The 71,812-nt window shown below is 46.3% G+C and overlaps 1 protein-coding gene across 9 annotated transcripts; it reads left to right on the top strand.

Annotated features, from left to right (window-relative positions):
• Window positions 1–19,207: 19,207 nt before the first annotated feature.
• ZNF384 (zinc finger protein 384) lies at window positions 19,208–52,678 on the top strand. 9 transcript variants are annotated; one of them, XM_034787362.1, is made up of 11 exons: window positions 19,286–19,383; window positions 19,772–19,827; window positions 20,748–20,937; window positions 23,787–23,857; window positions 24,003–24,243; window positions 24,643–24,961; window positions 47,790–48,014; window positions 48,739–48,921; window positions 49,699–49,777; window positions 50,673–50,831; window positions 51,019–52,678. In XM_034787362.1, the coding sequence occupies exons 4-11, from the start codon at window positions 23,792–23,794 to the stop codon at window positions 51,289–51,291; spliced, it is 1,545 nt and encodes a 514-aa protein (XP_034643253.1). In that variant the 5' UTR covers window positions 19,286–19,383; window positions 19,772–19,827; window positions 20,748–20,937; window positions 23,787–23,791; the 3' UTR covers window positions 51,292–52,678. The 9 variants fall into 9 exon arrangements, with proteins under 9 accessions (XP_034643271.1, XP_034643237.1, XP_034643253.1 ...); XM_034787380.1 differs by lacking the exons at window positions 19,286–19,383; window positions 19,772–19,827 and adding an exon at window positions 19,208–19,279; XM_034787352.1 differs by lacking the exon at window positions 19,286–19,383 and having other exon boundaries at window positions 19,439–19,827.
• Window positions 52,679–71,812: the final 19,134 nt, after the last annotated feature.

A 71,812-nucleotide genomic window follows, 5' to 3' on the forward strand; every position in this document is an offset into this window, starting at 1 on the left:
ACGAAATTAGTTCGAATTTATAGAAGCCGGTTTTATAGAAATCGGTTGTATACAGCCGATTGTGTGTGTCCCCACATAAAATGCTCTAAGTGCTCTAGTCGGCGGACCGCGTCCACAGTACCGAGGCTAGCGTCGACTTCCGGAGCATTGCACTATGGGTAGCTATCCCACAGTTCCCGCAGTCTCCGCCGCCCATTGGAATTCTGGGTTGAGATCCCAATGCCCCGATGATGCAAAACAGTGTCGCGGGAGGTTCTGGGTACATGTTGTCAGGCCCCTCCCCCTCCGTCACAGCAACGGCAGACAATAGATTCGCGCCTTTTTACCTGGATTACCTGTGCAGACAACATACCACGGCAAGCATGGAGCCCGCTCAGCTCACCGTCACCATATGTCATCTGGGTGCCTGCAAACGTGGGACTGCATTGCTACACAGCAGCAGCAGCTAACTGCCTTCTGGCAGTAGACGGTGCAGTAGACTGGTAGCCTTCATCGGCAATCTGGGTGCTGGCAGCCGTAGGGCTGCATTGCACCAGCCCCTTGCCTTTTGGCAGTAGATGGTGTATTACGACTGGTAACCGTCCTATTACAAGTTGGATCATCGCACATTAGCAGAATCTTCCCTGAGCAGCAGATCGTGCAATAGGCCTGAAGGCCATCGTAGTACACTAACTGCCAAGCGCCCAGTATTTGCTGCCAAGCACCCAGAAGATGCCGAGGGCTATCAGTCATGCTGCACCGTCGTCTTAAGATGTAAAAAATAGATTTGTTCTGTATTCATTTGCTTCTCCCTCCCTCCGTCAAATCAACGGCCTGCTAAACCCAGGGTTTTCAGTTTAATCTTTGGGGGGACCATTCTGTGTGACAGTTGTTTGTGGTTCTCTCTGATGCACAGCCACCTTTTTTGATTTTAATTCCCTGTATCTGTACGCCATGTCGTCACTCGGCCCGCCCTCCCTCCTTCCCCTGGTCCGTCAGATACTAGTTTCGCGCCTTTTTTCAGACCAGGCGCCATAGCTAGCACTGGGATCATGGAGCCCGCTCAGATCACCGCGGCAATTATGAGCACTATGAACACCACGCGCATTGTCCTGGAGTATATGCAGAGCCAGGACATGCCAAGGCGAAACCCAGACCAGCTGAGGAGGCGATTGCAGCGCGGCGAAGAGAGTGATGAGGAAATTGACATGGACATAGACCTCTCACAAGGCACAGGCCCCAGCAATGTGGAAATCATGGTGTCACTGAGGCAGGTTCATGGCGTGGAACGCCAATTCTGGGCCCGGGATACAAGCACAGACTGGTGGGACCACATCGTGCTGCAGGTGTGGGATGATTCCAAGTGGCTGCGAAACTTTCGCATGCGTAAGGGCACTTTCATGGAACTTTGTGACTTGCTTTCCCCTGCCCTGAAACGCCAGAATACCAGGATGAGAGCAGCCCTCACAGTTGAGAAGCGAGTGGCGATAGCCCTGTGGAAGCTTGCAACGCCAGACAGCTACTGGTCAGTCGGGAATCAATTTGGAGTGGGCAAATCTACGGCGGGGGCTGCTGTGATCCAAGTTGCCAGGGCAATGAAAGACCTGGTGATATCAAGGGTAGTGACTCTGGGCAACGTGCAGGCAATAGTGGATGGTTTTGCTGAAATGGGATTCCCAAACTGTGGGGGGGCCATAGACGGAACCCATATCCCTATCTTGGCACCAGAGCACCAAGCCACCGAGTACATAAACCGCAAGGGGTACTTTTCAATGCTGCTGCAAGCCCTGGTGGATCACAAGGGACGTTTCACCAACATCAACGTGGGATGGCCGGGAAAGGTACATGATGCTCGCGTCTTCAGGCACTCTGGTCTGTTTCGAAAGCTGGAGGAAGGGACTTTCTTCCCGGACCAGAAAGTAACCGTTGGGGATGTTGAAATGCCTATCGTGATCCTTGGGGACCCAGCCTACCCCTTAATGCCATGGCTCATGAAGCCGTACACAGGCAGCCTGGACAGTAGTCAGGACCTGTTCAACTATAGGCTGAGCAAGTGCCAAATGGTGGTGGAATGTGCATTTGGACGTTTAAAAGCGCGCTGGCGCAGCTTACTGACTCGCTCAGACCTCAGCGAAAAGAATATCCCCATTGTTATTGCTGCTTGCTGTGCGCTCCACAATATCTGTGAGAGTAAGGGGGAGACATTTATGGCGGGGTGGGAGCTTGAGGCAACTCGCCTGGCTGCTGATTACGTGCAGCCAGACACCAGGGCGGTTAGAGGAGCACAGCAGGGCGCGGTGCGCATCAGAGAAGCTTTGAAAACGAGTTTTGTGACTGGCCAGGCTATTGTGTGAAACTTCTGTTTGTTTCTCCTTGATGAACCCTCCAACCCCCCCCGACCCAGTTCACTCTACTTCCCTGTAAACCAACCACCGCACCCTCCCCTCCCCACTTCGAGCACCGCTTGCAGAGGCAATAAAGTCATTGTTTTTTCACATTCATGCATTCTTTATTAATTCCTCACACAAGTAGGGGGATAATTGCCAAGGTAGCCTTGGATGGTTGGGGGAGGAGGGATGGAAAAGGACACACTGCATTTTAAAACTTTAACTCTTATTGAAGGCCAGCCTTCTGATGCTTGGGCGATCATCTGGGGTGGAGTGACTGGGTGGCCGGAGGCCCCCCCACCGTGTTCTTGGGTGTCTGGGTGAGGAGGCTATGGAACTTGGGGAGGAGGGCTGTTGGTTAAACGGGCTGTAGCGGCGGTCTCTGCTCCTGCTGCCTTTCCTGCAGCTCAACCATACGCTGGAGCATATCAGTTTGATGCTCCAGCAGACGGAGCATTGACTCTTGCCGTCTGTCTGCAAGCTGACGCCCACCACTTGCTCTTTTCATCCCACCATTTAGCCCACCACCTCTCCTCTCGTTCATATTGTGCTTTTCTCATGTCTGACATTGACTGCCTCCACGCATTCTGCTGTGCTCTATCAGTGTGGGAGGACATCTGGAGCTCCGTGAACATATCGTCCTGCGTCCTCCGTTTTCTCTTTCTAGCTAGCCTCTGCGAAGGAGAAACATTTGCAGCTGGTGGAGGAGAAGGGAGAGGTGGTTAAAAAAGACACATTTTAGAGAACAATGGGTACACTCTTTCGTTACAAGGTCGTATTTTTCCTCTGCCTGCTGGTTTGGTATGAGAGATCACTCACGCAGTGCCAGGCAACATATTTTCGGCTTGCAGGCAGCCATGGTAAGCCACAGTCTTTTGGCTTTTTTAACCTTCTTAACATGCAGGAAAGGTTTCAAACAGCAGCGCATTTCCCATATCAAGGATGAATTGGGTTGGCCATTTAAAATGGGTTTTCAATGTAAAAGGAGGGGCTGCGGTTTCCGGGTTAACATGCAGCACAAATCCAAGTAAACCACCCCCCCACACACACACACGATTCTCTGGGATGATCACTTCACCCCTCCCCCCACTGCGTGGTTAACAGCGGGGAACATTTCTGTTCAGAAGAGCAGGAACGGGCACCTCTGAATGTCCCCTTAATAAAATCACCCCATTTCAACCAGGTGACTGTGAATGATATCACTCTCCTGAGGATAACAAAGAGAGATAAGGAATGGATATTGTCTGCATGCCAGCAAACACCGGGACCATACGCTGCCATGCTTTGTTATGCAATGATTCCAGACTACGTGCTACTGGCGTGGTAAAGTGTCCTACCATGGCGGACGGGATAAGGCAGCCCTCCCCAGAAACCTTTTGCAAAGGCTTTGGGAGTACATGAAGGAGAGCTTTCTGGAGATGTCCCTGGAGGATTTCCGCTCCATCCCCATACACGTTAACAGACTTTTCCAGTAGATGTACTGGCCGCGATTGCCAGGGCAAATTAATCATTAATCACGCTTGCTTTTAAACTATGTGTAATATTTACAAAGGTACACTCACCAGAGGTCTCCTGTGTGCCCTGAGGGTCTTGGGTGAGTTCGGGGGTTACTGGTTCCAGGTCCAGGGTGACAAACATATCCTGGCTGTTGGGGAAACCGGTTTCTCCGCTTCCTTGCTGCTGTGAGCTACCTACAGTACCTCCATCCCCATCTTCCTCGTTCCCCGAACCCTCTTCCCTGTGTGTTTCTCCATTGACGGAGTCATAGCACACGGTTGGGGTAGTGGTGGCTGCACCCCCTAGAATGGCATGCAGCTCCACGTAGAAGCGGCAAGTTTGCGGCTCTGCCCCGGACCTTCCATTTGCTTCTCTGGCTTTGTGGTAGGCTTGCCGTAGCTCCTTAACTTTCACGCAGCACAGCTGTGTGTCCCTGTTATGGCCCCGGTCCTTCATGGCCTTGGAGACCTTTTCTAATACTTTGCCATTTCTTTTACTGCTACGGAGTTCAGCTAGCACTGATTCATCTCCCCATATGGCGAGCAGATCCCGTACCTCCCGTTCGGTCCATGCTGGAGCTCTTTTGCGATCCTGGGACTCCATCACGGTTACCTGTGCTGATGAGCTCTGCGTGGTCACCTGTGCTCTCCACGCTGGGCAAACAGGAAATGAAATTCAAACGTTCGCAGGTCTTTTCCTGTCTACCTGGTCAGTGCATCTGAGTTGAGAGTGCTGTCCAGAGCGGTCACAATGAAGCACTGTGGGATAGCTCCCGGAGGCCAATAACTTTGAATTCCGTCCACACTACCCCAATTCCGACCCGCAAAGGCCGATTTTATCGCTAATCCCCTTGTTGAAGGTGGTGTAAAGAAACCGGTTTAAAGGGCCCTTTAAGTCGAAAGAAAGGGCTTTGTTGTGTGGACGTGTCCAGGCTTAATTCGATTTAACGCTGCTAAAGTCGACCTAAACCCGTAGTGTAGACCAGGCCTAAGACAAACAAGTTTGTTTACATTTGCAGGAGGTAATGTTGCCCTCTTCTTATTTACCAGAAAGTGAGAGCAGGCATCTGCTTAACACTTTTGTAGCTGGCATTGCAAGGTATTTATGTGCCAGATATGCTAAACATTCGTATGCCCCTTCATGCTTCCTCCACCATTCAAGAGGACATGCTTCCATGCTGATGACGCTCATTAAAAAAAATGTGTTAATTACATTTGTGACTGAACTCCTCGGGGGAGAATTGTATGTCCCCTGCCCTGTTTTACCCACATTCTGCCATATATGTCATGTTATAGCAGTCTCGGATGATGACCCAGCACGTTATTCATTTTAAGAACACTTTCACTGCAGATTTCACAAAACACAAAGAAGGCACCAATGTGAGATTTCTAAAGATAGCTACAGCAATCAACCCAAGGCTTAAGAATCTGAAGTGCCTTCCACAATCTGAGAGGGACGAGGTGTGGAGCATGCTTTCAGAAGTCTTAAAAGAGCAACACTCTGATGTGGAAACTACAGAACCCGAACCACCAAAAAAGAAAATCAACCTTCTGCTGGTGGCATCTGACTCAGATAATGAAAATGAACATGTGTCGGTTCACAGTGCTTTGGATTGTTATAGAGCAGAACCCGTGAGCAGCATGGACGCATGTCCCCTGGAATGGTGGTTGAAGCATGAAGGGACATATGAATCTTTAGCGCATCTGGCACATAAATATCTTGCAACACTGGCTATGACAGGGCCATGAGAATGCCTGTTCTCACTTTCAGGTGACATTGTAAACAAGAGGCGGGCAGCATTATTTCCTGCAACTGTAAACAAACTTGTATGTCTGAGCGATTGGCTAAACAAGAAGTAGGACTGAGTGGACTTGCAGGATCTAAAATTTTACATTGTATTATTTTTGAAAGCAGTTACAAATGAAGAAATATGTACAAAAATAAGTTCAACTTTCACAATAAAGAGAGTTCACTACAGTACTTGTATTAGATTAATTGAAAAATAGAAATAGTTCTTCTGTTTTTTTACAGTGCAAATACTTGTAATCAAAAATAAATATGAAGTGAGCTCTGTACACTTTGTATTCAGTTTTGTAACTGAAATAAATATATTTGAAAATGTAGAAAACATCCAAAAATATTCAAACAGTATTCGATTATTGTTTAACAGTGCAATTAATCGCGATTACTTTTTTAAATTGTGCGATTACTTTTTAATTGCTTGACAGCCCTAGTTTATAATCATTAAACACCTTTCTTCAGAAGCTAGGCTTCCTGTGTAACAGCATTTCTCAGATATCAGCAAACAGTCATGCAGCCCACTGTCAAAGTGTCTCAGCCACCACTACTGGCTGCAGAAGATAAGAGCCTTCTATTGCTACCAGTCACTCAATTAGTTCAGTGGCAGAGGTCTGTGCAGTTACTAGTTCTCAAAGTTTTGTACTGGTGACCCCTTTCACATAGCAAGCCTCTGAGAGCAATCCCCCTTATAAATTAAAAACACTGTTTTATATATTTAACACCATCATAAATGTAGGTAGGGGTTTGGGGTGGAGGCTGACAGCTTGCAACCCCCCATGTAATAATCTCAGGACCCCCTGACGGGTCCCAACCCCCAGTTTGAGAACCCCTGCTTTAAAGGTTCCAGAGCTGCAGCTGAATCATGTGGGTGTCAATGTTGCCAAAGGATGGCATTTTTTTTGTCAGTTTCCTTTTTTTTGGTTTTGTTTTTTAAACACTAACTGTGTGTCCCTCATTTTCTGGGTGCCCAACTTGAGACACCTGGGGACTGATTTGCAGAAGTGCTGAGAACTCACAGTTGAGTCTGAAGTCAATGGGAAGTGTGCTCTGTACATATAAAATGCTAAGATCTCTAAAAATATCCAGACCAGAGTTAGGCATCTCTGCTTGGGCACTCATAATTAGCATGACCTTGAAAAATGTGGCCTCCATTTTCTATGTGTAAAATGGGGATATTGCCTCCTCACCTCACGGGGTGTTGGGAAGATGAATTCATGAACATTGTGAAGCTCTTGGATATTACACAAATAGCCATAGAAATGCCCATAGGGAAGTCAATAATTCTGTAATCAGTGCAGGTTTAGGAGGGTCTGCAGTAAATTAAGCCTGGGGCCACTTTCAATGAGGAGGATAAAAGAAATATTGAACTGCTGCCTCATTCCCTGAGCCCTTTCCATCCTGTGCACTGACTGAGGCAGGAGTTCTATTGACAAAACAGCATGTGATCAAAGGCTATCCTAATGCATACGCACAAGAGGGGCCAAATTGAAGTTGTACAGGCAGCCTTAATTCTGGCAGTTTCTAACTTTCCAGGGCTTGGCTTTGCAACTTCAATGCTTTTACTGTAGGGTTTTTTGGTATGTATGTATGTAAGAATTATACAGATTGCTTTGGCACAAATGATTCAGTGTATCCAAACTATGCTTTAATTGTGTTTTGCCCATATAACTGCCAAGTTTTGTGCAGCTCCATGTGTGATATTTTATGCAAAATGTTTTATTGAGCTAATTTGTATATTTAAAACTAATTTGCATATAACGGTTTAGTACTCATACATTTTGGTGAAGGAACCCCTGTTTATCTACAGGATAGCAGCTGGGGAAGCTTCCCCCCCCCCCCACTGCCTTGCCAGCCTCTCTCAGCCATGATCTGCGGTGACTTCCTCTAGGAGTAGCAGGGGTAGTTCAGCCTCCATGGTCCATGCAGTTCTTGGCCTCTCCGCTGAGCCTACTAATCAGTGTAAAGCGTAGTAGTGAGGCCATCTGGGCAAGGAAAGGTCATGCTGTTTCACAGAAGATTTTGATATTTTCAAAATATAGTTCTGGGAATTTTTCCAAGCAGCTCGAGCTGAGTCTGTAACATGAGAGCTGGAACTCGGACCCACCAGCTCATCTCATAGAGATGCCACCAAACCTCCACTCGGTGAGAACAACTTAAGACCAATGGAGCTGGGCTGGGTCCAAGTTGGTGATTAAGAGGCAAAAGGCTCTGTAGCTCATTAGCAATGCCTGGAGACATCCAGTCCCCCAATAAGTTTTCATGTTACACTTTCAGGAATAAAGGTTGCTTTCTGGAAAAATACATGTCTTAGTGCTGATCTTTCTGGAGCTGACAAAGGCAGGGTCTGCTCTCTGGAGACAGGCAAAATCTTCCACACACTGTTCTCAGTTTCAATGCCCACTGCCATCCTGGAGGACCCTGTATGCTCTGGCTCATATAAGCCATTCCCAGACCAAATTTACTCATCTAGATGATTTAGCCACAGCTGGAACAAGTGCAGGATTGGCTGAGTATGCCTTGGGGAGGCTAAAAGCCAGATGGAGACATCTGCTCAGAGGCAATGATTTTCAGTGGCCCAGGCTACTGTTGTCTTGGCTGCCAACTGCATTTTACACAGCATTTGGAGAAGCAAAGGTGGAGTAAATAGCGAGAACTGAACCACCCACACCAAACTTCCTGTCTCTATCTTTAGGCAGCTAGAAACATGAGCAGCAGGATTCAAGACCATGAACATTACTTGCAGAGGGTGTGCAGCACACACTGCAATGGTCTGTGCACATCTACTGAGTGTTTATGGTGAGGATATAGGAGAGTAATAATGATGAATTTCCTTCAATGAATTTAAACCTTAATTTTTCTCCAATACTCTAGGGCAAGATCGACAAAGGGACTTAGGTGCCTAACTGCCACTTTAGGGGCCTACGCCCAACATTTTTGGCACCACTGAAATCATCAAAATCTCCACTCAACTGCTGCCTAATCCTAGGCACCAAAACTTCCACTGTTAAAGAGCCTGAAAAATCTGCCAGTGAGCATACACATGGGTGCTGTTGCATACCTAAGCCGCAACAGAATGCTCAACCTTGGCATACACTGGGGAACAACTTCAACAGGAGAGTGAGAGACCCCTGTCCTAGAATACCCTGCAGCCTACTAGCTAGAACATGTTCCTGGCAGGTGAGAAACCCAACTTCAAATTCCTTCTCCACATGAGACAGAGGGGAATTGAACCAGGGTCTCCCACATCCTGGGTCAGTAGGCTAACTGCTGGGCTAATAGTTGTAGCACCACCTCTTCCTTCATTGTCTTTTCCTGAGAAAGGGCTGACCTGGCTTAGACACCTAACTCCAGGAGAGGTTCAGAACTGTGAATCCCAAGCAGACTTAAGGTATATCTACACTTAAAACACCGCAGTCGAGCAGCTGTGTTGTTGTAGTGCTTCAGTGTACACACTACCTATGTCAACAAGAGGGCTTCTCCAAGCAGTGTAGGTAATCCACCTCCCTGCAAAGCGGGAGCTAGGTCAATGGAAGAATTCTGGTCTACGCTTGGGGGTTAGGTCGGCATAGCTACATCTCTGAGGGATGTGGATTTTTCATATCCCTGAGAAACATAGCTATACTGAAGTAAATTCCTAGCGTAGACCAGGCCATAGGCCAAGGGTGGGCAAACTATGGCCCGAGGGCTGGATCCAGACCATTAGGGCTTTGGATTTGGCCCGCAGGATTGCCACCCTTGTGGCGCTGCGGGCCCCACACTGCTGCTGGAAGCGGCCGGCACCACGTCCCTGCGACCCCTAGGGGAGGGAGGAGCAGAGGACTCCGTGCACTGCCCTCACCTCCAGGCACCAACCCACGCAGCTCCCATTGGCCAGGAACGGGGAACCGTGGCCAATGGGAACTTTGGGGAGGTATAGAGTGGAAATGTAAAGATCAGAGATGTTATCTTTCAAAATAAAAATTAATTGTGGCTAGCTGCCATAACAAAACAAACCTAGCATAAAAATGAAAAAAGTGTTCTTTTAACAAAAACCCATGACATCAGGGAAATTGTTCTCTCCCTCAGTATGCCATTGTGGTGGGAGGTCCTGGATCTGGTTGTGAGAGCCTATCACTTTCTATACACTTAAGTCTTCCAACTTTTGGAGGGCATAGTACAGTGCAGGAGGGCAGGAGTGGGATCCTGTTGAGGCAATACATTAGTAGTACATTGGGTGTGGAAAAACCTTTGAAATAGTTGTACCCTATTTGTAATTTCTTCTCATCTTTGTGCATGTCTTCATCATGCTGAATGGCTACAGTCTTATCCATTCCTCTATTTTTCCTCTTCCAGATGACAGGGACTAGTCACATTCCTGAGCCATCTTTTTCTGAAAGCCCAATAGCAAGCAGATCCTCCCTGTTTTTGTGGTATCTGCCCTGCATGGTGGCCAGTCTGACTGTGATGGCACTGGTTGTCTTGCCCGAAGCCTGGACTGCCAATCAGGAAAGGAGTGTTGTGGGATTTACTTCTGCAAGCTGCATGGAAACTTTTTAAAGATAGCATAATAGAGGCTCAACTTAAATGTATATCCCAAATTAAAAAAAAAAAAAAAAAAAAAAAACCATAGTAAGAGAACCAAAAACGAGCCACCATGACTAAACAAAGTAAAAGATGCAGTGAGAGGCAAAAAGGCATCCTTTAAAAAGTGGAAGTTAAATCCTAGTGAGGAAAATAGAAAGGAGAATAAACACTGGCAAATGAAGTGTAAAAATAAAATTAGGAAGGCCAAAAGAGAATTTGAGGAACAGTTAGCCAAAGACTCAAAAAGTAATATCAATTTTTTTTTTTTAAAAGTACATCAGAAGCAGGAAGCCTGCTAAACCACCAGTGGGGCCACTGGACGATCAACGTACTAAAGGAGCACTCAAGGACGATAAGGCCATTGCAGAGAAACTAAATGTATTCTTTTAATCGGTCTTCACGGCTGAGGATATGAGGGAAATTCCCAAACCTGAGCCATTTTTTAGATGACAGATCTGAGGAACTGTCCCAGATTGAGGTATCAGTAGACCTCAATCATATCTCCCCTTAGCCATCTCTTTTCCAAGCTGAAAAGTCCCAGTCTTATTAATCTCTCCTCATACAGAAGCCGTTCCATACCCCTAATCATTTTTGCTGCCCTTTTCTGAACCTTTTCCAATTCCATTATATCTTTTTTGAGATGGGGTGACCACCTCTGCACACAATATTCAAGATGTGGGCATACCATGGATTTATATAGAGGCAACATGATATTTTCTGTCCATTCTGTTCGCTTTTTTGACCGCCGCTGCACATTGAGTGAATGTTTTCAGAGAACTATCCACAATGATTCCAAGATCTTTCTTGTGTGGTAACAGCTAATTTAGAGCCCATCATTTTATATGTATAGTTGTGATTATGCTTATCAACATTAAATTTCATCTGCCATTTTGCTGCCCAGTCACCCAATTTTGCCTGGATCTTAACTATCTTTCGTAATTTTGTATCATCCGAAAATTTTACCACCTCACTGTTTACCCCTTTTTCTAGATCATTTATGAATATGTTGAATAGGACTGGTCCCAGAACAGACCCCTGGGGGACACCACTATTTGTCTCTCTCCATTCTGAAAACAGACCATTTATACCTACCCTTTGTTACCTATCCATGAGAGCACCTTTCCTCTTATCCTGTGACAGCTTACTTTGTGTAAGAGCCTTTGGTGAGGGACCTTGTCAAAGGCTTTCTGAAAATCTAAGTACACTGTATCCACTGGATCCCCTTGGTCCACATGCTTGTTGACCCCCTCAAAGAATTGTAATAGATTGGTGAGGCATGATTTCCCTTTACTAAAACCATGCTGACTCTTCCTCAATAAATTATGTTCATCTATCTGACAATATTATTCTTTATTATAGTTTCAACCAGTTTGCGCGGTACTGAAGTCAGGCTTACAGGCCTGTAATTGCTGGGATCACCTCTGGAGCCCTTTTTAAAAATTGGCATCACATTAGCTATCCTCCAGTCATCTGATACAGAAGCGGATTTAAATGATAGGTTACAGACTACAGTTAGTAATTCTGCAATTTCACATCTGAGTTCCTTCAGAACTTTTGGGTGAATACCATCTGGTATTGGTGACTTATTGCTGTTTAATTTATCAATTTGTTCCAAAAACTCCTCTAATGATACCTCAATCTGGGACAGTTCCTCAGATCTGTCACCTAAAAAGAATGGCTCAGGTTTGGAAATCTCCCTCACATCCTCAGCTGTGAAGACCGATGCAAAGAATGCATTTAGTTTCTCCGCAATGGCCTTATTGTCCTTGAGTGCTCCTTTAGCACCTCAATCGTCCAGTAGCCCCATTGGTTGTTTAGCAGGTTTCCTGCTTCTGATGTACTTTAAAAAAAACCTGTTATTACTTTTTGAGTCTTTGGCATAGCTCGAATTCTTTTTTGGCCTAATTGTATTTTTACACTTCAATTGCCAGCGTTCAGTCTCCTTTCTATTTTCCTCACTAGGATTTAACTTCCACTTTTTAAAGGATGCCTTTTTGCCTCTCACTGCATCTTTTACTTTGTTGTTTAGCCATGGTGGCTCTTTTTTGGTTCTCTTACTATGTGTAACCCTTGTGCCCATCTAAGTTGGCAGCAACAAGGGCCGGGTTCTGTATCTAGGGGTTCCGTTTCAATAACGCAATGCAAAACCGGCTCGAGCCCCCACCCAGTGACCTGGGACAATTACATACCACCCCCTGGGTGCCTCTAAGAGGCAATACTTCCCCTCTCGCAAGCACGGAGTCTGAGTGTAGCAGAAAATGTTTAATAACATGAAGTAAACGACATCAGCATTAAATTGGAAAAACACCACAAACAGGATTCATAACACAAACCATGAGCAAAAGACCCACCCCAGCAAATTGGGCTGTGTCCTTTCCCTTTGGTTCTTGTATCCAGCAACCCAAAAATCACCCAGAGTCCCCAAAGTCCAACACCCCCAAAGTCTCTTGGGTCCAGCAGCCACCCAAAGTCCCAAAAGTCCAACAACCCCCAAAGTCTCTGTCCCTGGTCAGTGCAGCTCCAGAGTAAAAGGGGGGCACGCAGGGTGTTAAGAGGCACCTTACGTGATCCGAGGCCGGCCGTCTCTCTGTGGGGTTCCACTGTAGCCTTCACCATGAACCAGTCCACTTCCTGCCATCCCACGAACTGCTTGGCTCTATGAGCTGCTCCACTCCGCTCACCGACCTATGAGCCGCTCCAGCTGTCGCCGCAAACAGCTCCACTCACTGTTCCTTGGTACGCTCCAACCGTCCCCGCAAGGCTCTGTGCCGCTTGCTGCTCAGCCAGCTGCTTAGCAATATAGCTTCAGGCTCCCCCACTAGTTAACACAACACTCAGCGATCTCAGCTTTTAATAACTTCAGCTCTTTTGTAATTTCAGCTCTTAATGATTTCAGCTCATAGTAGGGGAGCCCCAGTGCTGGTGCACCATTGGCCCAAAGCAAATTCAGCTCAGCAGCCTGTAACTAGACTCCTAGTGGAATCAAAGTTAGCTCTAACATTCTACAGTAGAGAAAGGAGATGGTGCAATTAGTGTTTCAAGCCCTCAAAGGCTACCCATACCATCAGGTATAAATACCTGTCCCCATCTTCTCTCAATCCACTGGCTTTTGTAATCCACGCCCCTTGTCAAGCAAGTGCTACTTAGGTAATGGTGAGTCCTTCTGTCATACAACAGTTCCACTGGCCTTGATTCACAGAATCAGGGTAACAAAACTTTATTCTTCCTGCCCCAATAACAGAGAAACTGGAGATCCCACACCAGCCAAAGTCACCACTTTCAGTTGCTGTTGTTTCATGCCAGGCGAGTGGGTGTGCCTATGCAAACAAGATCAGCCCCTGGAGTTCTTTTCCACACTCACCATAATTCACCACCAGATGTCAGAGTAGAGCTCATCCTGACTCTGCTTACGTATGTTTTTTTTAATTTGGGGTATACATTTAAGTTGAGCCTCTATTATGGCGTCTTTAAAAAGTTTCCATGCAGCTTGCAGAGATTTCACTTGTGTAGTTCCCCTTTCTGAAATTAAATGCTATAGTGTTGGGCCACTGCGGTGTTTTTCCTGCCACATAAGACTGTGGGGTGCATTACACCTGTATGACAGAGAAAAACAACGTGGACCATGACAAACTTCTATCATGTAGAGCAAAACCAAGGAAAAGAGACAGTACAGGCAGGAGTTTCAAGGAGGGTCAACAAAGCCCTGGGGAAAATGGCCAAGAGCTGGCTCAGAAAAAACATGTCATACTCTTGAATAATAAAGAGAAACTTATTCTCATGTTTCTTTTGTTTTGTCTCCTTCTGGGGAGAGGATGAGAGAGAATGAGTCAAACGTGACAGATGTTAATCACGTCCCTTAATGCACTACTGGAAGGTGCTCAGGAGTGACGAGAGTGGTATAAAAACTGGTAAAGAATAAAACAGAATTAGCTATTTTCCTCCCCAATCCCTTAGTCAGTATTTAAGAAAATGAATTTGTCTGGCACAAAGCATTTTCATAGGGCAATCCAGCTGCTCAGCTTGTGACAGCCCTCCCCCTGCAATTGACTTTCATCTCATCCCTTCCTTGGCAGGGGAGTAGAAAGTCCCCAGTCTGGTATAGCAGGGGCTGGGGATGTGTGTCTGGCCTGAAGCATAGTAAGGAGGGTAGGCAGGAGTACCTGGCTCCAGCCCCTCTGCACAAAGATAAGATTTGGGCCCCTAAGATCCTAACTCACTTGCTGGGTCCTGGCACAGAGGGAGAAATGTCACCTTCAGGGTTGAACTGTCAAATATAGAAATAAATTACAGGATTCATGAATATTCATGAGGCAATTCAAACAACCCAAATTAACAAGGACATTAATTACCAAACTGATTAGGCTGTCAATTCCCTTTATTTAGATAAATCAACAATTCCCTGCTCATGATGTATCCTACTGAAGACTGCAGAAGTAATCTCAGCGTATCCCTGTAGGAGGCTCCCTAGGGAGCACAGTGAGATCCCAGTTACCCTGTTTCCCCGAAAATAAGACAGTGTCTTATATTAATTTTTGCTCCCAAAGATGCGCTAGGTCTTATTTTCAGGGGATGTCTTATTTTTCAGAAATGAAAAATGCCTTATTATCGGTGGATGCCTTATTATCGGGGAGGTCTTATTATCGGGGGGATGCCTTATATTACAACGAGAGGCAAAACTGTAAGTAGGCCTTATTTTCGGAGGATGTCTTATTTTCGGGGAAACAGGGTACTTGGGCTGTCAGAGAGCGAGAAAGGGAGTTGCTGTTCAAGTGTCATCTATCCTTTGTACCCATTGGTATTTTTTTTTCCTACATCAAGAGCTCCTTCTCAATGCTGTCCTGAATAAGGTTGCTGAGCATGCAGTCAAGCTGTCTAAGAAAAATGTGCTCATTTCCCTGTCCTCCAGATTCCATGCTAACAGCACAGACAGGAGGGCAGTCAGTTTTGCTACAGATGGCCTGCAAATTTTAGGATCTCTTGTCCACTATTCGCCAGACTCCATTTCTGCTGAGATCCCTGGTTGTCCTCTGTCCCCTATGATTTGGGTTATTGCAGCCCCCTTCCCGGCCCCCACTAAGATTCTCCCTTATGCCTCTCTGGCATCCTCCTCACCTGCCACCTCTGTTGCAGCTCAGGACCCATGTCACAATTTCAGAGTTAACAGTACCTTTGACCTCACTACTGGTCTTTCATGAGGGCACCCACTTAAGGTTTGACACTCCCAGCCACCACACCTCTTGAGAGGAGACTCATGTCTCTCTCTCCAGCAGACCAGTGGGTTTACATTTGCAGTCCCTCTGCACCTCACTGATTTCCCCAGCAAGTCTGACTGGAGTATAGCACCTGTGGTTACCCCTTCTTCAGGGGCCACAACAATGTTTACCAGTTACCAACCAGCCCTCACAAAGGAAGATACATTTATTCTTAAAGGTAAAAGCACTACAGAGAAAACATAATCAATAAAAGTTCCTCTATGCATGCTAAGAGTTTACCAACCAGCAGTCTGATAGGGCTCTAGCAATCCAAAGTTCTTCCAACCCTTCCACAAGGGTTGGAGCCCTTGAAGTCCTGCTTGTTTGCTGAATCAAAAGAAAGCCTTGTATCAGTTCAAGCTCATCTTTTTATACCAGGAGTGGCCAAACTTACTGACCCTCTGAGCTGCATATGACAATCTTCAGAAGTTCAAGAGCTGGGGTGTGCCTGCCAGGGTCTTGGGACTTCAGCCCTGCTGGGCTCAGGGTTTCAGCCCCGCAATGGGCTGGTGGGGTTAGGGGCTTTTGCTGTGCTGGATGTGTGTCTTGGGGCTTCTGTCCAGTGGGGTGGGGGTCTTGGTGCTTCAGGAGGTGCCTGCTTGGGCTCAGGGCTTCAGCCCCACTCCTGCTGAAGCTCCAAACCCTGGCAGGTCACCACACAGCACTGAAGCCCCGAGACTACACCCACCCTGCTGGGCAGAAGCCAAAGGCCATGTGTGAGGGGGACACATGGGTAATGTGCCCTCCCTGGTATTTACCACATTTGCTGGCCCCATTCAGTCACATGGTGCCACCGGGCCCCCTTCCTGCACCACAGCTGCTGGAGCCAGCAAGCGGGGAGCTGCAGCTATGGGTAGAGGCAGCATCAGCTGGGAGAACCATTGCTTTTGCTGCTGCCTCTCCACCTGGAGCTAACAGCTAGGAGCTGCAGGAAGGGGCCTGAACCTTTAAATTGTACCTCCCCCCCACACACACACTTTCAGCAGGCACCAGTCATTTCTAAGCCCCTAGCCACACCACTCTGCCTCAGAGCAGGAGCTCCAAGCTCCCCACACCAGTCTGGTAGGCAGAGAATGTGGTGGGGTTGGCTCCATGAGCTGCTGTTTGGCCACCCATGTTTTACACCAAAAGCCCTTGCTTAATCTGTGGAAAACCCAGCTTGAACCAATAATGCAAACCACTCCATTTTCTCCAGGGTGGTTTACAATACCCCAGGGTAAATGCTCCCACTGTTTTTAGTTTGTGGAGGAACTGGGGTAACCTGCCCCTGTGGAATAGAACACAATCATACAGAGAACTTTCATGAATATAATACAGAGGTTGTGACAGGTTCGGTCACAGAGACCCCTGTGGGACTGTCACCTGATGTGTTGAAATTATCTCTGAGCCAGTTTTCTGTGCCAGCTTGGGACTCCAGAACCCTGCCTTGTTGAGCCAGACACACAGACCCAGGTCTGGTCCACGCTCCCAAAGCTGCAGACTTTAACCAAAACTGCTCTGTAGGTCACCTATCTCCAGCACCCAGTTCCCAATTTGATCCAAACCCCAAATAAATCCGTTTTACTCTGTATAAAGCTTATACAGGATAAACTCATAAACTGTCCCCCCCATAATACTGATAGCTGTGCATATCGCTCTGTTTGCTCCCCCAGATATTAATCACTTACTCTGGGTTAATAAAATCACTTTTGTTTATTAATTAAGTATAAAAAGTAGGATTTAAGTGGTTTCAAGTAATAACAGAACAAAGTAAGTTACCATGCAAAATAAAACAAAACACGCCAGTCTAAGCTTAATACATTAAGAGACCGTTTACAGGTAAATCTCACCCTCCGAGATGTTACAGTGAGCTTCTTTCACAGACTCATTCCTAGTCTGGGCCCAATCCTTTCTCCTTGTACAATCCTTGTTACTTCCAGCAGGCATCTTAGGTGAAAAGCAGGGTTTTTTTCCCCAGGACTGGGACCCTCCTTTGTTCTCTTCCACCCCCTTTTATAGCTCTGGCATAAGGCAGGAATATTTTGTCTCTCTGGATCCCCACCCCTCCTTCTAAATGGAAGAGCACCAGGTTTAAGATGGATTCCACCATTCTTCCTGGGCTAGCTTACAGGAACACAGGAAGGTTTGCAAGTAAACAGAGCCATTTACAACCAACTGTTCTAGTCAATAGGAGCCATCAAGATTCTAAACCGGGGTCGGCAACCTTTCAGAAGTGGTGTGCTGAGTCTTCATTTATTCACTCTAATTTAAGGTTTCGCGTACCAGTAATACATTTTAACATTTTTAGAAAGTCTCTTTCTATATGTCTATAATATATAACTAAACTATCGTTTTATGTAAAGTAAATAAGGTTTTTAAAATGTTTAAGAAGCTTCATGTAAAATTAAATTAAAATGCAGAGCCCCCTGGACCCGGTGGCCAGGACCTGGGCAGTATGAGTGCCACTGAAAATCAGCTTGCATGCCGCCTTCGGCACACGTGCCATAGGTTGCCTACCCCTGTTCTAAACCATCATCAATGGCCCACACTTTGCATAATTACAATAGGACTTCAGAGTTATACTTTCTATTTCTAGCTTCAGATACATGAATGATACATATAAATAGGATGAACATAGTAGATTATAAGATCAAGAGACCTTTTGCATAAAGCATATTCCAGTTACATCATATTTACACTCATAAGTATATTTGCATAAAACATTATGGAGTGCAAAGTCACAGTGGTGGCCAGAGATATGGCCTGGGATTGCAATATCTGCTATATCCCCACTGGCTCCATGCAGCGTCTTGCCTGTCCAGCACAGGAAGCCCTCGGACCCCAAGGTCCCTCTGTGCCCAGAGGACCAACAGAAGAGGATCAAGTGCAGGCAGGGAAGAGGTGCAGGGAGTGAGGATAGTCCCCGTCCCTCAATCCAGCCCTCTGGCCTGTACACAGTGCCTGGGCCCACCTCAGGGTGTATATTTGGGGGTGGGGGGGTTGTCACACCAGAATTACCAGATACTCAGCCAAACCACTGCAGGAGTACCCGCAGGCCTAGAGGAGGCGCTGCGGGCACAGACAGGGAGAAGCTGCAGGGCCGTGACTGGGGGCACATTTGCACCAATTGCTTGGCTCACAGGCTCCCCCAGGGCCCTTCCCTCCTGCGGGACACACAGCCCAGCCCACGCTGCTCCGCGGGCCTCTCCCCCAGCCTGCCCCGCCCGGCGCCGCCGGCAGCGAGCCCCCCCCGGGCTCCGCAATGGGGCCACTCTGCAGGGCTGGGAAGAGGCGGGACTACGCCCTGTCGCTCGGCAGCAGGAAACGCTGTCAATCAACCGACAGTCAATTATTCATGAACCTCATGAATATTCAGAAGATATGGCCGCTCCGAGCGGAAATGACATCACGGTCTAGGAACTCGAGTTATTTCCGCTTCTGAAAGCGGAGTATCATCCGCTGTCAAAAATCGTTATTTCAGCCCTTACTTCCGGCCTGGAGTCACCCCTTCGCCGACCTCGTTAACTACTTCCGGCAGGAAAATCTCACCTCGTCCTCAAAGGTTGCTGATTTTCTGATTTGTCTTAGGTGATTCCCGCCTTTCCGCGGTTGGCGCTATCGCTGGTCCGGTGCGGTGCGAGCGCTGCCTCCGTCTTCCGTGCCCATGATTAGCACTTCCGGTTTGCAAGTCCATTCATTCATTTCCTTCTGCACTGCAAAAGTATCTGTTTATGACGTCAGTTCCGACCTTTCTAGAGCCCCGGACGTGCCAAAACACGCCCCGCCTCCTGAACCGGAAGCGACTTTCCGCTCCCCTTTCCGGTGAGGAGGTTGCTGTCGCCGCTGGAGCCGGGGTCGGGGTCGTAGCTGGGGGGTGGTGTCCGGTAATCGGCGGTGGGCGAGACCAAGAGAGACCCGTGGCAAGGGTACTTCCGGGTTTGAATGACCCGGAAGCGGAAGCGGGGAGGCTTGATTGGGTGTCAGTGCAGAGTGCCGTCAGCCTCTGGGCTCCGCCGCGCGGGGATTGAGATTCCGGATCGTGTCGGCCCCTCCCTCGGGCTCGGCCGCTGCACAGTTGGGGCTCGGTGCCCGCGGGGGGCGGGCTGAGGGCTCCCCCCGGGGGCGGACACTGCCCGCGTGGGCGGGGCTGCCCCCCTGTGGGATGTGTGCGCGCGGGGTGGTCCCCTTTTCCTTGTGACCGGGCCCCTGCGCTGGCTGCGGGGCGCGTCCCTCTCCCCCCACCAACGCCGCCATGCAGCCCCCCGAGCCCTGGTTTCGCCAACGCGTCCAGTAACGCTGGTAGTTTGTTCGCAGCAACAGCCCTGGAAGGAGGAGAAATGCAAGAGGAGGGAGAGTGAGAGGGAGAGGGGGTAAGAAACTTCCAGGAAAATGTGGGGAGGTGCGGGTATGATTCAGTACTGGCTGCCCCGGCCCCGCCCCTTTTCTGTATGGTGGCCCTAGTGCCCAGCTCTGGGATCTGGGGCCTTTCTTCTTCTGGGAGTTAGTTCCGGTCCAGGGACTGACCTGTTCAAGGGTTGGCTATAGGGTGCTTCACCTCTAGGGCATCGTTTGCTGTTTAGCTTCAAGGTATGGGGGAGGTGGGATTGGATGTCTGAGGGAATGCCGTGAAGATTGTTGACCTCTAATGTATTAGTAGTGGTTGGGGAAGGAGAATCCAGTTCTTTTTTCTCCACTATGATTAGGTTATTGATGGCATGGAACCAAATAATGGCTTTTCAGATTGTTACATAGAGTTCCTTAATTCTTCTTCATCAAATGCCCTGTGTTCAATGTGTGTTCATCATCATGAATTGTTTCCAGCATCACTTGGGCCTAAAACTTCCCCACCATGAAATTAGGTCTTGTACAGATATAATGATGCGTTAGGTACCACTCCCGAGTGTCATCCTCAGGGGTTTTTTTTTATTATTATTATAAAGTTGGAAATGGAACATCACAATAAATAAACTGTGTGAAAGTAAGGAAAATTATATTTAAAGTCTACTTTACCTATTCTTGCATATTTAGCCTTAATTGTACCCCCTTGTACACACCACTTCTCCACTCTAAGTCCTTGCTATGCTTTTCATGTATGTGCCAGTGATTCAGTGCAGTAACTCCATGAAATGTAAGCCCGGCCTTTGAAGTGTGTGAATCTGTGAGAGCCATAGTGGTGATACCTTGACCCTCATGATAAGCAGTAATCGAATTCTCTTGTTTGTTCAATTGCTTGTTCAGTGCATGTGAATTTGGCCTGTACATGGAAGGTATTGTTTCTGGTTTATATCAGGAGGGCACGTTGACATCTGTCTGATACTAGACTGGTGAATGGGAAGAAGGTCCCATCTGTGACCTGTTTGTGGAAGCTGAGATGATGAAGGCTCTTCAGTGGGATCATGCTGTGGTACAGGGTTGAAGCTCCATCCCGTATGTGATAGTGGTAGAGCAATTGGAAAGGTTACATGCAGAGTTCTGGTAAAGTAAGTGTGAGCGGTGTTAAGGGGGTGGGATGATGACTAGAGATTCATATTTCCAAAAGGGTTATTAGACTACAATGGGTGGCTAGCTGTAGGTAGGAGGACAGAAGTCTGTTGGAGGAACTTGATCTTCAACTTTCCTCATTTTAAAGGGTTGGCATGCCGCTGAAATTGCATGAAATCTTCTGTTGTGACTACTCCCCCTCTCCCCCACCCTGCAGTTCATAATAACTTTGTCAAGCTTTCACCTTTTAAACTGAATTTTTCCAAGCCTCAGCTCTCCCAAAATATGAAGGGTTTTGGGGGTTAGCCATATTTTGAGAACCAGTACAGTGGAAAATATACTTTTGCCTTTATAAATAAAATTGTGACTATATAACGACTCTAATAGTGGACTAGTTGGGGGTAGGAAGTTATTGATTGTCGCCATCAACATTGGTTTGGCTTTGAGTTTGAAAACTGAATTGCTTTTAGCTATCTTCCAATTTTCTAAATGAAAGAAGTGTAAGTGTGGCAAAATCAAGATTTTACTTAATTTTATGAGCCCTTCTACACCTAAAACTTTACAGGTGAAACAGTGGGAATCTGGCACCACCATCAACTTTGTTTGCATAGTGCATAAAAACCTCAATATTGTATTGTACAAACCCAATTTCATTTTGGTTTTAAGATTCTATCTGGGCAAATAGTGAAGGTACTTAAATCTTGTGGGGTTTTTTTAAATGCCTTGGGAAACTATAGAAATGCCATAGTCACAAAATGCATTAACTCTGCCCCCTCATATACTTGCATTATGATTATGTTCTGTCATGTAATTAGGCTTTAATGTACACAGGCCCCTGCTTCAGTCATGGGCTGAGTGGTATTAAGGAAATGAAGATGAGATGGCTTCTGTAACTCCCTCATGTTCTGGACCAGGTTATGATTGAATAACAATAGTGTAAATCCGAAGTAATTCAATCAAAATCTATTAATTTGCAGTGAATTTACATTGGAGTAGCTAAGAACAAAATTTGGCCTTTAAGTATACTTGTTGGACAGTAGGTAATGAATGAGGCAAGGGTGGGTTCACTACACAGAAAGGAAGTAGTTCATTTAAAAAAATTACAAGTAATTGGGTTTATTTAAAATTCTTTGATTTTTGGCTGATATATAGGAATTGTGGTGTGTACAGCGTACATCTTCATTTTGGTTTTATTACCCTTTTTAAAAATGTCTTCTTTCTACATTATTCATTGCACACTGCTCAGCAACCTGTCTATTCAATGAGATGGGGCCTACAGAAAAATAATATGTGGTCATGTAATTAAAGACTATTTCATAACTGATGTAGAAATGTAGCAGGTTGAGGCTGCACTGGTAACCTTACCCTAGAAACTTTCTAACTATGAGCATCTCACTTTTCAAACTTAATGTTCTCCAAATGTAGTTTTTATTTAATGGAATTTAATTATCAAGTGATCAACATATATTTAATTATCAACATATATTTGAGTGAATAGTCTAAGCCTTCACTCTATCATAACACATTTTTTGTATATGAATGTTCTTAGTTTTTAAATAGCCATTTCATTGGTGTTGAAAGCTTTGCCAGTTGAGCATATCGCAGGGAGTGGATTTTTTATGTCTCTCCCAATTGCTGTGCTCATAGAGGTGAAGCTCCTCCAGTCTGGAGAGGGCTGCCATCTGGTCTCTGGCCTGGTCTACACTTAAACATTAGGTCAGTATAGCTACATTGGTCAAGGGTGTGAAAAATCCATTCCTCTGACGGACATAGCTAAGCTGACCTAACCCTCAGTGAAGATGCAGTTCTGGTGGTGGAAGAATGCTTCTGTTGACATAGCTACCATTGTTAGGGGAGGTTGTGTTCCTACACCAATGGAAAACCCCTTTCTGTTGATGTAAGCTGCAGCTACACAACTGGGTTATGCTGGCATAGCTGTGCTGAGGTAGCTAGGATGGTGTAGTCTCTGCAGTGTAGACATAGCCTCAGGTTGGCTTGAGAGCTGGGGTTGGGCAGCAGTGACTTGAGGGGTGGTGGTATATGATTATGTGCCCAAAACATGGCTGAAGGATGGTACTAAAAGGGGGGTGGCATAGTGAGTCACTCCTTCACCCCTTTTGGAAGGAGGGGGAATGTGGAAATCAGGACTCCTGGGTTCTCTTCCCAGGGAAGGGCAGTGGAGTCTGCTTGGACTCCAGGATCCTTAGATTCTGTTTTAGGCTTTCCCATGGGAGTGGGGTCCAGTGTATTAGAGCAGTAGGAAACAGGAAATTGGGAGTCCTGGATTTTATTTCTTGATCATCTGTTGGCTCACTATGTTATCTTGGGCAAATCTGTTTCCCTCCCTGTCTCTTCCCCCTGTGTAACACTATGCTAACATTCTCCTGCTACCTGCGGATGAGGGGTAGTTAGTGCCTGACTTTATGTTAAGATGAAGGGGCAGGGGCAGGCAGGATCTGGAATTCACACTGGTTGGGGGTTGGATTATATGCAATATTGTGAGAATTTGTTTCCACCTGTGAGGGTCATGGTTGCAGAAACAAAACCCACCCCTTCCCCACAGGGGAAATTAGTCATCTTTGGGGTGGGGGACTAGCTTCAGTCAGGAGGTAATTGAGAGGAACCTAGTCCTGGGTGAGTGGTGAGAAGCAGCCTCTTTTCCTTGCTGGGAGACAGGGTCTTGGCAGAAAGATCAGAAGAGGGGCCATGTTGCTTAGTATAAAAAGGGAGATCCCACAGGGGTCACTGCATTAGGCTGAGCCAGTTCCTTATCACACTCTTTGGGTTTAATGTTTTTCTTTTACGTGTGTTTCTGTCTCCCTTTCCTTGTCTTCCCCCCTCTGCCCAGCTAGGATGGAAGAATCTCATTTCAACTCCTCCCCGTACTTCTGGCCAGCAGCGCCCACAGTCTCGGGACAGGTAAGGGCCTCTCTCTTCCACCATGGTCTGTTTGGTTCTGCTCCTTGCTGGGACCAGAGTGCTCCTGACCTATTTCCTACAGTGCCTACTGCTGGGAGGTGTCAATTCTGGGGTATTCTAAAAGAACTCTTTCACACTCATGTAGATCGAGAATACCATGTTCATTAACAAGATGAAGGAGCAGCTATTGCCCCCAGAAAAGGGCTGCAGCCTGGCTCCCCCCCACTACCCCACCCTGCTGACGGTACCCACCTCTGTCGCCCTACCCACCGGCATCTCCATGGATTCAGAGACCAAGTCGGAGCAGCTGACCCCGCACAGCCAAGCCCCCGTGACCCAGAACATCACCGTGGTGCCAGTGCAGTCTGCCGGGCTCATGACAGCAGGTAGGGAGCACCATGGGGTTGTGGAGGAATGGAAGGGTAATCTCAGCATCTTAAGGGAATGAAGTGCGTAGGGTTCTGAATGTGTTTTTCTTTTGGGGCTGTAGATTGACTCAGGTCTTGGATAGCAGATGGCATGGGGGGTCCTGGCCATACCTCTCTTAATTGTGCCCAGTGTACTTCTGGTGTTTCTCCTCTCCAGGTATTGCTGAGCATTTGACTTCTAATATCGGACAGTGGGATGGAATAGGGAAGATAGCTATTGTTCCTTGTGGATCAGGGTTAAAAATGGATTTTGAGGCCGCACTTTATTGGGGTGGGGGATCTGAAGGGTGATTGGACCCTGCCTCTGATGTCTGGAGGGGCTGATCTCTGAGCTCTTTCCCCTTTCTTTTCCTGCAGGTCCTGGCCTGGTGATTACTTCCCACTCGGGTTCCCTGGTGACCACAGCCTCCTCTGCCCAAACCTTCCCCATCTCAGCCCCAATGATTGTCTCTGCACTACCCCCTGGCTCCCAGGCTGCCCTCCAGGTGGTGCCTGACCTGTCGAAGAAGGTGATAACCTCCCTTTCTGAAGGTGGGGGTGGGGGAGTTGCCCCTAAACCTCCCCGGGGCCGGAAGAAGAAGAGACTGCAGGAGTCGGGGCTGCCAGAGATGAGCGATCCATTTGTGCTGTCAAACGAGGATGATGAGGACCAGCACAAGGATGGCAAGACATACAGGTGGGGAGTGGGGCTCAACCCTGGCTGTTTCACTGCGTGGGGTGGGAGAAGCGGTTACTGGGGAAAAAGGAGATTTGTGCTTTCTCCCTGTGAAGTCCCAATGTGCAGACACTTTCAGCTGCAGAAAGTTGAGATTTCATCTCCTTTTCTCTTTTAACAAATCAGGCAAATTAAAAAGTGCAGATCAATCTGATTTTAAGGATTGCTGCAATGTCAGGAAATAATGCTCCTGGAGCAGCTGGTTAATGAGTCTAATTAATCTAAACCTCACCTGATGTCACAGCTGTGTAGTGTGTTGACTGTACTGCAGGGTGTAGTACCACTTGCTGCAACTAGGAGCTGCAGTACATCTGCTTGCAACTGGGGTGGGACTCCTGCCTCTGCAGTTCATAGACCCCAGACAGCAGTGAGCAAGAAATAGACTTCTGTAGGGTAATTTCAGGTCACATGCTCCCTGGTGGCTCTGCTCCTACTCTTCCACCCCAGCAAAAGGTTGAGGGATTTCTGAGCTAGGGGTTGGAGTGTTTCTGAGACTGGTGGTGGGTGTCAGATAAGGGCTGGGGGAGAGTTATGAGCCCAGAGATGCATTTTCTGAGCTTGGGAGGGTTGTGTCTTTTATGTTTATGAGGGATTGGTGGGAGCGGGGACTGGTTCTGAGCTGTGGAGAGGATAAGTAGGAAGAGGAGAGGGTCTCAGTCTGGGGGATGGTAGAGTGTAGGTGTTTCTGAAAAGGTGAACATTGAATGTTGTTGAGGAGGCCGGGAGTGTTTCTGAGCTGAGTGGGTTGGGTTGACGGGGCTGAATGGGAAGGTGAATAGTGGTAAGTAGAGTTTGGGAGAGCTGAAGAGGTCATAAGGCTAAATATTTTCTGCCACCCTGGCCTTTACAGCAGTGTCCCAGTTCTGTATTTGGAGTGGGAGAGGGAAGTGGTGGTGGAGCTCTTTTCCCCACTTCCTTACTAACCTTCTTTAATCCCTTAACAAAGCCTGTCCTTTGGGCTTCTCTGGATAGTTTTTGTACCAGTATAACTCAATTGCTGTAAGCTATTTCAGTACAAGCACCTTTTGCTGTATAACTGTGTCCAAGCTGGGGCTTGTATCACTTTAACTATACTGATATGTTAAATTGATGCAAAAACTCGATGTGAAGCCAGCCCTTTGACCAATGTCCTAGTTTTTCACTTTGAAAATATGATCAACCTGCAGGAGGTGTGGGGGAGTTTGCTACTTGCAGCCCCACCATTTATTTTGGGCATCGACCACAACTCAAGCGTCATACATTCTGGGTCGCTAGTTAGGTTGTTGAAGGTGTATTTATAAAGGATGCACTTGGCAGTGAACACTAGAATTAAAGCTATACCAGGACTTTAATTATAGCCCTGTTTGCTTGTAAGTCTGAAAAATGCTTCTAAGCAGGTGGAATGACTCCGCAAAAACCTCTGTGCAAAGTTTGGGCTTTTCCCTCACGGGCCAATGTTTGGAACAAAGGAAAATGAGTTGATGATCAGATACCAGTAACCAGACTGAACTCTACAATGGGCAGATTTCTGTGGGTGTGGAACCTACCTCCTCTCCCACGTCCCAAACAGCCCTTCCTCGAGCACTTGTGCAAGGGGAGAGGGAAACTGAGGTGAGGTTCACTGGTGATCAGGTAGTAGCTCTGCCTCCTTTGCAGTCTCTTTGCTGCCATCTTCCATGCTTACTCTCAGCCCAAAGGTAGATTTTTTTTGAAATTTTGAGCAAAATCTTATCTTCTATTTGAGCTGTGGCAGAGAAGGAAAAAATGTAACTTTTCCCTCTGTAAAAATCACATATAGTGCAAATATGGCCAAACTTTCCAAGGTGGAACTTTCCAAGTGGCTCATTCATTGAGGACTCCTGGGTTCTGTTCCTTGCTCTAGTGGGGTTTCTATAGTGCTCCTTGCTCTAGTGAGGTTTCTATAGTGCTCATTGCTATAGTATCAAAGTGCTTGTTAGGTAAATTACCTCTGCCTGATGAGGTTCATAGTGGTCTTCATGAAGTCTCTACTCTTTTCCTTTCCTGGTTGGAGGAAGCTTTGCTTGGGGTGTGGATGTACGTGTGGTGGTGTTTTCATAAAAACACTGATTCTGGTAGAAATGTTTCATTGTTGAGAGTCTGGCCAGGTGCTCTGAAGAGGATTAAACTAGATCAGTCTGCTGTCTAGGAGTTCATTCTATAACTCCAACCCCCTGCTCTGAGATGGCTTAATGTTTGGCTTCCATGTGTTTCTTCCTAGCTTTTCTGAGATGCCTTGCTGTTCAGGTTGCTGATAATACCTAGCTTCTAACTCACTACTGAAGAAGATAGAGACTAAGGCCCTGAAGTGGCAACAGAAATAGGCTGGAGCCTGTGGAGGAACCATTGCTTAGAGGTGATGTACTCACAGCACATCAGCCCACGGAGGAATGGGTAACCTTCACCCAGCAAGTTACAGTAACTTGGTCTGGAGATGATGAATGTGAGGCTCCAGAGTGGCTAAATCCTCCTCTGAGAGGAAATGGTGGAGTTTTCAGCAAGCTGGGGGGTGGAAGGATCATCTTGGTATTAGCACTAACTGCTCATCTAGGGTTAGCGACGAGTCCAACAGAACCCTATGGATTTGCATTGTACTGCTGGGGAATGCCTGCCGAGACAGAGGATAGTGTTTATACCAGTTCTTTGAAATTTCTTCCTTTCTGAATAGCATCACTTCACTCTTGCCTGGGTGCAGTGTCAGCCATGTGTTGCTTCAGCTATGTGCTGATTTCTCAGCATTTTGACATCCTTGCGATGTGATGGCTGTGTTCGTGGGAGATGAGCTGGATAACTGGTTGTGGAGTTCAGTGGAGCACATTGCTTCTCACCACATCTTCAAATGGTCTGCCGTAGGTGTTAAAGAGGAGGGAGGACAGCATAGATTCCTGTGGGTACTGGGGAAAGAGGAGCTGTTGTCCATGACTACTTGGGGGCCTGTTGGAGTGGAATTATAAGAGCCATTGTAAAGCTATATCTTGTGTTCTAGATGTGTTATGTACGCAGTCAGCAGCACCTTGTGGTCAATTGTTGAAGTTAGCAGGGAGGCCAGGAAATAGCTGTGCCTTTCCATTGACATGAGGAGGTAATTATTTGGTGCCTCTAGGGGTTTCTCATGCTGTTCCCTAGTCTGCATAGCAAAACATCCAGGATCTGGGTGACTGGGTGTACATAACACATCTAGAACACAAGATATAGCTTTACAATGGCTCTTATAATTCCACTCCAACAGGCCCCCAAGTAGTCATGGACAACAGCTCCTCTTTCCTCTTTCTGGGGACTTGGTTATCACAACTTTGTTTAGGAACTGGACAGTAGATGAATTTCTGCACCCAGGGTTGGCTTTTCTGATCAGACAGAGATTACAGTATTTTTCAGGGAGATTGAGGGGTTCACTTTTCTGAAGGAGACAGTAATGCTTTCTGTTAGGAAGGATATCTTATGTTCACTCATGGGCAGGCTTTCATTATACCGGGACGTAGATCTGTTCCTGGATGGTGGCTGAAATGTTTCTCAGGGCTTCTGAGTTTCCTGGTGTGTGATATGGCACAGCTCTGCCAGGGCTGGTGAGGCAGTTACTGCTGTCTGGTCCAGTTTAGTTCTCTGCCTTGGCAAGCCCCTCTTCTATGTGGCTCATTTTTCCTCTAAAATAACATGAAAGCTCTTTGCATGTGGTGTTTGGTTCTGATGTCTGGATTGTGCAGACCAGGATGATTAGCCAGTTCGCTATATGGAATAGCTTCGCTGGTTGTGATTTTTTTTTTTTTAAAAGGGGGGGCCAAAAAAGCCTTCCCACTGCTCCCTGCCTTGTGCTCCTGTACCTCCCCCTGCCATTTCACTGGTTCCCCAGTTCTCCTACCTTCCATTGCTCTTTGATCAACAGCTTTCTTAGGGTTGGGGGAGATGGGCGACTGGAAAATAGGAGATGTGTTGGGAAGACTGAGATGAGGGGACAGAGTGAGGAGCACAGAGAAATGGGGGCACAGGAGCAGATTGACTTTGGGGGATGGAGGGAAAGTTGTGAGTGGCTAGGGAAGCCCAGGGTCCGGGAAAAAGGAGAGGGCAGGGCAGAGGAGCCACAGGCTCAGGTACAATAGTCATACAGGACTTCATGCTTGCCAGCTTCTCTGTGCCACCTCGAACCCCACGTTCCATTTCCTCTGTCCTCACCCCAAGGCTTTTACTTGTTTGATCAGAGGGGCTAGAGTCGCAACCCAATGAACTTCTGTTGGCTGGTTGTCGCAGAACTCCTCACCTGGCTACCCATGCACATTCATCAGAAATGGAGCTCTGCCTGACAAAAGACTTTCTCTGCCAGTTCTCTCTTTCAGTGTTGGGATGAGGACAATTGCGGAGCATCAGAAAGGCTGGAGAGACAGGAAATCCTGGGGCCTGGAACTCCCTGTCAGCTAAAAATTCAAGGAAATGATAAGCTTTGTTTAAAAACCGGTTAGTTTCTCAACTGATATTTACTCGAATGCAATCCACAGAATCATTGAAACGAGTTAAGTCCTAATTTGGTGCGGACACTCTCATAAGAACGGCCATACTGAGTCAGACCAATGGTCCATCTAGCCCAGTATCCTGTCTTCCAACAGTGGCCAATGTCAGATGCTTCAGAGGAAATGAAAGGTGTTCTATACCCCTAATCATTTTTGTCACTCTTCTCTGTTCTTTTTGCAATTCCAATATATCTTATTTGAGATGGGACAACCAGAACTGCATGCCGTTTTCAAAGTGTGGGTATACCATGGATTTATATAGTGTCATTATTATATTTTCTGTCTTATCTATCCCTTTCCTTATGGTTCCTAACATTCTGTTAGCTTTTATTGATGACCGCTGCACACTGAGCAGATGTTTTCAGAGAACTATCCACAATGTCTCCAAGATCTTTTTTTTTTGAGTGATAACAGTTAATTTAGATCCCATCATTTTGTATGTATAGTAGGAATTGTTTTCCAATGTGCATTACTTTGCATTTATCAACATTGAATTTCATCTGCCATTTTGTTGCCCAGTTACCCAGTTTTGTGAGATCCCTTTGTAACTCTTCTAGTCTGCTTTGGATTTAACTATCTTGAGTAATTTTGTATCATCTACAAATTTTGCCACCTCACTGTTTACCCCTTTTTCCAGATCATTTATGAATATGTTGAATAGTACTGATCCCAGTACAGATCCTTTGGGGGTACCGCTGTTTACCTCTCTCCATTCTGAAAACTGACCATTTATTCCTACCATTTGTTTCCTGTCTTTTAACCAGTTACTGATCCAGGAGAGGACCTTTCCTTTTATCCCATGACTTCTTACTTTGCTTAAGAGCCTTTGGTGAGGGACCTTGTCAAAGGCTTTCTGAAAGTCCAGGTACATTATATCCACTGAATCACTCTTGTCCACATGTTTGTTGACCTTCTCAAAGAATGCTAATAGATTTGTGAGGCATGATTTCCCTTTACAAAAATCATGTTGACTCTTCTCCAACAAATCATGTTCAGCTATGTCTGAAAATTCTGTTCTTTCCTATAGTTTCAACCAGTTTGCCTGGTACTGAAGTTAGGCTTACCAGCCTGTAATTGCAAGGATCCCCTCTTTAGCCTTTTTTAAAATTGGTGACACATTAACTCTCCTCCAGTCAAGTAATACAAAAGGTGACTTGGTGATTTAAATTACATACCACAGTGAATAGTTGTGCGATTTCATATTTGAGTTCCTTCAGAACTCTTCGGTGAATACCATTTGGTCCTGGTGACTTATTACTGTTTAGTTTATCAGTTTGTTCCAAAACCTCCTCTATTGACACCTGAATCTGGGATAGTTCCTCAGGTCTGGTCTACACTACAGATTTGTATTGATATAACTACATCGCTCAGGGGTGTGAAAAATGCACATCCCTAAGCAACATAGTTATACCAACCTAACCCCCTGTGTGGACAGCGCTATGTCGGCAGAAGAGCTTCTCCTGGAATAGAACCCAAAATTCCTGAGTCTCACCATTCCACTGCTGTCAGTAAATATCTGTGAAACCCACTGGCAAAATTTCTCATCCCCCTTTAGTGCTAATCCTTATAGGGGATGACAACCTGCTCTTGCTCTCAGTTACTCGGTTAGTTCAAGTAGCAGAGGATCTAATGACCCAGGTGGATGGCAATAGTATGCCACGGAGTGGAATTCTTGAGGTTTTTTTCAGTTTGCTTTTTAAGAAACCAAGGAAATTTTTACACACACACACTGTTAAAAGAAAATTGGGGTTGCAAAGTAAGAAATGCACAGGCTTAATTCTGGCAACCTTAGTGTAGAGAAATTCCTTGTTGTCTGTAGGACCCCATCTTGTTTGTTGCGGAAGTTGGAAGGTCTGTAGTGAATGAGACGGGGGCTGCGGGAAGAAAGAAGATGGTCTGATGGTTAAGGCATCTGAATGCTGTCCTAGAAAATTGGATTCTATCCTTGCCCTGCCACAGCGTTCCATCAAGTCACACTAAACCTTTCCCAGGTGGTGATTAATTGTGTGTTCCTCGTTTTCTGAGTGTCAGATGTGAGACCCTGGGGTCTGATTTGCAGAAGTACTGAGCATTCCTAGCTGCAACCGAGATCAGTGGAACCTATGTATTCCATAGGTTCCACTGATCTCGGTTGCAGCTAGGAATGCTGCATATGCTGCTGTATATATTAATGCTAAATACTCTATAGAAATCAGGCCCATGGCGTTTCAAATTGGTGCCCCTTAATTAGTGGACATTTTTGACCTTTACCTCTGTGCCTCAGCTCCATAGAATGGGGATAATACCTCACCTGAGAACAGTGTTGTGAAAATATATTCATTAATGTTTGTGAAGCACTTGGATACTATTGTGATGAGCGCCATGGAAAAACCTATGAGGAAATTAATAATTCTGTTTTAAGAGCAGGATTTTAAAGGGCTACATATTAAACAATGAGAACAAAACAAAATGGTGAGCACTGTTCACCCTGTATGTTGAATGAGGTAGCGGTCCTTTGGAAATATGTGAAAATGGAATTAAAGACTTTATCATAATGCATATGCACAAGGGGGCAAATTAACATTAATACATCCTAAAGCCAGAAGGAACCATTATAATAATCTAGTCTGATCTCCTGTATAACAGAGGCCATAGAAGTTCCCCAAAATAATTCCTAGAGCAGGTCTTTTACAAAAAACATCCAATCTGAATTTAAAAATGGTCAGTGATGGAGAATCCACCATGACCCTTGGTAACTTGTTCCAGACTATTTCATCTTATTTCAAGTCTGAATTTGTCTAGCTTCAACTTCCAGCCATGGCTCATGTTGTATACTTTTCTCTGCTAAACTGAAGAGTTCATTATTAAATATTTGGTCCCCATGTAGGTACTTATAGACTAACCAAGTCACCCCATAGTCTTCTCTTTGTTGAGCTAACTAGGGGGAGCTTTTTGAATCTATCACTAGCCAGGCAGGTTTTCTAATCCTTTAATCGTTCTTGTGGCGGCCCTTTGAACCCTCCCAAATTTATCACCATCCTTGAATTGTAAACACCAGAACTGCACACAGTATTCAAACAGTGGTTACATCAATGCCAAATGCAGGAGTAAAATAATCTCTCTACTATTACTTGAGATTCCCCTGTTTATGCATCCAAGGATTGCATTAGCTTCTTTTGGCCACGGCGCCGCACTGGGAGCTCGTATTCAGCTGATTAGCCACCATGATCCCCAAATCTTTTCCAGAGTCACTGTTTCCCAGAAGATAGTCCCCCATTGTGTGAGTATGGCCTACATTCTTTGTTCCTAGCTGTATATATTTACATTTAGCCATAGGAAAACTCAGTGTTTGATTGTGCTCAGTTTACCAAGTGATCCAGATTGCTCTGTATCAGTGACCTGTCCTCTTTGTCATTTACCACTCCCCCAATATATATGCATCATCTGCAAACTTTATCAGTGATGATTTTGTTTTCTTCTGAGTCATTGATAAAAATGTTAAATAGCATAGGGCCAAGAACTGATCCTTGTGGAACCCCACTGGAAGTCTACTGGTTTGATGATGATTCCCTGTTTGCAGTTACTTTTTGAGACCTATCATTTAACCCCAAGTTTAATCCATTTAATGTGTGCCATGCTGGTTTTATGCTGTTTAATTTCTTTAATCAAAATGCCATGTGGTGCCAAGTCTATTATGCATCAATGCTGTTATTTCTATCAAAATTGTTGCACAGGCCTCCTTAATTCTGACATTTCCTAACTTTCAAGTCACCATTGCCTCTGCCAGCTTCCCAGTACTGAAAGCCCAAACTTGGTACTGCATGACATTCTGATTAAAAAATCTAGTACAATACAAAAAAATAGTGTACACATTAAGTGGATTAAGAATTGGCTAACTGATGGATCTCAAAACCAGTCGTCAGGGAGGAATCCTCATCCAATAGGGATGTTTCTAGTGGTGTTCTGCAGGGATTAGATTTAGGCTCAGAACTATTCAATATTTTCATCAATGATCTGGAAAGTAAATATAAAATTTACAGAAGATGCACAGATTGGCGGAGTGGTAGATAACGAGGATATTGCAGTCATACAGAGCAATCTGGATCACTTGGTAAGCTGGGCCCATTCAAATAAAATGGATTTTAGTACAGCCAAATGCCAAGTTATACATCTAGGAATCAAAAATGTAGGCCATACCTACAGAATGGAGGACTGTATCACCGAAAGCAGTGACTCTCTAAAGCAGTGGTCCCCAAACTTTCCGTGTGGCGGGCGCCGGACTACTAGCCGCCGGGGAGCGTGGCCGCCGGGAAGCGGCAACACGAAGAAGCATCGCCGCCGAGAAGTAGTGTTGTCAAGAGGCGTCGCCGCCGAAATGCCGCCAAAAATCAGCGGCATTTCGGCAGCGACGCTTCTTCGCGTTGCCGCTTCTCGGCGGCATTTTGGCGGCCGCTTATCCAGCGGCCAGTAGGCGGGCACACATAGATGCCCTGGCGGGCACTGCGTTGGGGACACCTGCTCTAAAGGATTGTGTCATAATGGACACATAACTTAACAGGAGCTCCCAATGCAACACTGTTGCAAAATGGTGGCCCTGATCCTTGTATGTATGAGCAGGAGTAGGGAGGTGGTTTTACTTCTGTCTATGGCATTGGTGAGACTGATCCTGGAATAGTGCATCCATTTCTGGCATCTACACTTTGAAAGGGATGTTGAAAAAATTGAGGATGTTGAGTGTATGGAGAAAGACCACGTAAATTATTTGAGGGCTGGAAAAAATGTCTTGTAGTGAGAGATTTAAAGAGCTCAATCTGTTTAGCTTAACTAAAAGAAAATGTAGAGCACACCTTATGGGTCAGAGGCCTCTCCCAGAGCTTTCCCATGCAATCCAGAAATGTGAAATTGACATCTTCATAAGGTTCACTGTCACAAGCTGGGTTCTGAATAACAGTCCTGAGCGGACAAGAGTGGTGGTTAATTTCACTTGATTGTACTGCTACTTAGCAAACCTCTGAATAGCAGCAGTGACCAGAACCAGTTGTTTGGAGATTCAGGAAAGTGACACTACATTAGTAACTTGAGTCACACATGTAAGATCAGATGGTGATTGGGGCAGTTTATATACAGAACTCTGGTGCTAGGGTGACAGGCATAGATATCTAACTTTTTAAATAATTGAGAGCTTAAATTCTGCAGTCATGGGGCCTCCTCATTCACCATTTAGAAACAAGTGGAGTTGTTGAGCCTAGTAGATTTCTGTGATTAGCATCAATGTATTGCTGTAAGTTGATTTTGACTGCTGTGTTGGAGGCTTCATCTGAGGACTTTCAGAAACCTATAGTCTCCTTAACAAAGCTAGATATGTTGGCTCACATTCTCCTGACTTTATATAGCAGGATTGAGGTCAGGCTTGACAAAGCCCTGGCTGGGATGATTTAGTTGGGGATTGGTCCTGCTTTGAGCAGGGGGTTGGACTAGATGATCTCCTGAAGTCCCTTCCAACTCTGATATTCTATGATGTATCTAGTTGGACCAGGATGATATACCTATTTTAAGGTGTCTGTAGCCCCAGGGAATCCAACCAAATGGAAACAGAAAAGTGTTAATGTGTTTGAAGTTTCCAGTAACTGATGTGACTGCTCAGTAGTGAGAAGCTAGCATAGGTGTTTGGCAGGTCACTGGTGTGTTTACAGAAAGCAAGCAGGTATTCGTGTTGCTGTCTTGTGGGGAAGGTGATGTAGGGTATTGTCTGGTCTTGTCAAGCCACCTCAGGTGATAGGAGGACTGGACATGGCTGCGATGGCTAGCTGGTTGTAGGTGGCACATATAGATTTGATAGTATGTACATTAGTAGGATGACTGTTGAACAGTGTAATTAAGAACACGGATACTATACATGCCCTGCCATGTGCAGGCATAAAATTTAGTCTTTAGTTTGAATGAAGGGTGGCTTGGGAGACAGAGTTAAAGTTGCTTAAGCTACTTTAATTTTGCATTTCCCTTCTTTCCAGTTTTGTTCTTAGAGTAACCTCTGAGTTGTCTGGCTTTCAGATGTTGTTTTTAATCTGCAATGCTCTTTTGTCCTCATAAACTACTATTATGTATATGAAACCTTGACTCAAGCCCTTCTTTTGTCTGCTGGACTATGCTGACTTCCTAAAGCCCATACCAGACCCAGAGGGACATTTAGAATCATGTAAAAACTGGATTTAATAACTAAATACAATACATTGTATGGTTAAGCACTTGAATCAAAATCCTTGCATATCTGTATTCAATAGGTCATTATTATCTGGTTGTGTTTTTGCAGGCCTCTTGCCTTATACAGTTAAACAGGGCCCAATGAGTGAGGCAGAGGAACTGTTAATTGAACAGTGAGGGGGCAAAAGTACTGTTCAGTTGTCTCTGGGCACCAGATGAAGCAGGGGTCTTGTGGCTATAAGTGTGATTGTGTTCTTGAAGATAGTGTCACAATCACCCAGATTTATGGGGACAAGAGATAAGGTTGCACATCCACCCTTAACTTTGGCATTTCCAAGTTGTGAGGGCTTCTGTGTAACTACACACTGTTAAAGTAATGCATACTGGAAGGAGTAATTTGAACTCCTTTGACATGTTGGGAACTATATTAACTCTAACCACTCAGGAAAAAATCCTGGGCTGTACTGAGAATAAATTTTCATTGAAACTCTACAGTGTGCAGCACCAGTTAAGAAAAACAAAACTGTTAGAACACACATACAGTGGGATAAGAAATCATTTTGGGAATATGATGTCATTGTATAAAGGACTTCACCTGCAATTTCTGGGCCTCCCTCTCAAAAAGAATATACCAAAATAGTGGTGGTTCAGAGACAGAGAGTGAAAATGATTAGAGGCTTGGGGAGATTGGGACTGTTCAGTTGAGAGAACAGATGAGTGAGAGGAATACAAACTAGTGAATGGAGTAGAAAAAAAGTTGATTAAGATGCCCTTCTTAAACTTTTATCATAATACAAGGGCAAGGAGACCTTCAATGAAATTGAGAGGCAGCAAATTCAAAAATTATAAAAGGAAATTATTTTCTTACTTAAGGTAACGTGAATTTTCTCATTATCCATATAAATAACCTATTTTGAATCCAGCTAAGCTCTTAGTCTCAATAGGATAATAAGTTCCACTGATTAATTATGTATGTGTGTATATAATAAATACACATTTCTTTTAAAGGTAGATAACTCCTCTTGCTTCAGGCATAAGCCAAATCACTGCTTGGGGTTTGGAAGAAACTTTCCCTTTGGGCAGATTATTCCATAATTGTCCACTAGGTGGCTGCTTGCATCTCCCTCTGAAGCATGTGATACTCGTAGCTATTGGATACAGGACACTGATTTAGGTGGACCATTGATCTTATGCATTGATAATTCCTGTTTCCAGGTAATATGAAGCTGTCTGGAATATGGATCACTGCCTTCTTACAGAATTTCCCAAATCTTTTAGTACAATCTAGAATTCCATACAAAATTGTTACACCCCCATGTGTGATACAGTAACTCCTCACTTAAAGTCATCCTGGTTAACGTTGTTTCATTGTTACGTTGCTGATCAGTTAGGGAACATGCTCATTTAAAGTTGTGCGATGCTCCCTTCTAACATCGTTTGGCAGCTGCCTGCTTTGTCCACTGCTTGCAGGAAGAGCAGCCCGTTGCAGCTAACTGGTGGGGGCTCGTAACCCGGGTGGACCAGCAGCCCCCTATCAGCTCCCTGCTCCCCTAAGTTCCCTGTGCTGCAGCCGCCCAGCAGGCTATCAATTGCAGGCTGTCAATCGCCGGCAGTTCAGCTATGTGCTGCTCCTGCCCTGTGCTGCTCCTGCCCTCTGCCTTGGAGCTGCTCCAGAGACTCCTGCTTGCTGTGCAGGGGAGGAAGGGGTGGGGGCTAATGTCAGGGTGTCCCCCTGCTCCTGCACCCCGCTTACGCCTTTTCCATATAGAGCAGGGAGGGGACACGAACAAAGACAGACAGAGAGAGCTTGGGGCAGCAGCTGCTGTCTCAACTTCCTGATCCACTTAAAAAGACAATGCACTTAAGAGTAGGTCAGCTTACTTAAAGGGGCAGTGTGCATCTCTCTCTCTCTCTCTCCCCCTCTCCCACACACAAGTGTCTGTCTGCTGTGCTGTCTCCCCTCCCTCCTGTTTGTGCTGCCTTGTGTGAGAGGCTACATCAACAACAATGTGTTAACCCTTGAGAGCTCAGCTGAGTGCTAGTTCATCATTTAGCAGCAAGGCATTCCCTGGGAAATATCCCTCCCTCTTCCATCCTCTGACTTCACCACCTCAGCCAAGCTTCACAATCATCATAGCTATGAACAGTATTAAATTGTTTGCTTAAAACATATACTGTGTGTATATCTATATAATATATTATTTTTTGTCTGGTGGAAAAAAATTTCCCTGGAACCTAACCTTCCCCCCACCCCCACCCCCGTTTACATTAATTCTTATGGGAAAATTGGATTCGCTTAACATCGTTTCACTTAGTCGCATTTTTCAGGAACATAACTACAAGGTTAAGCGAGGAGTTACTGTACTATTAGAATAGTGGGAAACAGTTGTTTACAAAAACACCCAGGAATTATTTTAAATATAGCATGGATGAAATACTATCTTTAAATGGTTATAACTGCTAAATGCAGACAGATTTTTCACCTAAACACCAAAAGGGCATGTGACCTAAGGATAATCTCTTTCCTCAGCATCAAGTTTCCCCCCCACCCTTCTACTTAGGTGCCAGAAAGGCTTTTTAAATAAATCACATCTTTTTAAATGATTTTATTCTGCAAATATGGTAAAATCATTTTCGGTCTGATTTAAAAACAAAAATAAAAAAAACACTCCCTTGGGTAGAGACCGACCAGGGGAATTTCTGACTTTAAGGTGACGATTTGACAAAGTTTATTAATAATGGAAAGCTTAAATAAATATAAATTAATGGAGATATCCCATCTCCTAGAACTGGAAGGGACCTTGAAAAGTCATCATGTCCAGCCCCCTGCCTTCACTAGCAGGACCAAGTACTGATTTTGCCCCAGATCCCTAAGTGGCCCCCTTAAGGATTGAACTCACAACCCTGGGTTTAGCAGGCCAATGCTCAAACCACTGAGCTATCCCTCCCCCCGGGAGATTCCCTTCAGCAACCTTTATTGGGGATGTTGCAACATACTCTGACTATAAGAGATATGTTGGTCCAGGTCCATGACTGGAAGTTTGACAGCTCCACTGCTGACTTGCTGTGTAATTTTGGGCAAGTCACTTCATTCAACTCTGAGTGCCTCAGTTTCTGTTTGATGAGGATGATACTGACCTTCTGCAAAGCTTTCCTAGATTTATAGATGAAAAGCTGTTATACAAGAACTAAAAGTCAATTCCTTTAAGGCCATGGGCCTTGGTGAGGAAAGCAGAGCAAACGAAATGAGTTTCTAGGCCACACTGCTCTGATGCATAATATTTGGTGCAAAAATATTTGTGAAAACTTTTCCTAAAGTGAAAAACATCCTATTTCTCAAACTAATTAACTCTTTATAATGTCCCCACAAACTTGCCTTCTAGCCAAGGATCACATATACAAAATTTCTAGTTGATCAGTTTCATTTTGTCTGAGTGGTAGAGACTTATAATGGAAAAATAGTTTTTCCAGTGATTGCACATGTGCATCCCCTTCTTGGTGTCTGTGCACATAGCACATGGCCATCAGAAACTTTTTTTCCCATAGGGCAGCTCGAGCACCCTCTGCTGCCACACATTTTGCAGGTATAAAGGGCAGAGCTGCCCCTATCCTCCCTCAATTCCTCCTTACTGCCCATGACAGTTGTTGGAGCTCCTGTTCATTGCCAGAATGGTTTTCTCTGTGCCCTGGTCACTGGGCTTCAAGCGGTGTGCTTCTTGCTCAAAGCCTATGCCATTGAGCGACCCGTACAGTAGTTGTCTTAAGTGCCTGGGCGAAGCATACATGAAAGAACAGGAAATCAAACCTAGAATGAAAAAGGATAGGGAGGTGGCGTTCAGACCACCATCGGAGCTGCCCCAGTCCAGTTTGGTGCTGAGAGCTGCAGCTTCAGTGAGACGCATGCCTGCAGCATTGTCAGAGTTCTGGCAGTGATCATCTTCACACATGCTGAAGAAGAAATAAAAGTCTTCCAAAGAGGCTCTGACCAGGAGACGATCTCCACCCTCTAGTCTGGTAAGAGAATGAGTTGAATGGAGTGCATTTGAAATCTAAGCACTCCCCCTCCAAGTCAGTGCCTAAGTCAGCACACTTGGCTCCGGTACCTTTGAGCCCACCCACCAACTTCAGCGGCAACGCAGTAAGGTACAATCTCCATGCTGGCTACCGTGGAGGGATTCAGGGTGGCAAAGAATTTGCTCTGCCTCTTGGTGCTGATGGTGCTGGCAGTGCAGGAGTTGGATCCCCCCAACACCAACACTGCAACTTGCGGGATTACACCAGCTGCTTAATTCCCAGACAGTCAGCCCAGTAGTATTGTCTAAGGGGAAGCCAGCAATGATGGTGACACTTCGCCCATCACCAGGTTCTCGGTGCTGGTTCCCAGCACCAACTGAAGCAGCCCCTCCATGGTCAGAGGAAGGGAAAACTTTGTCATCAGACTCGGAGGTTCGATCTTACATCTCACAATCCCAGAGCAGAACCCACCAGTCCCTTCTGAGATCCTCTCTCTCTGCCTACCATTGTGACCCCATGATGGGAGCTACCATGGGAATTGTCAGGAGGTCACTGGGGTCCAGCCCCATATCAGTGGCCTTTTTGGAACCTCTGGGATTTCCTCCACAGCTTCTAGATCCTCCCCTCATCATGCCTACTCCATGCCCTCATCTAGGCAGGTGGTGTCCTCACACTGAGCTGCTCCACTTTCAGTGTCCAGTACCAGGCCTGGTACTGAGCATCAAGAAGAGGCACTGGAAGCAGAGGAACAGTCTGTGGAAGAAATTCAACTCCCTCCAGTCTTGGCTTCCTCCTCGTGCTCTCTGGACGAGGCGGTTTCCTCGGAGGCAATTTTACTCCTCCTGGTGACTTTCAAGCTTATTTGGAATCATTAGAGGGTGGCTTCAGACTTGGGCATTCACGTTTGAAAAGGTCAGGGAGTCCTCACGTCTGACATTTTATTAGGGATAGGTCCCTCTAGGGTAGTACTGCTAGTAAATGAGGCAATACTAGAGCCTATGAAGGCTCTGTGGCAGACCCTTCATTGCCTCCCACCTCAAAGCAGGCAGAGTGAAAGTCCTATGTGCCGTTCCAAGGCTTTGAATATCTTTACTCCCACCCGCCTTCACGGTCATTCATCGTTACAGCAGCTAATGAGTGTGTGTAACAGGGCATCTGGCTGTGTCCCGTTGTTCCCCTCCCCCCACCCCCAAAATCAAAGGACACAAAGAGATTGGACTTTTTTGGAGGAAGATTTATTCAACTGGGGCATTGCAAATTTGAATTGCCAACCAACAGGCTCTGCTGGGGTGGTATGATTTTAATTTCTGGGGCTTCATGGAGAGGTTCAAAAAACTGCTTCCTAACGCTAGGCAGGAATTCTCTTTCTCGGTGAATGAGGGCAGGCTCTTAGTGAGAACATTGCTGCACACTGGACTGGACGCAGCATTCTCAGCATCTAGAACCATGGCTTCTGCGGTTACTATGTGGGAGATCCCTTTTGGTTACAGTCTTCTGGTTTTCCCTGCAAAGTCCAGAATACTATTCAAGACTTGTCTTTTGAGAATCCTTCTCTGTTCGTAGACCAGGTGGACAGCAAGCTCCATAAGCTGAAGGACCACCTTAAAGTCCCTAGGTTTGTACGCTCCTGCTCCAATCAAAAAGCACTGCAGATGCACCTCTGGCAGGACCTATAAAAAAAAAGAAGTCCAGGGGACATAGGTACAGACCTCCCCTTCCTTTTGCTTTGGCTCCAGCTCCAGGCCCTTCAAGACATCCAGAAAGTGCCACAGTCATTTTGGTGAACCTGTCAAGGTCACCATATCAGTCTCCATCTCTCCAGACCCAAATTTCCCCACTTTTGCAAACACTCTGTCCCACTTCCTTGGTGCTTGGTCCCAAATTACTTCGGCCCAGTGTGTCTTGAGCGCGGTGGAGGTGGTCTGTACCTTCCAGTTTGTTTCAATCCCTCCGTCCCCATCCCTCTTCAGGGACCACTCTCACAAGGAACTCTTCCAAGACGTACAATCTCTCCTTCCGTTGGGGCCTTAGAAGAGTTCCACAGTGTCTGAGGGGTGGGGTTTTATTCCCTCTATTTTTCTAATAGCAAAGGGATGGGGAGCAGGTTCTCAGACCAATTTTAGTTCTGCGTCAACTTAACAATTTCTTTAAAATGATAGTGTTGCATGGTTACCTTAGCTTCTGTTGTCCCCACAATTCAGGGAGGAGATTGGTATGCTGCCCTCAGCTTTAAAGATGTCTGCTTTCATGTGGCAGTCAACCAAGCTCACAGGAAGTACCTCAGATTTCTGGTAAATCAAAATCATTACCAGTTCACCGTACTACCATATGGCCTGTCACCAGCTCCCTGAGTCTTTACAAAAGTTATGGCAGTGGTAGCTGCATTTCTCAAAAAATTGGGAGTTTAAGTTTACCCCTACCTATACGACTGGCTTGTCAAGGGCTGATCTAGACTTCAGGTACAGTATAGTGTATAGCTCATCCAGTCAATATTCAGTGCTCTGGGACTGCTAGTCAATGCCGACAAGTCTCTCCTCTTCCTGGTCCAGAGGATACAGTTTTATAGGGGCTGTACTGGACTCTACTCAAGACAGAGCTTTTCTTCCAGACTAAAGGTTTCAGGCAATTTGGTCAGTTTTTATAGATATGGAAGCTCACCTGGTCACAACAGCATGAAATCATTTGAGGCTCCTGAGGCATATGGCCTCCTGCATTTCCTTGGTTCAATACGCCATACTGCACCCTAGAATTCTACAGGGTGGGCTGAAGTGAGTCTTTTTGCTGAGCTGCCATCTAGACTCAGTGGTGAGGGTGCCTTCCTATGTCCTCACCTCTCTAAATTGGTGGATAAGTTCCCTTTGCTGGCCCACAACAGACACTCATGTTAGTGATGGACACATATGCCCTTGGCTGGGGAGGCCCATCAGGGTTCTCTACAGACTCAGGGTTTATGGTCCCCAGAGGACTTACCTTTACACATCAGCATCAGAGAGCTGAAAGCTGTCAGACTGGCATACCAAGTGTTTCTGCCACCTATCAGGGGAAAGAGCCTGTTAGTCCACACAGACAACACAGCGGCAATGTTCTACCTCAACATGCAGGGAGGAGCCTGCTGTTCTCTACTCTGTCAAGAGGCAGCTCTGCTTTGGGAGCTCTACATTGCCAACTTGATAGATATAGTAGCTTCTTGCCTCTTGGGGGTCCAAAATAATTTAGCAGACTGCCTGAGTTAAACATTTGCAAGTTACCACAAGTGATCTCTTCATCCAGATATGGCCAGATAAATCTTCCATCATGGTGGGTTTCTCTAGCTAGACCTATTTTGCATCAAGAACCAGCAGAAAAAGTCAGCAGTTCTGTTCCCTACAGGATCACAGCCCAGTTCCCTGACAGACATGTTTTTGCTGCAGTGGTCAGGCAGGCTTCTCTGTGCCTTTCCCCCAATCCTGCGTATTCACATGGTATTACTAAAGATAAGATAAGACAAGACCAGGCCAGAGTCTAACTTATATCCCCAGTGTGAGACTCCCAACACTGGTTCTCCACTCTCCTGGCATTGTCAGTGAATCCTCCAATCTCGCTTCCACTAGACTTGGACCCAATCTCCCAAGATCATGGTGACCTATTCCAGCTGAGCCTACAATCCATTCATTTAACTGTATGGATGCTCCTGGCTAGATATTAGAGAGTGGTCTGCCTGAAAGGAGATTTAAGAGATCCTGCTAAATAGTAGGTGGTGTTTTACAAGAGCTACTTACCTCTCTAAGTGGAGACTTTTTTGCATCTTGTCTCACCAGTATGTGATACTACTGTCCCGTTCTTTGGTTCAGCATATTCTGGACTACTCATTGTACCTGAAACACCAGCTGTTGGCTGTTAGTTTGATCAAAGTACACGTGGCAGCTGTTTCAGCCTTCAACCCGAAGGTGGATAATTGCTGTATTTTCTTTAATGACATATCCATAAGGTTTTTGAAAGGCCTAATCAAATTAGATCCTCAGGTGCAAGACCCTGTTCCTCTGTGAGATCTAAATTTAGTGTTATCAAGCCTTATTGGTCCCTTGTTTGAGCATTTGGCTACTTGCTCTCTGCTGCATCTATCAACAAAGGTGGCATTTTTGGTTGCCATCACCTTGGCCAGAAGAGTAGGAGAGCTGTGTTGCCTTAATGTCTGGGCGTCTCTATACTATATCTTTTAAGGACAAGGTTTACCTGTGTCCTCATTCGAGGTTCATCCCAAAGGTAGTGTCATCCTTCCATATCAACTAGCCAATTTATTTGCCTGCGTTTTACCTGAAGCCACATTGGAGCAGGGAAAAGGAGTGTTTATGTACCCTGTATGTCAGGAGAACCCTGGCAGGCAAACTTGATGGCTTTTTTTATTGCATTACAAAATTAGTTGCTAAAAGGAATGCAGTGAATTATGTTATTCAGATTTGATACTGTGACAATATTCATTGTTGTTTTTTAAAAGGCCTAAAGGGACTGTTGTGATCGTAGAGTCAGACCTCCTGCATCAAATCCAATAACTTGCATTTAAACTGGAACAGATATGTTAGAAAGATATCTAGGGCCAGATTTTCAAAACGGCACTAAGTACATCTAAAAATCTGTCCTCCAGTCATGACTTAGACTCCAAGTGACGGAGTATCTACCACATGCTTTAGTAAATTGTTTCAATGGTAAAATACCCTCACTGTTGAAAATTTGTCTTATTTCCAGTTTGAATTTTTCTGACTTCTGCTTCCGGCCCTGGGATCTCATTATGCACTTATTTGCTACATTAAAGGGTCCTCTATTATTGGATATTTTCTCCCCCATATAGTTACTTAGAGACAGTGATCAAATCACTTCTTTGCCTAAGCTTTGAAACAAGCCAATACATTGGACTCCTTCAGTCTCTCAGGCAAACAGGTTTTCCAAACTGTGAATCATTCTTATAGAATCATAGAATATCAGGGTTGGAAGGGACCTCGGGAGGTCATCTAGTCCAACCCCCTGCTCAAAGCAGGACCAATTCCCAACTAAATCATCCCAGCCAGGGCATTGTCAAGCCTGACCTTAACCTCTAAGGAAGGAGATTTCACCACCCTCCTAGCGAAAAAGTTTTTCCTAATATCCAACCTAAACCTCCCCAACTGCAACTTGAGACCATGACTCCTTGTTCTGTCATCTGGTACCACTGAGAACAGTCTAGAACCATCCTCTTTGGAACCCCCTTTCAGGTAGTTGAAAGCAGCTATAAAATCCCCCCCCCCTTCTTCTCTTCTGCAGACTAAACTATCCCAGTTTCCTCAACCTCTCCTCATAAGTCATGTGCTCCAGCCCCTTAATCATTTTTGTTGCCCTCCACTGGACTCTTTCCAATTTTTTCACATCCTTGTTCTAGTGTGGGGCCCAAAACTGGACGGAGTACTCCAGATGAGGCCTCACCAATGTTGAATAGAGGGGAATGATCACGTCCCTCGATCTGCTGGCAATGCCCCTACTTATACAGCCCAAAATGCCGTTAGCCTTCTTGGCAACAAGGGCACACTGTCGACTCATATCTAGCTTCTCGTCCACTAACCCCTAGGTCCTTTTCTGCAGAACTGCTGCCTAGCCATTCGGTCCCTAGTCTGTAGCAATGCAGGACTCTACACTTGTCCTTGTAGACCCTTGTAGATCAGGTTTCTTTTGGCCCAATCCTCTAATTTGTCTAGGTCCCTCTGTATCCTATCCCTACCCTCCAGCGTATCTACCACTCCTCCTAGTTTAGTGTCATCTGCAAACTTGCTGAGAGTACAGTCCACGCCATCCTCCAGATCATTAATGAAGGTATTGAACAAAACCAGCCTTCTCTGAGCCCTGTCCAGTTTTTTCAACATAATTTTTGAAGTGTGGATACCATGATATGACATGATATTCCAGTAACAGTCTCACCAACACTGTATGGAGGTAATATTACTCCTACCCAGTATTCAGCACATCTGCCTGATAACTTGTACAGCTTCTAGTCACATTAGCCCTCCTAGCCACAGCATTGCATTGGGAGCTTGTGTTCAACTGGATGTTCTTTTCAGCATCTGCGTTCAAGGATGTGATCAGCCATCCTGTAAGTATGAGGTAAAAATTCACCCAACATTTCACATGCTGTATCTAAGTCCAGGGTTGAAAGTCTTTGGAAAGTTTGGGTTAATAAATGAGCTTTTGGTTCTTGGAAATCATTCTAATCCTTCTTTTGGATCTTCACATCTTCAAAACAGTTTAATGTTAACATTTAAAACATCTTCCACTCTGTTGGTCCTGGAGAACACTGATGCCTATGATTGTCTGAGGAGATATTTAACTTTACTTGAAAAAAATAATGGCGCACTCAGGTAGCGTTTGAGTTAGATAGCCGAGTGCGGTGTCAGTGCATTATTTGGATGCATACCTTATATTAGGATCCGGAAAAAAGGTTGAATGAGAAGCAGGGGAAGATGAATGTGGGAATGACTGAAAAAAGGAATTAATGAATGGTGGGGGAGGAAGGAGCTCTGAGCAGTGGTAAGTATCTGTACCAAGGAGGTGGGACTTCAGCTACTGGACTTGGAACAAGGGCATGGCTGGATAGGGTCTGTGGAGGTGTCAGGTAAGTGTTGGATAAATGCATTTCTGCATTGCATATACTAATCAGACTGATGCATATTTCATAACTGTCACCTGGCCCCAATGTGAATAGCCGTGTGTGTGTGTGTGTGTGTGTGTGTGTGTGAGATGGGGTAGACACAAACACATGGAGGGGAAGGGATCTCCTGGGGAAGAGGGAAAAGCCACATCTGAATTTGAGGGGATGTCTAAGAACAATGGGTTCTAATTCCTGCTGACTCCCAGTATCTACTGGGACTCCTGTCACCAAGCAATTCTTAAACATTTTTTAATACTTAAGGAAATTCCCAGACAAAAAAGTCATCAATCTGGAGTGAAAGTTGGAATAATCTTTGGATTAGTCAAAAATCCTTTAGGTGGCCTTTGAATTTTCTCAAGCATTAACCTGGAAGTTCCAAGTGCACGTTCCATGGGCATGTTTCATTTTGCTAAAACCCCCACAAAATATTGAAAAGTCTACAAATGAATAGTTAAGGCCACAACATACGTTACTCTGCCCCTGTAGTGGCACCCTGAAGAGTAGCCAGAGACTTAGACAGCCTTATCTTTCCATTGCAGCAGCAATCATTAAAACTTTTAGACACTATTAGACAAATGGTGTCTTGGAGCCATATGCAGTCCTTGGAAAAAAACTTTCTTTATCAATTAGTGATAAATAGCAGACAGAGGTCAATCATTTCCCCCTGTTTAAAGAGCCTATGTGCCACCAGAGATACATATGACCATAGCGCTAATGTGTCCAAACTCCTAGAGCAATATAATGAAATATGGCAAGGTTATGGAAACAATAAAAGTGTTGAGGTGATGAAGCATCATGTTTGGTATTCAAGGCACATGTGAAACCAGTTATAAAAGCATTCTCTGTACTTCTCATTTTCAACATTCTACTCAAACTGTACAAGTACAATACCTTCTCCAAAGAGGGGGCAGAGTTAAGGTGGTGGTGATCTTAACTGCTTTTGCAGACATTCCAGCACTTCCTGGTCAGCTTTTATTGTGAAGTGGAACCTTAACCTGGAAATCCCAGGTTTTCTGTCCTTTTTTCACCCCCCAACAAATAAATAATAGATGAACAAAGTTTTTTGTCTGGGAATTTTTATTTCTATTCCCATCATACCTATCTGCTTATGCCCTTTCTAGGGTGCTGTCTTGTCTCCCATTTCTCATCTCTTCACCAAGCTAAGTGGATTTAACTCTGACTCTCCCAAAAACTTGACCAGCCTGGTCCCTGGAGTGTGTCTGTGGCTCTTCTCTGATCTCCTCCAATCTGTCGCTCTTTTTCTGAGATTGAGGAGCCCACAGCTGAGCACAGTATCCCAGGTGGGGTCTCCCCAGAGACACAGAGGGACTATCCCCTCCCTGCTCTGGGACATTAAGCCTCTGGTAGTGAGGACCCCACCCTGTTAATTTTGGTACATGTTGGGGCCTGCCCCATATGACACTCTCTCTTCCCCTCATCCCGGTCCCAGGTGCCGGATGTGTTCGCTGACGTTCTATTCCAAGTCGGAGATGCAGATCCACTCCAAGTCTCATACGGAGACAAAGCCACACAAGTGTCCTCACTGCTCCAAGAGCTTTGCCAACAGCTCCTACCTGGCCCAGCACATTCGCATCCACTCAGGGGCCAAGCCCTACACGTGCAGCTACTGCCAGAAGGCCTTCCGCCAGCTCTCCCACCTGCAGCAGCACACACGGTAAGGGTGGAGAAGGCTGGGGCCTTGCTCACTGCATGTTGCCGTCATCCCAGCATGCTGCAAACACACTAGGCTGGGGTAGGTTTCAGAAAAGAGTCCTTGTGGCACCTTAGAGACTAACAGATTTATTTGGGCATAAGCTTTCGTGGGCTAGAACCCACTTCATCGGATGCATGAAGTGAAAAATACAGGAGCAGGTGACTGGGGCAGTCACTGTTTCCCATAGGCTGGGTATCTCCACTCACCAGTTCTGTAGTGGTGCTCCCAAACACGTGGGAACTGTTGCCTCAGTGAAGGTCAGGACAGCCTGTTCTTAGGGTCATCTGAAGAGAGGTGATACTTCCTGTGAATCCTAGCCTGACATTACCAGTGGGAGTCTTGAGTAGGTATAGGGCAGTCCACTTCCCCCTCACTCCCAACACAGCTCTGCCTGTACCACCACCTGTCTTGCCACCCCTCTGCTATTCCAGTCCTGGGCTTCCCACACACAGCTCTGCCAGTGCCCCTCAGTCTAGACTGTACAGCTCCTCTCTCTGGCCCCCTGGTGCAGACAGGCCTTGGTGTCATACACCCTGGGGGCGTGTGGGTTCAGTCCACGTCTGGAGTTCCTTATATGTAGCCAGGTAGCGTGGTGCTGTCCCACCCCCTTCGTGCCCTCATTCCATCCACACTAGCCAGATGGTGGTCGTGTCCAACTGCTGCTGCTCCTCCTCCTCTTCGGCAGGATCCACTCCAAGCTTCACACAGCGATTGTCAAGCCGCACAAGTGTCCTCACTGCTCCAAGAGCTTCGCCAACACGTCCTACCTGGCTCAGCACCTCCGCATCCACTCGGGGGCCAAGCCCTACAGCTGCCGCTACTGCCAGAAGGCCTTCCGCCAACTTTCCCACCTGCAGCAGCACACACGGTAAGGGCCACAAGAGGCTGGGGCCTGGCCCTAGCCCCGCCCCCCACCGCCGGCATGCACCTGTGGAGTACGCGCGCCGAGCATGCGGGGGGCGGGCAGGGGATGCGGCAGGCTGCACCCCCAGGAGGACGCGGCCCACCAGAGAGAGGATGGAGTGGAGGCTGCGCAGGAGACACTGACCACGTCAGGGCAGAGGTTGGCACATTCTGGCCTTGGGGGATCCTTGGTCTTGCACCGTGGGGGGCACAGAGAGAGAGACATTGGTCATGAGGGATCCCAGCCTGGCACTATGGGGGTTGGGCACTGAGACTGAGTGTGTGGAAGCTTTCCCTGGCATTGCAGGGGGCACAGAGACACAGATATCACCCTGAGAGGCAGAGATTTTGTGTGTGCCCTGAGCAGGAGCATGTCTCCTGGCACTGTATGGGCAGAGATGCACCTTAGTTATGTGGACGCCTATGCTGGGGACAGAGAACCTGGACATACAGCCACTTCTCCTGGCACTGCTACAGATACCAAGCTGGCCTGTCACTCCTGTCCTTGTCATCCTCTGTACCCAGCCTGATCCTATATAATCTCCCCAGTTTCTCTTCTAGCTGGGCATAGGAACAGAGCAGGGTCCCCTTGTCTCAGTAAGGTTATAGAATAGTGTCTGCGGGTAGCATCGCACCCATTCCTGCTTGAGTGGCTATGGGATCTTGTCAGGGCATCAGGTCATGGGGATCCATTTTGACTTCTTGTTCACTGCTTCCTATTTGTGCTCTTCCTCCCTGACAGCATCCACACTGGGGACCGACCCTACAAATGTGCCCACCCAGGCTGTGAAAAGGCTTTCACCCAGCTCTCCAACCTGCAGGTAAGGGTGTGAGCTCACCCCAAGCCCCAGTGGAGGGAGCACACAAGGCTGCAGGGGAGGAAAGCGGAGAAATCCAGGGAGGCTGCTCCAGGTGTGGTTGAGTTGCAGCAGAGGAGGAGACTTGCAACATTGCCACCCCCCAAAAAATAAAGCCCTATAATACCATGAGATTTTGAAAAATGTTGGGTTCTTTTCATTTGCTGTCTGGCTTTTGAGGTCACATGTTCAACCTTTTCTTCCTTATGATACTCTGGAGCTGGGGCTCTCAGGAAAACATCAGATATCATGAAACTTTTGGTAAAGTCATAAAAGCTGGTAGCACTGCCCTTGCCCCCATGGTGTGGAGGGAAAAGAGAAGAGCTGGGGGATCAGAGATGTCATGGGCTGGACTGTTGGCTTCTTTAGTGCCCTGGAAGAGGGGGTGAGCAATATGTTAAGGGAGGTCATAGGCAACACTAAATGGGGAGGAGCTATAAATAACAAGGAGGGCAAGGAATAAAGGGGCTGTGGAGGAGTTCGCTATATAGGGTTAAAGTGAATCAGGCAGTGGTGAGAGCCTAGGAGAGCAATGTGGGATGTAAGAAAGGAGTTGAGAGGAAGGGGATGGGAGTAGGAAAGGACAGAGGAGAGGGGTAGGAGTGGAGCCTGCTGAGGGTTGGGAGATTCCCCTCTTCAAATACAGCCAGTGAACCAGCAGGAGGGAGACTGGGAAGGTGGGGGACAAGAACTGAGAGCTCTTCCCCAAGGAACGAGCCCAGAGCCCAATCACTTAGGATACTGGGAATAAGGAGACCTGTGGCCTGAGACGGAGTAGGTCATGAGGGGACATCTTCAGCTCTAACATCCAATTCCTCTCCCCCCACTCTCTCTCCCTGCTTCCTCCACCCCTCTGCAGTCCCACAGGCGGCAGCACAACAAAGACAAACCGTTCAAGTGCCACAATTGCCACCGCGCGTACACAGATGCTGCCTCGCTGGAAGTTCACCTGGCTACGCACACAGTGAAGCACGCCAAGGTCTATACCTGCTCCATCTGCAGCCGGGCCTACACCTCAGTGAGTATCACTGAAGGCAGAGCAGGCATGGAAGTACTCCCCTGGTGGGCAGAGGTTTAGTCCTCATCCCTGAAGAGGTGCTGGGTGGGAGAGGTCTTGAGATCTGTCCCCAGTGGATCACTGATACCTGCTTTTCCAGGAGCTCACTCTCACCTTGATTCCTTCCTTCCTTCCTTCCCCCTCACAGGAGACATACCTGATGAAGCACATGCGGAAACACAACATCCCTGACCCACAGCAGCAAGTGGCACAGGCCCAAGTTCAGGCCTCCCAACAGCAGCACTTCCAGCCGCAGGGTGGTGGGGCAGCGGGGGGCCCTTCTGGAGACACTAACCCCCCCAACCCTCCATCCCATTGCTCCTTTGACTTGACCCCTTACAAGACTTCAGAGCACCACAAGAACATCTGCCTCACTGTCAGCACCAGCACCATCCAGGTGGAACATCTCTCCAGCTCCTAAGAGAGACTTTGACCCAGGGAGCAGAAAACCTCTCGTGCATAGCCTATGCCCGGGGGCAATGCTTGTGCAATGGCCCCTCCTTGTGCAACAGCCTCTGGCCTCTCCTTGTGCAACAGCCTCTCCTGGCAGTGTACCCTGTTAATGGCAGCCCCTGGAGTGATAGCTTGTCTTCACAGGCATCTTATGCAACAGCCTGCTCCAAAGAGGGGATACTCTCACCTGCAAGAGCCCCCTTCCTGTGCTGGGAGCCAGCTCCTCACACACGAGCCCTTGAGTTCACACACACAAGAAAGTCCTAATTTTTGCCTCCTGTATAATTTTAAAATGTGTCTTGAAGGCTGGTGGAGGGGGCACCCTCTGGGCCACACGTGGCAGGATGGGATGGAAAGAGGCTGTTTTTGTGCAGAGGGGCTTGGATGCATGCTGACAGCAGGGCATTGAAGGTTCTGACAGGGTTCACTGTGTGGGTTTTTTTTAGGATTTTCTAATGTGGCTAAAGGAAAACATTCATTCCCCTCTCTTACTTGTGAAAGTGAGGAGGGATCAGTTCTCCAGCCCTGGGCTCGGATAATTTCCCTGCTCCCTGGGTGAAAGGGAGAACTCTTGGGGACGGGAGGTGATACGTATTCCCTGGGTTTGAGATTGCCTAAGCTGTCGGAGGATGTGGGAGGGCTGCAATTTCTCTTCTCCCCCGCTGGAGAACACGGGCAGGGTCTGTCTGGTCCAGCTGCCCTGTCTGCCACCCAACTGTAGGAGAGAGACCACCCCACAGAGATCCAGGGGAGTGGGTTCCAGGTCACTGCTGGGCCTTCCCTTTGTGAATAATGCAATAGTAGCTCAGTCTCCATCTCCCCCCAAAAGAGTCTGCAGGCAGCATCAGGAAACCAAAAAAGCAGTGGGAGGATAAGAGACTGCCACAATGCTCATTGCCCACCCTTCCCATGTCCCCTTCCCAGAAACGAGGGGCAGGGGTTCTGACCCTCACCCTTCCTCTGCTCAGTTCAGCAGTCTGGCTTCTGGTTCCCAAAGCAGGAGGCGGAACAGACCAGCCTCTTCAAGGAGGCAGGAAAAGGCTAATTCCTCCTGCTCGCGTCTCACCATGGGCATTCTTCCAGGCTCCCCCTTGCCAAGACGGGCTGGACTCACATGGTAATGGTGGCCTCTTTTAGAAACAGGACCAGATGGATTCCCCAGAAGGTGGACAATTGAGGGAAGGGAACAGATACCCCCACAAGGAGAGAACCAATGAGAAGGGGGAGCCGCCAAGAATAAACTGAAAGCCCCTTGAATTTATTAAAAAAAAAATCTATTTCCTATCCCTGGCCCGCTCTGTTCTTGCTGTAACTGTTTCTATCTCTGTGTTTATAAAATGCATTATCCAGGCAAATTTTTATTTTCAATCTTTGTGTCTCCATCTCCCCTCCTCTTTCCTCTTTTTGTCTTTGAGTTTTTTTCAACACCCCCTTTTTTGGTCCATATGGTTTCTGGATTATCATGTAATTATCTGTCTGGCTTTTAATTGGATCATGAAGGCTGGCTCAGAAGAAAGAGAACAAGGAAGTAAGAGAAAAATTATTTATTGAGATTAAACCCAAAAACCCCAAGATCCCAAGTTTCTGTATAAACTACTGTGGGAGGGTGGGTGTTTTACAACATTGTATAGAAAGAAATTGGTGTAAAAGGCTTACTGGGGCATTGAGGTGCTGGTGTGAGCATGAACATCTTTTTGCCCCATGCACAAGGTAAGCGGGCAAGAATTGTGTGTTCCTTCCTGTGTCCACCAGCGTATCTATGTGAGCAGCTGTATAAATGTGCATCTCTGCCTTTGAGTGTGAACAATTCTGACAAAGAGGAACATACTCCTCCCTCTGTGTGCTGGGCATGAGTGGGCTGGAGTTGTGAGCGTTATGTCCTTATGCTCCTATGCATGCATTGTATCATCAAAATTTAGTCTGGAAGGGACCATTAGATCATCTAGTCTGATCTGTATATTGCAGACCATTACGTTTAACCAGTTACCCCTTTGTGGAGCTCAATCACTTTTGTGTTTGGCTAAAGCCTATCTTCCAGAGAGGCATCCATGCTTGATTTGAAGAGGTAGAGAATCCACCACTTCCCTTGGTAGTTGGTTCCACTAATTACCCTCAGTGTTAAAAATCGTGCCTAATTTCTAACTTAACTTAGTCTAGCTTCAGGCTCTAGCCAGCAGTTCTTGTTTATGCCTTTCTCTGCTAGATTAAAGACCCCATTAGTACCCAATATTTTCTCCCCATGAAGATACTTTGATACTGAAATCAAGTCACTCTGAGAAGATAAACAGATGGAGCTCTTTAGGTCTGTTACTGTAAAGCATTCTCCACAGCCCAGAAATCATTTTTGTGGCTCTTCTCTATGCTCTGTCCAGTTTCTCCACATCCTTAAAATATGGACTCCAAAACTGGATGCAGTATTCTGGTATCATTCTGACTAATACCGTGTACAGGAGTAAAATCACCCCCTTCTGCTCAGTACTCCCCTGTTTATATATCTAAAGCTAGGTCTACACTACCCGCCTGAATTGGTGGGTAGAAATCGATCTCTCGGGGATCGAATTATCGCGTCTCGTCGGGATGCGACAATCGATCCCCGAATCGACGCTCTTACTCCACCAGTGGAGGTGGGAGTAAGCGCCATCGACGGGGAGCCGTGGAGGTCTATTTTGCTGCCGTCCTCACAGCGGGGTAAGTCGGCTCCAATATGTCGAATTCAGCTACACTATTCGCGTAGCTGAATTTGCGTATCTTAAATCGACCCCCGCCCCTGTAGTGAAGACCTGCCCTAAGGATCTTATTGGTCCTTTTTGCAGCACTGGGAGTTGCTTGTCTATTATGACACCTAAATCCCTTTCAGTGCCCCTGCTTTCCAGAATACAGTCTGTAGGTGTGAGCAATCATTCCTTGTTCCTAGATGTATAACTTTGCATTTGGGTGTATTAAAACACATTTTGTTTGAATGGGCCCAGCTTACCAAGCAATTCAGATTGCTTTGTAGAAATGCTCTGTCATTCTGACAATCTTTATGTCATCAACAAATTGTGCAAACAGTGATTTTTATATTTCCAGATCATTGCTGAAAATCTGGCCTAGTAGCAATCCCTGTGGAACCCCACTAGAAATACTTCTCTTCACTGATAATTTTCCACTGCCAACTACTTTTTGAGATCTGTCAGCCAGTTTAACATGTGCTCTAGTGATATTATATAGTGCTATTTTTTAATCAGAATGTTCTTGTGCTGTACTAAGTCAAACACCTTACAAAAGGCTGTCTGATACATATATGCTGTTACCTTTATGAACCAAATTTTTAATCACAACGAAGAATGAAATCAGATTTGCATGACCAGATCTGTTTTCCATGAAATCATCTTGACTGGCATTCATGATATCTCCAACCTTTAATTCTTTATTAATAGAATCCTATTTTTAGTTTTTCCATTATTTTTCTTGGGATTGTTGTCAGGCTAACCATTCTATAGTTATTTGGGTCAATCCTGTGACATTATCCAGGGTACAGTCTGCACTGTTGAACAGCTGTCCCCCCTAAATTTTCCACCCTGGGATGCCTTTTACACGGCTGTGAGAGCAACCACTCCTGGTCTGCTCTCACACAGCCTCCAGCATGTAAATTACTTCCAGTTATACTGTATGAGTGCTATGGCCAGCCATTCATTAATACACTGCGAGGCAACACCAGCAAATTCCCAGTCCCAGACTTCCCCCAGAAATGTGTGTCTTGTACTGCCCAGCCCTCTCCTGGACAATACAAGCTCATATAAAGTCTGTCATTTATTAATAGGAAATGATATGCACAAATCCTGTTATCTCAAATGAAGTTTCCCAAACACTTGAATCCAAGCACACTGGTTTAGATAAGACAATAAAACAAGTTTATTAACTACAGAAAGATTTTAAGTGATTACAAGTAATAAGGCATAAAAGTCAGAACTGGTTACAAAGAAATAAAAGGTAAAATGCAACTAATACCCAATTTAACAAGCTAAGTGAATTGAAAGCAAAAGTCTCTCTCGCTACATGCTTCAGCAGTCTTACTGGCTGACTTCCTCAGTACAAAGCAGTTTCTTTGTTTCTCAGGTGTTGCAGCTGCCGTGGGTAGAGAGAAAGGGAGCATCTGTTCCCCATTCTGGTATCTTTTCCTATTCTTTGAGAATCATCTCCAGCTGGGGTGCAGGAAGACAGGAAGTCTGTGGGGACTGGAACCTCCAGCTGTTCCTTTGCCAAGATGTCAGTTTCTCACTTACACCCTTTTTCCTGCCGAAGAATGGCCACTCAACCAGGTGATAGTCCATTTGATTTCATTGACACCTGACTGAGGCATCAGTTTGCCTTTTGTCTCTGAGGAACTAATTTGTACCTGCTTCCCCAGATTTGGAATGTCTTAACATTATACAGGCAGTCCTCAGACTTACGATACAATTAGTTCCTGAAAATCTCAACTTAAGTTGAAAACGTCGTAACGTGAATTTCCCATAGGATCAATGTTGGATCGAGTGTCGTAAAGTTGAACCCAACATCTTAAAGTCGAAACACAATGACAATTTATAAACGTAAGTGCCATTCGTCGTAACTCAAATGTCATAAAGTCGAGGACTGCCTGTACAGTAGAATCTTATAAATTGTTGCCACACATTTTGCCAGGACAGTAATGATCAGCAAATTGAGTCTTCAAATGATACCTCACAGGACCTACTTTGTACAAAATTTATCATAGTTTTGTAAAAGGGGTGAATATAATGGTACAAACTCACACATCCCACTTCCCCTTCTTGAATATTGGCATGACATTGGCACTCCAATCTTCTAGAATTTCCCTGGTATTCTGAGAGTTATTAAAAAATAACCTTAATGTGCCAGAGATCTCAGCCAACCCTTTTAGGATTCTTACATGCAAGTTATCCAGGCCTGCTGATCAAAAAATGTATATCCCTTTTAGAGGATATTTAACATCCTCCTTAGTTACTAATGGATTGGAAAGTACTTCATCATCATCATCATCATTACATCATCCTGTTTCTTTCCAAATACAGAACAGGAATATTTAATGAACATTTATCCTTGCCTGCATCATTAACAATTTTGTCATCTCCATTTAGTAATGGGCCCGTGCCATTGATTGGATTTCTTTTGTTCTTCTTCGAGTGCTTGCTCATATCAATTCCAGTTAGGTGCGTGCGCGTGCCTCATGCACGGATGTCGGAAACTTTTTCCCTAGCAGCTATCCGTCGGGCCGGCTGGGGAGTCCCCTGGAGTGGCGCCGATATGGTGCTCTATATAAGACCCTGCCGGCCCGACCCCCCTTCAGTTCCTTCTTACTGCCCGTGACGGTTGTTGGAACAGTGGTCTCTTGTTTATCAAGTGTTCAGCTAATCCCTAGCTTTCTCTTATCTTCGTAGTTACCTGTGATAGTTAATTGTTGATAGTTATCTTAGTGTTAAGTGTAGTTTAGTGGTTATTGTAGTGTTAAGTGTAGTTTAGTAGGGGGCAGTTCCGCCCTTCAGTGACTGCCCTGCGGGGCTCTGGGGCATGCCGTCCCAGGGCTTCAAACCCTGCAGTTCTTGTAACAAGCCCATGCCCACGGGTGATCCCCATGACTCCTGCCTTAGGTGTCTGGGGGAGGGCCATCAGGCTGACAAGTGCAAGATCTGCAAAGCGTTCAAGTGCCGAACAAGAAAAGAGAGGGAAAGCCGCCTCAAGCAACTCCTCATGGAGTCCGCATTGCGTCCCTCCCAAGATGTGGGACCAAGCTCCTTGGTGCGCAGTGCTCCCCCAATGGTACCGGCCATGGCACCGCAAAAGATCCTGCACCTGCCTCAGGACCAACGATCTCCTGGGCCCCAAAGGCGTCCACTCCTGCACTGCCCTCACTCCCCAGTTGCTCGAAAAAAGCAAGCTTTGGGAGGACCCTCCATTAGGCCAGAAGCGGTCACTGCGGCCCCGACCAAGCAAACTTTGGACCAGGCCTCTAAACCTGACAAAGCCGCTAGGCCCCGGTCTGCTCATGCTAGTCCCGCGCCACAAGGGACTTTACAAGTGGAAGATGTTATATTGCCTTCGATTACAGATACCTTCGAGGCCGCCAAAGGGCTCATCGAAATGACAGCACCAGTGTTCCCAATTCAAGCACCGGCTCCGGCACAAGTCCCAGTACTGGCTAGGGCAAACTGGCGATCTCTTTGGACCAGCATCTCCACGCCGCTCTGAGTCCCGGCGTCATTCAGAGTCTGGGCACTGCTCCACGTACTGGTCTGACTCACAACACCGGTTAGACTCACGGCGCTGGTCCTGCAGCCCCGACCTTCAGAGCTGTTCACGCTCGAGGTCGCCGTCGACTGCCAGAACATGGTCCCACTCGAGGTCCAGATCACGCTCAGCAACCTCACGACACCGTTCGGGGCACCAATCCCCATGCCAGCTGTCACCGCGGCACCAACCCACGATGTGTCGCCAATCCTCTTCACAGCACCGGTCCCCTGAGTGGCACCGGTCCCCGGAGCGGCACCACTCTTCAACATGGCACCAGTTACGGTCACGGCCAGCATTACAACGCCAATCACCGTATGACCCTCGTCCATCAAGGGACTTGGTGCCCCCCTCGCTCCATTCGTGCACCGCTCCCCCTTGGCCGTCACACTCCCAATCCCCTTCCAGTAGATCGGGTAGAGGTTCAGGGGCTTCGGACATTCCCCAGTTGGGCCCAGGAAGCCTTGGTCATGACCCCTCAGCGCCCCACTGGCAACCCCAGTGGCAATTTTGGACCCCTGGGCATATAATCAGGCCCAGGGCGCCCCTCTCGTTGCCTGCCCGTCGACACTATCAGACGCCCGGCCTCCTGAGGCGACCCTCAACCGCCCTCCTCCAGACCCGGAGCAACCTGTGGAGTCAGCACCTGTGGTAGGGACTACCCCAGGCACCCAGGAAGATCTAGCCACAGCAGACCAAGGGGCCACTTCCGATCTGGCTCTCCCGGTGGCATCTTCCTCGTCCTCCCCTGACAAGGCCGTGGCTGGCACGTCCACGTCTGGCCCACCTCCAATGGACTTTAGAGTCCTGCAAGATCTACTTAGGCGCGTAGCCCTAAATATGAACCTCCAAGTTGAGGAGGTTGTGGAGGAGGAGAATCCTATGGTGGACATCTTAGGCCCAGAAGGGCCTTCCAGGGTGGCTCTCCCCATGAACAAAACCATTCAAACCAATGCCAAAGCTCTCTGGCAAACTCCAGCCTCCATCCCCCCCACAGCCAAGGAGGTGGAAAGAAAATACTTTGTCCCCACCAGGGGATACAAATACCTTTTCACCCACCTCGCCCAAATCAAAGAACGCCAAGTGGCTGGACCTTTTCGGAAGAAAAGTTTATTCTGCTGGTGGCCTTTTGCTATGGATCACGAACCAGCTTGCGATCCTCAGTAGATACAATTTCAACTGGTGGTCTGCGGTCCGTAAGTTCCAAGACTTTCTCCCAGCTGAGGCTCGTACGGAACTGGGGGCCATTGCCGAGGAGGGCAAGTTGGTAGCTCAAACCTCCCTTCAGGGTTCCCTTGATGCTGCGGACACGGCTGCATGCACTCTGGCATCCAGCATCGCCATGCGTCAAAACGCCTGGCTCCAGTCTTCGGGTCTTCTGCCTGAGGTGCAGCACACCATACAAGATCTCCCCTCTGATGGCCAGGGCCTGTTTGCAGAGCAAACAGATTCCCGCCTGCATACCCTGAAGGAGACAAGAAATACTATTATATCCTTGGGCATGCATACCCTGGCTACTCAAAGGAAGCCGTTTAAGCCCCAGACCACCCAACAATGCCCCTTCCCACCTAGACCCAGGCAGGACTTCTCCCGTCAGAGAAGCAGGTACTATCAATATAGACCATCACACACACACACCCCCCCCGGGCAGGGTCAAGGGCAATCCAAGTCACTTCCGGGACATAAGCATCCATTTTGAAGGTACGCCAGAGGACAGGCTCACATCCCGAACAATTATCCCTTTCTGAACCATCTATCCCGTTTCTACCATGCCTGGTCCCTCATTACATCGGACCGTTGGGTCCGCCACATGGTACAGGTGGGATATTTCTATCCATTTCTGTTGGTGGCTGGATCCCTGTATGGTGGGTGCCGGGGTCCCATTCCATCCCCCTCAACCCACCCTGACCCTGGTTACAGACGCATCTGCCTTGGGATGGGAGGTGCACCTCAGGAGCCTGACAACGCAGGGTTTATGGCACGAGAATGAGCTGCCCCTGCACATCAATATCAAGGAGCTCAGGGCGATTTGCCTTGCGTGCCAAGCATTCCTTCCCTGCTTACAAGACCGTTGCATAGCAGTCCTAACAGACAACACCACGGCCATGTTCTATCTGAACAAACAAGGCGGAGCCCGGTCATTGCCGCTCTGCCAAGAAGCCCTTCCCTGCTTAGCCCACTCCATCACCCTTCAGGCCTCATATCTGCCGGGTGTCCAGAATGTACTGGCGACAGCTTGAGCAGGTGTTTTCTCACGCACTAATGGTCGATTCACCCGGATATCATTCACTCTGTTTTCCGCATCTGGGGATTTCCCTGAATCAACTTGTTCGCTTTGTGGACCAACAGGAAGTGCCCAGCCTTCTGCTCCTTCCGGGGTCACAGCCCAGGTTCAATTGCAGACACCTTCCTGATCACATGGTCAGACCAACTGCTTTACCCCTTCCCGCCGTTTCCGCTGGTCCACAAGGTCTGCTGGGACAAGGCGGACATCATACTGGTTGCCCCTGCCTGGCCACGCCAATGTTGGTACCCTATCCTGCTGGACCTGTCAATTCGGGCTCCCCTATGCCTACCTCTCAGCCCCGACCTCATCTTGCAGAACCATGGTCATCTCCTACACCCGGACCTTCAGTCGCTCCACCTCATGGCCTGGAGGATCTGTGTTTGAACCAGGATGAGCGTGCCTGGTCGGACTTAGTAAGGCTGGTGCTCCTGGAAAGTTGCAAGCCTTTGACTAGACTTACTTACGAAGCTAAATGGAAAAGGTTTTCCAGCTGATGCGCTCAGCAGCTGGTGCTCCCGCTCCAGGTTTCAGTCCTGTGCATCCTGGACTATCTGATGTTCTTGATGTATCTTGATGTACCTAGCTTTTGGATCCCTTAACGTTCACCTTGCAGCCATTTCTGCATTCCACCCAGGAACGGCTGGGCGTTCGGTGTTTGCACACCCGGTCGTGCGACGTTTCCTCAAAGGCTTGGAAAAAATCCATCCTCCAAGGAAGCCACCTGTGCCTGCCTGGGACCTTAACTTGGTTCTTTCCAGCCTTATGGGCCCTCCTTTTGAGCCGCTGGCTTCCTGCTCACTTCTCTATCTTTCCTGGAAGGTCGCCTTCCCAGTGGCCATCATTTTGGCACGTCGGGTGTCTGAGCTATGAGCTCTCACGTGTGAACCGCCTTATACCATTTTCCATAAAGATAAAAGTTCAGCTGAGACCTCACCCAGCTTTCCCGCCAAAAGTGGTGTCCCATTTCCATGTAAGTCAAGATATTTTCCTGCTGTTTTTTTACCCAAAATCACATGCTGGCCTTCGGGAACAATGCCTCCATTCGCTGGATGTTAGGAGGGTGCTCACTTTCTATATAGACCGAACAAACCCAGATGTTCGTCGCCATCGCAGAGCGGATGAAAGGCGCACTGGTCTCCTCCCAGCGGATATCTTCATGGATCAACGCGTGTATCCATACCTGCTACAACTTGGCAAACATCCCTCCACCTGCTGTCACGGCTCACTCCACAGGAGCTCAGGCATCGTCAGCAGCCTTTCTAGCAAACGTTCCCCTCCAGGAAATCTGCAGGGCTGCCACGTAGGCCTCGGTGCACACCTTCACATCCCACTACGCCATCGTTCAGCACTCTCGCGATGATGCGGCCTTTGGCAGAGTGATTCTTCAGTCTGTGGTTCCTTGACTCTGACCCCACGTCTGAGATAAGGCTTGGGCGTCACCTAACTGGAATTGATATGAGCAAGCATTCGAAGAAGAAAAAACGGTTACTCACCTTTCTGTAACTGTTGTTCTTCGAGATGTGTTGCTCATATCTATTCCATTTCTCCCCCCCCACCCCCGTCAGAGTAGCCGGCAAGAAGGAACTGAAGAGGGGTCAGGCCGGCAGGGTCTTGTATAGAGCGCCATATCTGCGCCATTCCAGGGGGCTCCCCAGCTGGCCCGATGGGTAGCTGCCAGGGGAAAAGTTTCTGACATCCGTGCACGTGGCGTGCACACGCACCTAACTGGAATAGATATGAGCAACACATCTCGAAGAACAACAGTTACAGAAAGGTGAGTAACCCTTTTTTTCTCATATATTTTAAAAATGCCTTCTTGTTGTCCTTAGCTCTGCCAGCCATGGACTTTTCCTTAATGTTTTTAGATTCCCCTATCAATTGTCTACATTTCATAACTTCTAATTTATATAAATTGCTATATATTCCCCCCTTTTCCATTTTTTACATATCTATTATTTCTAATTGCTGTCTTCACGTCACTGAACCAGGATGAGCTTTCACCCAAAGTTATCCTTTTTTGTGATTGTGGAATTGTGGCTTTTTGGCCATCAAATAAATTCTTAAAGAACTCCCAATTTTCACTCACGTTTTTCTGTCTGAATATTTCCTCCCAATCAGTTTCACTCATAGTTTTCCTCAGCTTTGGGAAATTAGCCCTTTTGAAGCACCAAGTTACATATTACTGGTTGGGACCATCCTCTCTTTGCCCATATTGAATGTAATCAGGTAATGATCACTGGTCACTAGGCAACTGCCAACTTCCAGTTGAATGATTTTCATCTGTATCCATCATAATGAGATCCAAAATGTTACCTCATGTTGGGTGCAATACCTTGTTTGTTAGAAAATTATCGTCTATAATTTTTAGAAACTAATAATTTCTACTGGCTATATGAGTCCTCTAGCTACGAAGTTCCCTGTATCAACACAGTTTTTCTTTCTGTACATCAGATAGATGTTTAAGGAGTAATTCATCCTGTTTGGTTTGATTCGGTGTTCTGTAGCAGACCACCTTCGGCCTTGTCAGGACATTGATTCCTATGCATTCAAATTCAATTAATTTTTTGTGAATTATGTACTCCTTTTCTGTGTACTGGGCATAAGGGGTTGTGAAATTGTCCTGGCCCTCTATTGGGTGTGAGTATGAGCAGCTGCTAGAGAGGTGAGAATGATGTGCTGGGTGTCAGCCTGAGGCTGTATGAATGTGAGAATTGTGTGCTCCTTCTCCTGTGCATGAATGGCTTGCTAGGAGAAGCACATGCTCTTGCCCTACTCCCCAGAGAGGGAGTGAAATGGCTATGGGATGATGTTCTTCTGTGTTCCTGTGGATGGAGTGTGGGGGTAAATAGCCATGGGAGTGTGATATTCATATACTGCTGCTCCAGAAGTGAATCAGTGACTATGGGCTATGAGAATTATGCAGTATAGTCCCCCTTGCAGAGGGTATTAGTATGAATTAATATGGGAATGGAAGGATAAACACATCTGTTAGTGGGTGTGAGAATTATGTAGCCACCAGAGTTTATGAATCATACTCCTTCCTCTGGCTGCAGGTTGAGTATGACCTGCCATTGAGGTGTGGGAGGAAGTAGGTGTAAATAAGAGAATCATACGTTTCTGCTCTGGTGAACCCAGCATGGAAATGGACATCTGGAAGGGGAGTGAATTGAGTGTTCTTGTCCATATGCACTGGGACCTGAGTATGGGCAGCTTAGGTGTGTGGTAACCATGTGCTCTTGTCCATGTGATCAAATGTGAGCTGTGTGTGCATCTGCTGCTGTGAACTGGAGCCTGACTGAGCAACATGGAAGAATCATGCACTCCTGTTTTTGTGTACCTAAGGACTGAGGGTGAACCACTGTGGGAATGAGTTGTTCTGCCCCTGTGCACCAGCATGGGTGTGAGCAGCTGGGGAGTGTAACAATTGTGTGTTCCTGCTCCTGTGCACCAGGAGCAGCCATTCAGAGACTTGCACACTGGACACAGGATTTTTTTCTGTTAAGATGAAACTGACTGCAGGAATTGGGAGGGACAGAACATCATGAATTTTTTTATATTCAGTATAAAACCTCTCAGTTAATGCAGTGTTAAGGGCATCTGATGGACGTGCACCAAGTCACAGAATCTTTGAAGTATAGGGCTGGAAGGGACCTCAAGAGGTCATCTAGCCCAGCCCACTGTGTTGAGGCAGAACCAAATCTACCTAGAGCATTTTTTTGTCCAACCTATTCTTAAAAACCTTCAGTGATGGAGATTCCACAACCTCCATTGGAAGTCCATTCCAGTGCTTAACTATACTTGTAATTAGAAAGTTTTTTTACTAATATGTAACCTAAATCTCTCTTGCCGCAGATTAAGACCATTACTTCTTGTCCCACCTGCAGTGGACATCGAGAAGAATTGATCACACTCATTCTTTATAACAGTCCTTAACATATTTGTAGATTCTTTTCAAGTCCCCCGCCTCCCCCAAGTCTTCTTTTCTCAAGATTAAACATACCCAGTTTTTAACCTTTCCTCATAGGTCAGATTTTCTAAATATTTTACCATTTTTGTTGCTCTCCTCTGAACTCTCTCGTTTGTCCTCATTTTTCTTAAAGTGGGGTGACCAAAATGGGTCACAATATGTTAGCTGAGGCCACACCAGTGCTAAGTAGAGGGGATGATTACCTTTAGCGTCTTACATACAACAGTCCTGTTAATATACCCCAGAATTACATTTGCCTTTTTCCAGCAACATCATGTTGTTGGTTCTCATTCAATTTGTGATCCACTATAACCCCCAGATCCTTTTCTGCAGTACTTCACCTGGCTAGTTATTCCCCATTTTGTATTTGTGCATTTGTTTTTTCCTCCTAAGTGCAGTACTCTGAAAGATAGGAAATGCTAAATGTTAAAGGTCTGAGCAGTATACACATGCCACATTGCACTTACTGGGCCAAATACTCTTCTTTGCATCTGCCTAACCTGATTGAAACCACTGGCTGTAGAGTTTGCCCAAGGTATATTACGGGCTCACTTGACAGCCTGGTTCATGCTTAAAAATATTGCATAGGTTCAGTGAGGCTGAACTTCAGCGTGCTCTGATAACCTTTCACATTTCCTTTCTTGACTCTGGGGTATTTAAATTTTCAACCTTAATAGTGCATTAGATGCATATTTGTATTTCAATTTCAGTAGGTTTTTTTATTATTATTTTTAAGAAAACCCCTCATGCCCTGACAAACCTGGAAAGCCACTTCCTAACAGTGTAGTGTTTTTTGTAACTCAAGATCAGGTTCCTTTCAAAGGACCCTCTAATCTCAGCACTAAACAGATGGTTTAACACTGAAGACAGGTAAACACCTCCAGCAGGCAGATCTTACGCTGATGGGAGCCAGATAGGTACCAGAATAGATGGGCACAGTGAAGTCCAGCCAGCTATTTAAAAAAAGAAAGGAGGAAGATCAAAAAAGTGCTGTATGGCTAAGTGGCAAAGTCTGAGGTTCATCAAGCCAAGCAAGTATCTTTCCGACAATGGAAATCCAACTTTACTGAAGCCAGTGGAAAGGAGCACAAATTACAGCAGACAATATGTAAGACAGAAAGCAGAAGAACTAATGTGATCTTGGGATGCACAAATGGAATCTCAAATAGGAGCGGAGAAGTTATTTTATGTGGACGTCACTGCTGCTGGAACACTGTGTCCATTTCTGGTGTCCACAATTCAAGAATGATTGTGATACATTGGAGAGGATTCAGAGAGGAGCCAATGAGAATGATTAAAGTATTAGAAAACCTGTCTTATGGTGATTGAGTTCCTTGAGTAACTATTTAGCTTACAAAAGAGAAGATTAAGTGGTGACTTGATTACAGTCTGTAAGTACCTACATGTAGAACAAATCTTTAATAATGGGCTCTTCAGTCTAACATAGACAGGTATACCATGACCCAATGGCTGGAAGCTGAAACTAGACAGATTCAGCCAGGAAATAAGGTATAAATTTTTAACTGTGACAGTAATTAACTACGGTGGATTCTCCATCACTTACCATTTTTAAATGAAGATTGCATATTTTTCTAAAAATATGCTCTAGGAATTATTTCAGGGAAGTTCTATGGCTTGTGATATACGTTAGACTAGATCACAATGGTCACTTCTGGCATTGGAATCTATACATATATGAGGTAGATTATGAAGAGCAAATAACTAAAGACCTACAAACAAGGATTTCTTAAGGATATGAGAAACTGAAAGACAGCCTGTAAGAGAATCAGTGGGCCTGCTAGAATATCTGGAAGTAGAGAGATTAAGGGCACTGCAAAATAGCTAAATTTCTTTGCATTGTTTTTTGCCATGGACGTTAATAGGAGATCTACTCTGAACCTTTTTTTTCAGTGAAAAATGTATTCTTTTTCACTGTTGGAGTGTAGTGTTGAAAAAAAGATGCTGAAACACATGCATAGAGAGCAACAATACGGGATTTTATTTGTATTATAGGGCAGCAATAGCTGCTCTGCAAATAAAATTGCAACATGGTTCCTGTTGAAAGCTGAATTTTGCAGGAAGTATAAGACATGTTGCTGCAGTGTTCTTGGTGAGCACTAGTGCATGGTGTCATGCTGAAGGTCTATCATTTGGCATAGAAATAGTTATTAGACTTTTTGTTTTTGGATTTAGGGAATGTAATGCTGCAGTTTTAGACCATGAGTTTTAGACTAACCTCATACAGTGATTTACCATTAACATTTGTATGCTTTGCAACCCTCATTATTGAACAAAGCCTGAGGGTCCCAACTGGGATACAGGCTGGTAACAATAGTTCCTTCTATTTTATTCATAGGTATTAAGCCCAATAGGGATCAGTGTGATAGTTTAGTCTGTCCTACTGCATAACACTTTGTTCAGTAATTCCTGTGTCAAGTTTACAACTTCTTATTAACAGCCCAAAAACTTCATTAACAGAGGTAAAGTTGCCCAATTGTGTCTCATACCTGCCCTTATTTATTAATTTAAATGGCTGGCTAAACTTAATCTGCTGAAAACCAGGAAAAGAGGTAAGATACATTCCACCTTAACAACACAATCTTATCTCTGCCCCCTTGGATCTGAGAATGGTTCAGTAAAGGTGGTACCATAAGAAGATGACATGAGGAAGGACCATAAGAATGTGTCATTATTTGTGTTGTGCTCCACTGAACTGCTGCATTTATCTGCATGCATTGCAGTTGTGTCCACTGTTAGGTGTAGCGATACTGAATGGTGGAGAGTTTAGTTGGAGCAGATTGGCAGAGCTGTCGGTGTGATTTGAGAGGTGCATGTGTACCTTCATAAATTCTCAGGCAGAAGGGACCACTGTGATCATCTAGTCTGATGTCCTGTAGAACACAGGCCATACAACTTCCCCAGAATAATTCCTGTTTGAACTAGAGCAGATAATATTGAAGGGCAAGCAGTATCAGCCCTTGTGAGCCTGTACCATGCACTGAGCATGCTCATTCTCAGCTCCTACTCTTGTCTGAGCACTATGTATCTGTCCCATTCACTCAGAGAGAGGGCTAATGTTCAGAGCAAAAATTGCTTGAGTGGAGGATTTGAACTCATTGTCCTTGGATTCTAGCAGTCCATACTATAAATTTCATGAAGATCTGTGCCTTAGATTTTCCCTAGCTCTATACTCATAATAATTATAAGAATCTGAAAATGTTATAAGCATCACATGTTGGGGGGTGGGAGGGAAGGCTGTATATCATGAACCCCTTGACCAAATGATTCAGTGGTTGGCATTTTTTTTTATCACATTCAGTCCCATTGTTGAGGAAATAGGGTGAGGTGCATGTAGCATGATTACAGTACCCTAATGCTGTTGCATACTAGCATCTTTCATTTTCTCTTTAGTTAAGGCTAATTTCCTTGACAATATTTCTAAAATAAGGAGGGGAGGGGTAGCTCAGTGGTTTGAGCATTGGCCTGCTAAACCCAGGGTTGTGAGTTCAATCCTGAAGGGGTCACTTAAGGATCTGGGGCAAAATCAGTACTTGGTCCTGCTAGTGAAGGCAAGGGGCTGGACTCAATGACCTTTTGGGGTCCCTTCCAGTTCTATGAGATAGGTATATCTCCATATATATATATGTATTAGAATCTGCATGGGGATTTTAGAGCACTTTGAAATACCAGATTTTAAACCAGAAGCTTTGGCCTCTGGGCAAAACTTCCAAAAATTGCCCCTGCAGAATGCAAGTAATGCATATGACACTCATTCTCTGAAAGCTGCCAGTGTTAGAACTCAAATTTAAAGCACACGGGTAGGCAGGGCCGGCTCCAGGCACTAGCTTGTCAAGCAGGTGCTTGGGGTGGCCGCTCTGGAGAGGGGTGACACGTCCAGGTATTCGGCGGCAATTCGGCGGACGGTCCCTCACTCTGCCTTGGAGCGAAGGACCTCCTGCCGAATTGCCGCCACAGATCGTGATTGCGGCTTTTTTTTTTTTTTTTTTTGGCTGCTTGGGGCGGCCAAAACCCTGGAGCCGGCCCTGCGGGTAGGTCCCTATTAAATTCATGGTCCGTTTTGGTCAAATTCACAGTCAGGATTTTTAAAATTGTAAATTTCATTATTTCAGATATTTAAATCTGAAATTTCACAGTGTTATAACTGTAGAGGTCCTTACCCAAAAGGGGATTGTGGGGTGGGGTCATGGTATTGCCATTCTTACTCCTGCGTTGCTGCTGATGGTAGTGCTGCCTTCAGACTTGGGCGGCCAGAGAGCAGCAGCCTTACTTCTGTGCTGCTGCCTGTGGGGCACTGCCTTCAGAGCTCTTTCTCTGCTCTCCAGCCACCCAACTCTGAAGGCAGCGCAGAAGTAAGGGTGTCAATACTGCAACCCCCCTACAATAATCTCGCAACCCCCCCACAACCTCATTTTGAGTTGGGGCCCCCAGTTTGAGAAATGCTGGTCTCCCCTGTGAAATCTGTATAATATAGTGGTTCTCAACCTTTCCAGATGACTGTACCCCTTTCAGGAGTCTGATTTGTTGCAGACCCCAAGTTTCACCTCATTTAAAAACTACTTGCTTACAAAATCAGACAAAAATACAAAAGTGTCACAGGCCACTATTACTGAAAAATTGCTGACTTTCTCATTTTTACCATATAATTAGGGCCCTACCAAATTCATGGTCCATTTTGGTCAATTTCACAGTCAGGGTTTTAAAAATAATAAATTTCATGATTTCAGATATTTAAATCTGAAATTTCAGTGTTGTAATTGTAGAGGTTCTGACCCAAAAAGGAGCTGTGTGTGTGGGGGGGGGGGGTAGGGGGGGTCACAAGGTTACTGTGTGTGTGGGGGGGGGAGGGTGTTGCAGTACTACTACTCTTACTTCTGCACTGCTGCTGGTGGCGTCACTGCCTTCAGAGCACCAGCTGCAGGCCGGCAGTTCAGCTCTGAAGGTAGAGCTGCCACCAGCAGCAGCTCAGAAATAAGGATGGCATGGTATGGTATTGCCACCCTTACTTATGCGTTGCTGCCCACAGAGCTGGGCTCTCGGTTAGCAGGCGCCACTGTCTGGCTGCCCAGCTCTGAAGGCAGCACAGAAGTAAGGGTGGCAATACCACAATGCCCCTAAAATAACCTTGTGACCCCCCTTTGGGTCAGGACCCCCAGTTTGAGAAACGCCGGTCTCCTCTGTGAAATATGTATAGTATAGGATAAAAGCACACAAAAGACCAGATTTCATGGTCCATGACATGTTTTTCATGGTCGTGAATTTGGTAGGGCCCTACGTATAATTATAAAATAAATCAATTGGAATATAAATATTGTACTTACGTTTCAGTGTATAATATATAGAGCAATATAAACAAGTCAGTGTGTGTATAAGATTTAGTTTGTATTGACTTCGCTAGTGCTTTTTATGTAGCCTGTTGTAAAACTAGGCAAATATCTAGATGAATTGACATACCCCCAGGAAGATCTCTGCATACGTCCAGGGGTACGTGTACTCCTGGTTGAGAACCACTAGTATAGGGTAAAAGTACACAAAAGACCAGTTTTCAGAGTAGCAGCCGTGTTAGTCTGTATCCGCAAAAAGAAGAACAGGAGTACTTGTGGCACCTTAGAGACTAACAAATTTATTAGAGCATAAGCTTTCGTGGACTACAGCCCGCTTCTTCGGATGCATATATGCTGTAGTCCACGAAAGCTTATGCTCTAATAAATTTGTTAGTCTCGAAGGTGCCACAAGTACTCCTGGTCTTCTTTTTACAAAAGACCAGACGTCACGTGGGAGACCAGATTTCACAGTCCGTGATGTGTTTTTCACGGTTGTGAATTTGGTAGGGCCCCTACACATGGGTGCTGCTCAGGTTCAATGGCCATAGCAGTTGAGCCATCCAGTTATGCTGTCAGGTTTTGCAAATCCTCTGGTTTGCAAAAGAGACAAAGTTTTGCTACACATGCACATTTCATTCTTTGGTGCATCAGTTTAACGTGAGCCAAGGTGGAGTTCCCAACTTTCAGGGCTGGCTCTGGCTTTTTTGCCGCCCTAGGCAAAAAAGCCACACACACACACCCCCCCGCCAGCGCGGCAGGGGAGGGTGCCGAGCAATCCCCGACCAGCCGGAGCGCCGGGGGGAGGGCGGCGAGCCCGCTGCGGCTCTGCTCTCCCCGGCAGCCAGAGCGCCGGGAGGAGGGCGGGGAGCCCGACTGGGGCTCTTCGCTCTCCCCGGCGGCCAGAGCGCCGGGAGGAGGGCGGGGAGCCCAGACGCGGCTCTGCTCTCCCCGGCGGCCAGAGCGCCGGGAGCAGGGCGGCGAGCCCGGCTGGGGCTCTCTGCTCTCCCCGGCGGCCGGAGCGCCGCGGGGAGGGCGGCGAGCCCAGTCGCAGCCCTGCTCTCGGGCCGGAGCGCCCCGCCGCGCCGCCCCCCTCCAGGCGCCGCCCCAAGCACATGCTTGGTGGGCTGGTGCCTGGAGCCGGCCCTGCCAACTTTATCCTCAATAGCTTTTAAAATATTGCTTCCCAAAGGGGCAGTGAGTACCAGACACTAGCTGAGATCAATCTTAAGTGGGTAATATCAGTTTGGGAAGGATCAGAACCATAGTTTGAGCCCTAGGTGCACCAAATGAATGAATAAATAATAAGAATAAAAGGATTTTCGTAGCCACATGATTTTTAGGAAGTCTTTTTCTTAGGAATCTCATGCTCAAATGACCCAGAATTTGGTCCACCAACCCCTCCTAGGATGCCCCCATAAGTCACAGAAAATTTCTTAGATTCAAAGCATTTAAGACCAGAAAAAAACATTAGATCAGCTTCTTTGATCTCCTGTGTATCATAGGTCATTATATTTCACCAAGTACCCCTGTGCTGAGCCCAATCACTTATATTTTCCAAAAGTCTATCTTCCAGAAAGATATCCAGCTTTGATTTGAAGACATCAAGAGATGGAGAATCCACCACTGTCCTTGGTATTTTCTTCCAATGGTTAATTATTTTCACTGTTAAAAATGTAAGCCTAATTTCTAATTTGAATTTATCCGGGCTTAGCTTCCAAATGCTGTTTCTTATGCTTTTCTCCAACATCACCCTGGGTGCTCGTGTTGTGTTGCTTGTCCAGTAGGATGCCCTAAATCCTTTTTCAGAGTTATGGCTTTCCAGGATAGAGCCCCTACTTTCTGAAGATAAGTCCGGCATTCCTTGTTCTTAGATGTATAACTTTGCATTTAGCTGTATTAAAAAGCAATTGAGGAAGAAGGCCATATTGGTTTAAAAAAGGACCTGGTTTAGATGGGAAGTGAAGGCAGCTATAAAAAATGTGTGTATATATAGCAAATAGAAGAAAGGGACAGTTAATAGTAATGAATATAAATCAGAAGCTAGGAATTATAGAAAATTGACAAGGGAAGGAAAGGGACACAAGTTGAAATCTATGGCCAGCAGACTTAAGGAGACAGTTTTTAAGTATATTAGGAATAGTAGGAATCCTGTAAATGGTATTGGTCCATTACTAGGTGGAAATGATAGAATTATCAATAATAATGCAGAAAAGGCAGAAGTGTTCAATAAATATTTCTGTTCTGTGTTTGGGAAAAACAGATGATGTAGGCATATAACGTTGATAACACTCAATTTCACTAGTATCTATAGAGGATGTTAAATAGCAGCTACTAACTGATATTTTAAAATCAGGAGGACTAGATAACTTGCATCAAAGAGTTTAAAAAGAGCTGACTGACTGACCGTTAATGCTCCAATAAGTATTGGAACTCTGGAGAAGTTCCAGAAGACTGGAAGAAAGCTAATGTAGTGCAATATGTAAAAAGGGTAAATGGGATGACCCGGATAAGTATAGGCCTGTAAGTCTGACATTGACACCAAGCCAGATAATGGAGCAGCTGATAAAGGACTAAATTAATAAAGAATTAAGGGAGGATAATGTAATTAACGCCAATCAGCATGGTTTTT

Source organism: Trachemys scripta, chromosome 1, assembly GCF_013100865.1.
Source record: "Trachemys scripta elegans isolate TJP31775 chromosome 1, CAS_Tse_1.0, whole genome shotgun sequence".
Lineage (NCBI taxonomy): Eukaryota > Metazoa > Chordata > Testudines > Emydidae > Trachemys > Trachemys scripta.

Coding starts and splice junctions, on each gene's coding strand:
- ZNF384 (XM_034787380.1), top strand. CDS start 23,792: ATGGAAGAATCTCATTTCAACTCCTCCCCGTACTTCTGGCCAGCAGCG. Junction 48,015..48,738: donor CACCTGCAGCAGCACACACG/GTAAGGGTGGAG, acceptor CCTCTTCGGCAG/GATCCACTCCAAGCTTCACA. Junction 48,922..49,698: donor CACCTGCAGCAGCACACACG/GTAAGGGCCACA, acceptor CCTCCCTGACAG/CATCCACACTGGGGACCGAC.